This window comes from Neopsephotus bourkii, unplaced genomic scaffold (genome assembly GCF_033783945.1).
Source record: "Neopsephotus bourkii isolate Nb327-2 ecotype Australia unplaced genomic scaffold, CSIRO-AGI_Nbou_v1 NB_457, whole genome shotgun sequence".
In the NCBI taxonomy this organism is placed as follows: domain Eukaryota; kingdom Metazoa; phylum Chordata; class Aves; order Psittaciformes; family Psittacidae; genus Neopsephotus; species Neopsephotus bourkii.
Genome location: NW_026900959.1, coordinates 339,491 through 407,244, shown reverse-complemented (window position 1 = coordinate 407,244; position 67,754 = coordinate 339,491). Strand labels below are relative to the sequence as shown.

Genomic DNA, 67,754 nt, shown 5'->3' with positions numbered 1-67,754 from the left:
ATCCCCGCTCCCACTCCCGTTCCCATCGCCATTCCCGTTCGTTCCCATTCCCGCTCCCTCCGCCATGGCCGGCTCGGGCCTGGCAGCGGGCTGGGTGCCCACCCACGTGCAGGTGACGGTGCTGCGAGCCCGGGGGCTGCGGTCCAAGACGGCGGCGGTCGGGGGCAGCGACGCGTACACGGTGATGGCGCTGGGCCGGGACAAGTTCTCCACGTCGGTGGCGGAGCGGTGCCAGGGGCAGCCGCTATGGAGGGAGGAGGCCACGTTCGAGCTGCCCCCCCGGGCCGCCGCGCTGCGGCTCACGGTGCTGCACCGAGCCCTGGTCGGCATGGACAAGTTCCTGGGGCGAGCCGAGGTAGACCTGGAGGCGCTGAGGAGCGAGGGCGGCCGGCGGCACACACGGTGCGAACGGGGGGGGAGAGGGGGACAGGGGATGGGGGGGTAGGGGGGATGGGGGGGGTCAGTGATGTAGGGGATTAGGGATGGGGGGTGCAAGTGATGTAGGGGATTAGGGATGGGGGGTGCAAGTGATGTAGGGGATTAGGGATGGGGGGTGCAAGTGATGTAGGGGATTAGGGATGGGGGTCCAAGTGATGTAGGGGATTAGGGATGGGGGGTTCAAGTGATGTAGGGGATTAGGGATGGGGGGGTGCAAGTGATGTAGGGGATTAGGGATGGGGGGTCCAAGTGATGTAGGGGATTAGGGATGGGGGGGTTCAAGTGATGTAGGGGATTAGGGATGGGGGGGTGCAAGTGATGTAGGGGATTAGGGATGGGGGGGTCCAAGTGATGTAGGGAATTAGGGTTGGGGGGGATTCTGAGCCGCACAGAGGCGATGGAGTGGGATGTGGGGCCTCCTGCTCCCGGGGGGGGCACTGGGATAGGGATGGGAGGGCTTCTGAGCCCCGTAGGAGTCAAAGAGAAGGATGGAGTTGGGGTCTCTGGGCACCACAAGGATTGGGGGCAGAGGTGTGGGGTACTCCAGTTCCCCATGGAATGTCCCTGTGTCCCATAGGGATGTGGGGCTCTGGTGGAGGCCCGCCTGTTCCCCACAGGGGTGAAGGCCCCCCATAGGTCCAGGGTGCCAGCCCCATGTCCAAGGCACATGCACTCGAGGCTGTTTCAGCCCATCCTGCTTGGGTTGGGTTTTAAGCATCTCTGTATGATGAACACTGGGAGAGACCACTGGGAACAGCCGGAGTGACTGGAGACACTGGGAATGAGCACAGGCTTAGAGCCATGTGTGCCCCATAATAAACACTTAGAGCCTACGTGCATGTGGGAGCAGCCACAGTGTTCCAAGGGCTGCCTTCACTGGTGTCAGCGGGACACCGGAGCGGGGATGCTTTTCCTTTAGCAGCTCTTGTGTCATGCTTGTCCCTTTGAACATGAAAAACACTGCCCTGGAATGCCAGGGGTGGGTCCAGGGAGGGTTTAACTGGGAGTCAGCAGCCTTGTAATGCGGCTTGGGGTGGCCCCTGAGTCACCTTCCTCTTCTCACTCACCTGAGAGCAGAGCCGGGTATCGGGGCTGCTGTCCCTGATGAAGCCATCGGGGCTGGTGAAGCCTTCATTAGGATATAGCTGTCATTAAGGTTGTATCCATCCCTAAGGTGTTTACACTCCGGAGCTCAGGGATGCGTTTCCTTGTGTCTGAGCCACAGGGAAACCGAGGGGAAGAAAGGAAAACAGAGCCCTGAGACTCCCGATGTTTCCAGGTGGTCGTGGTCTGTTTGAAGCCTGGTGCTGGGGCGATGGGAAGGCAGAAAGGGCTGGGGTTTAGTTCACACTCACACAATGAATGATGAAGAATTCATAGAGAGTTTGGGTTGGAAAGGACCTCAGGATCAGTTCCAACCCCACTGCTGTGAGTGTATCTGATGGGTTTGAATGGGAGATGTGTCCCTCTATTCCTCCCTTTGAGCCCCTCCAATGAAGCAGATGTAGCAGCGTTCGTGCTCTGCTCAGTGCTAACTAAGCTGTTGTTCACATAGCTTGTTTGGGATGTGTTTTGCAACAGGACCTGCTCTTCCTCCCCGCCACCCCCGGGGCACAGAGCCTGCAGCATGGTTTGTGGCACCGAAACCAGCAGGATGCTCCTAGAAACCAGTCACGGGGTTGAGAACAAAAGTGCCCAGTGCTGGCTTGTGTTAAAGGCAAAGCTTGTGCTGCCCTCGCTGCAGTGTTAGGGACCAGACAAAGGCCAAGATCTCCCTTGTAAAGGCCTTTTCCTGGTGCTGGTGTCTTGTAATTCAGGTGTGGAACTGGAGGTAACTGTAGCGTGGTGCTTGAGCATTCATTTCCCTCCAGTGTTCCTCTGGAGCACGTTTGTGCTTTCATCTGCAGTGATGCTCATTAGGTTTGAATGTTCAGTCGAGCAAATTGCCCTTTCCTCTTCTCCTTCCCTGCTCCCAGTGCACCTCCAAAGGCTCTGTTTGCTTCCTTTACTTGCCCTGTACCAGCTGGGGAGGTGTTTTCCCTATTGGTTTGGTGGAACCAGGAATGCTGCAGCTCCAAGAACTGATGCGAGGCGCTGATAACTTTCTTTGCCAGCCCTAATGCGGTCCGAAAGGCTTTGAGTGGTAACGGAGGGCATGAGATAGCAGCATGCAAATGGTGTTTAGGATGCCCTGAGTGCTTAAGATGAAGTGCTCCATGTACCCGGGGTTGTGTTGCACAAAGGGGTAAGGAATGCCCCTCCTGGTGCGCTCCAGTCACGAGCAGGAGGCGAGTGGAAGTCTCCAGACAGCCTGCAAGTCTTGGCTTGGCTCTGCTCTGTGTTGATTAGGGGTTTTGGAGCTCAAAGGGCATTGAGATAGCAACTGGGAAGGAGCTGGAATGAAAGGTATGAGGGCGTGGGGAGCTCTCTGGTACCAGTGTCAGGCTCTTGGAGGCTGCTGCTTCCCGCACCCACTTCAAAGGCCATTTGGGGAAGCCAGATGAAAGGATGGGCAGAAGAGAGTGGCTGAGCTCTCATACAGGAATTCCATGGTGTCTGCCTCTTGAACCCTTCTTTTTAACCCTTTTGACCGTTCGTTTTCACCCTGCTCTGGGTTTTAAAGCAGTTTTCACTGATAACTTCACACCAAGGCATGTTTTCCTTAGTCACCGCGTGACTGTGACGCTGTTGGCGGATTAAAGGCTTTTCTTCCCTTGCCCTTACACTGTAGGCTTTGATTTGTAAGCCACAGGCACCCTCTGTTGTTGCGAGTGAGCTGGGTTGTAAAGGGAATCTCCTTGTGGCTGCAGGTGGTACAAGCTTCGCTCCAAGCCGGGGAAGAAGGAGAAGGAGAGAGGGGAGATCGAAGTGGATATCCAGTTCATGAGGAGCAACATGACAGCCAGCATGTTCGATCTGTCCATGAAGGACAAGCCTCGCTCTCCCTTTGGCAAGCTCAAAGACAAGCTCAAGGGGAAGAGGAGCAGTGGCCTCTCCGACACGGCTTCATCCATCGTTCCCAACGCATCCCACTCCCCTGCTGACAGCGAGGACGAGGCAGTTGAGAAGGAGAAGAAGAAATCCAAGCTCAAAGCGCTCTTTTCCAAGCCTGGCCTGCAGAAGTCCTCCCTTTCCCAGTCCATGTCAGTGCTACCAACACAGCAGCCCGGCACCCAGAGGGTTCTGCTTCGACCCGGTGACTTCCAGGCACAATGGGATGATGAAGAACCTGAGACCTCTCCGACCTCAGAAAGTGAGTACCGGCCCTTGCAGCACTGATGCAGCACAAAGCCTTTCCCCAAGGTTTTGTTGCCCTTTCCACACTGTTTAGGGTACTAAAAAGTGAATCCATTTGGATTTAGTAATCCACATGGATTTACTAAGAGGTAAATCCATAGAGCATCACTTCTGGTCATGGTAGCAGGTTTGGATGCACATAGGGTGTTGATGCTCACAGCTAAGCTTGCCTTGGGCTAGCGTAGAAACGGGGGGGCTGCACAAGCAATACCTGCATGAATGTCAGAGCAAGGGGGAGGTTCTTGCCTCTTGAATTCCTGCCTATTCTGTTGTTTTTCCCCAGAGTCCTTTGGAAATGCCCTGGAAGAGAAGTCCTCTCCTTCTCCTGTGTTTAAGTCCCGTAAAACAGCGATTCTGGACAGCAGGCAAGTAGCCCAAGTGACCACGACCCACCCCAAGAAAGAAGGGCTCTCTTTATTCGGTGGCCTTAAATCCAAGAGCGATCCCGTTTCCAAGTCCAGTCTGTGTATCAATGGCAGTCACGTTTATATGGAAGAGAGCAGCATGAAGGACAACACCCCAGCCTCTTCCCCTTCTCCTCGCAACTTCCGGAGGAAGCAGCTCTTTGCTTCGGAAGAGAACCTGTCTTACAGGCCTGCTAAAGGACCTGAAGAGATGGGAAGAACATCTCCGATGGGAAGAACATCTCCCAGTCATGCTTTCTCCGGGTCAACATCCTTGGAGACCTTTAAGTCAATGAGTTTGCCATCGTACAAACTGCTGGGCAGTGAAGAGTACCTGGAAACCGATGTCCCCCCAAGCATTGAGGTTGGGAAAGAACCCAGAAAACCAGAGCACAAGAAGTCTGCCTTGTTCTCCCTGGTCGCTGGGAAGAAGGAAGCAGGGAAGGCTGGGGATGCTGAGAATATTCCTGACAGGACCCTACAGGAGGAGGGAAACAGCATTCCAGAAGAGGAGAGTGAACAAGAGGCCAGATGTGTTGAGCCCCCAGCAGATTCAGGCAGGGGGGATGCTGCAGGAGCCAGACACCATGTGGAAGACATCCCTGCAAGCAAGCAGCCTCTCAACCCTTTCGAGGAGGAACGGGGACCTGAGAAAGCTGCTGCCCCATCCAAGACCAAAGCTGTGAAGCCCAGGTCAGTCCTTTCTGCTTCAGAGACGGCAGGAATGGGTTGTGGGGCAGCAGCCTTAGCTGGGCTGCTTCCTGCCCCAGAGCAGTGCCTCTTGGCCTGGCATCCTGCAGGCAACAGAAGCGTGTTGCTCTGCAGGGTCCCTGCAGGTTTGAAGGTGGCTTTGGTAGCAGATAGTAACCCTGGAGTTCTTCCTTGGTATGCCAAAGAGATGGATACAGGGATGCTGCTCATCAGTGATGCTGAAATAGCGGTGCTCTGAGTGCAGGCATCTTTGCAGGTACTGCAGGGCTCATTTTTCCTGCTGGATCTCTTGCCAAACCTAACTTCTGTCTGAGCTGTGCCACTTGGAACGTACCCAGGGTGTGAAACACCAGTTCTAACATCCCTCCTTTCCTGGGTTTGGCTGTGGTCTTCCAAAGTGTTAACCTGGGAGCCCTGCTGCTTTTGCCATGGCTGACAGCAACGTGAAGGATGCTTGTGTGGAGTGGTACACAAGGCTTCTTCGGAAATTCTGCTCCTTTATCCTTCATATATATATATAAATGGTGTGTGTTGGTGTTTTTATATATATATATATATATATATAGGTGTCCCCTACTAATAAGGCTGTGGTTTGTGCCTGTCTCTTCTCTTCAGTGCTTCTCCTGTTTAAACACCTCGCATCCAAACCGCCTTACTAATAAGACAGCTTGGGGTGCAATAGGCAGTGCTTCAAACCCGTGCAAGCTCCACAGCAGAAGTGCTCTGCCCTAAACTGAGGGCTTTCTAAAGGCATATTTAAGGATGTGAAGCCCATCAGCTTGGCTCTGAGGTCTCACAAGTGTAACCCATCTCCAGGGTGAGGAGTTGATGGAGCCTGGTGCTCAAGCTTGTCTGTTCCAGCCTCGTGTTGCATCCACAAGTGACATGCGAGTGTTTTGTCCCTTTTTGCAGGGTGCCTTCAGAGGAGGAAACCAAAGCCACGCTTCCTACTCTTGCACCTCCTTCCCTGCCTGCTTTCCTCTCTGTACACCCTATCAGGAGTGCCAATAACCCTTTTGTTTCCAAAAAGGGACAAAAAGGCCCCGACTCTGAGGGCATCACTGGGTCTCCTGCGTCTTTTACCGCTCCTCCTTCTGCTGCAGGGCTTTTGAATGGCAAGAACCCCTTTACTCCTGAGTGGGGCAGAGCACCCCCAGCTCTGGATCCTGAAGGCATCCGTTTCCCTTCATCCCATCATCTTCCAACCTCTGTTCCCAAAGCGCCTCCTCCTGGGCAGGTCTCTGGTAGTGGTAATAATCCTTTTGCTTCTGAGTGGGAACAGAGCTCTTGGGGTCAGGGTGCTGAGGGCTCTGATGGGTGGCCTTCTCAGGGTGTCTCTCACCCACCTGCATCTTCTCTCCCCTCTGCTTGTCATGTCCATGGCAATAATCCCTTTGTGTCCCAGCTTGGGTGGGAAGCAGATGCACCAAGGTCGGAAGCTGTCGCTTGTTCTTCCCTTCTCTGCCTTCCTCGTGATGAAGGCTGCTCCTCAACACAGCACCCTGCTGAGCCGAAACCCTCTGCTCTCAGTGCTTCAGGGAGCTCTGCAGCTGAGGCTTTACCTGGTACTGTCAAAGCTGGATCAAACCCTCTCAGCACCGTTTCTGACAAGCCTGCTCTGCCTCCAGCAGAGCACTGCAGCCCTCCCCAGCTGCAGGCTCCCATCCCTAACAGGGAGACCACAGAGACTGGTGCTGAGCAGGCACCTTCCCCCGTGAGTGAGCTGAAGGAGAAGCAGGAGACCTTGGGTGAGAAGAGATGGGAAGAGCCCCAAATGACTCCACTTGGTAAAACTGCTTCACTTCCTCAAGCAGGACCAGCCAAACCATCCTCAGGAGCTTGCCCCTTGTCCCATCCAGTAGGGAGGGCTGGCAGTGAGGTCCTGGTCACCCCACAGCCAGCACCACGGCTGTCTTTAGGGCTGAAGAAGCGCCCCTTGGTTGCTCATGATGAGATCGGGGAGGATGTGCCCCCTCTGGGTGATGGTGCCAAATCCATGCTGGGGCTCCCACTCCCTAAGGATGAAGCCTCAGATGCTCATGGGTGCCTCCCCCGAAGTGGTTCATTAGAGCCTGTCACTCCCCCAGGGACACAGAGAGCTGAGAGCAGGAACAGGCATTTAACTAATGAAGCTGACCGTGATTTATTTGACTCTCTTGCTAATCTCAAGTCTGTTGTTCCAGTGCCTGGAGACCGTGGCTTGAAAGTGGCCAGTCTCCCCGTTATCCCAGAGGGAGGCTCCGATGATGAGCTCCTGGGTGACTCGTAGGAGGACCTGGGTCTTGCTGCAGGGGGTGAAAACGTTTCAGAGGGAGGAAAGCAGCGCTTGGATTTAATGTCTCTGCATGAGGAAGGGAAAGAGCACTCTGATAGCTCTGCTGGTGCTTGTGAGCTGAGCACCGCAGCCATGCTGCCTGCGCGAGTGGATGCGCACAGTGTAGCTGCTTCAGGCTTAGGGGGGATGTCTCATTCCAGGGAGGATAACGCTCCTTTGGAGAAACAAGAGCTGGAAATCAGTGTGGGTGCTGTGGAGGGTGACTTCTCTGAGCCTTCTCTTTCCTCTTCCTCCCTGTCCGGTGCTTCCCAGCCTTCCTCTTCCTCTCATTCCCTTCTCTCTGACACCCCAAATCATAGAGCAGAGTCTCCGAAAAAGCCAGCAGCCGAGGGCTCCGCAGCTAAAGCAGGAAACTGTGGCAAGAAGAAGCTTCTGCATGCCTGGGTTTCCCCCTCTGAGCCATCCCCTAACCAAACCCAGCAGGGTGGTGAAACCGGGTCTCCTAAGCACAGGTGAGAGAACGTGGGGACTACCCCAAAGGTGCTGATCCGAGCCTTGCTTTTCCTTCCTGGGAGCACAGCTCAGCAGGCATGGGCTGCTCTTTGCAGTGATGTGGCATTAACTTCCTCCAGCTGTGGATTTGGGTCCTGTGTAGCATCGTTTCTGGCACCACATGAATCCGTATGGCTACTAAGGATGCGCAGAGCACTCGAGGGGATCTCTCATTCATCACAGTGCCGTCTTATAGGAAAACCATTAGGGAAACTTGGTGGCAGCTTCAGAAATAGGGTCATGTTGTCCAGTTGGGGAAATAGAGTGGAATGGATCCGTTTTTCAGGAATGGGAGAATGGAAGCCTGATAAACTGGGATGTTTTGTTACCTGGCCAAACGGGGCTCCTGATCCCCGAATCACAGCGAGTGATGCATTGCTTCTCATTAGGGAAGCTGGGCTGAAATACTAGTGCCTGAGCTCAGGGGAACTGCCACTGTGTAGACCAGGCTGGCTTTGCTTTTGTGGCTTACCACTCAGGTGTATTTCCTGGTTACTGCTCTCTGTCTCCAGTGCATCAAACCAATAACACTAGCAAAGAATGGAGGATGCTTAACAAAAAGCCTACAGCTTGGACACAGATGCCTTGTCTTCCCAAAGCTGAATCTCTTATCCCTTTGGACATAGAGAAATGGGTGGAATTTCTTCCCCGTTTCCTGCTGTGTTTTTAGTCTGAAGATGTGTGTTCAGTTTGCTGCCTCTGTAACAGAAACCTCTTACCATTGCAGACTCCATCCTGTGAAGCCCATGAATGCCACAGCAAACAAGTCCCAAAGTAAAGCCCTGAATGTCATCAGCACTATGAATGAGAAGCTGCTGGAGAGCAGTGTGAAGGTAATGAGGGGAAAGGGGAGCTTTAACCCAAAGCTTAAGCCCTATATTGAACAGGGGTTGTGTATCTGAGACAGTTTGCTTAGGTTCTTATATCCTGAGCAGAGCAAGAATAGTAGTTATTAGACCCCCGAGTCTTGGATGGACGGACATGAATTCAGATCTAAAGGAGCTTTTGGCTTAATCTTGGCCTCGAAAGAGGCCTCCTGGCTTGAAGCACATGGATCAGGATGGCTGGAAGCAGGGAAAACCCCTTGGGGACTGTTATTGTCTCTAAGGGATTGTAGTAGGGGGGGGAAATGAGAAGTTAGCACCCAAATCCCTGCAGTGCCTCCTTCTGGTGTGAGTGGGAAAGGAGCAAATGCCGGTTCCCTGATTCCAGCTGAGGCATTGCTATGCTCAGTGGGTGGAAAACCTGTCTTTAGGATGTCAGGGTGGGAAGCACAAGGGTTAAAGGAGAAGCTGTGTTGTGTTTTCCCAGTGGTGACTGCAATAGGAGGGAAGTGCCAAAGGCCTCAATGGGTGTTTCTTGCTGTTTAACCCCAGTTTGGCATGTTTTAACCACCAGGTCTGTGAACAGTGGCGTTTGATGGTGCGTGGCTGTGGCTTCCCTGCATCTCACTGAGCTGGCTGGACCCAGCATGGCATTAGTCCAGTGTAAATTGCACCAGAGCTGAGTTACAGACCTGTAACTGCAAAGGTTTGATGCTGAAACCAATGGTTGCTGTCTGTAACAGCTCACTCTCAGCCTGAAGGATGCTTAAGCTCCATAAACCACGTCCCTGTGCTGTGAGCAGCACACACTGAGGCAGTTGCTCCTTTCTCCTCCATATACTTCCAAAGAGCTGTTCTAGAAGCAATGTTCCATATGGGTTTTCCTAGACTAACAACCCAAAAGGTGCTTTGTAGCAGGAAGCTGGCCTGGCATCGTCAATGCCTTGGCACAGCGTGCCTCTGAGCATCCTGTTCTTCATCCTACGGTGCTCCTGCTCCAAAACATCATTTAGATGGAACTTTGGGCTCTGTGCTGCTGTTTTGCACTGCCCATGTGCCTGCACTGACCCTGCCTTCTCCTCTCTCTCAGAAATACCACCCTTCAGATCCTGCCTATGCTTATGCCCAGCTGACACACGATGAGCTGATCCAGCTCGTCTTGAAGCAGAAGGATGCCATCACCAAGAAGGATCTCCAGGTGCGGGAGCTCGAAGACTACATCGACAACCTGCTCGTCAGGGTCATGGAAGAAACCCCCAACATCCTTCGTGTCGCAGCATCCGGAACCAAAAAGGCTGGGAAGATGTAAAAGCTCCTGGGATGCTGGGTGAACAAAGGGCTGGATTCCCACCAGTGTGTGGTGGATGGATAAGGAGCTGATGTGGAGCAAGCGGGACCGGTTGTGCTGCCACAGAAAACGACCTCTTTCCTGTTTCTGCCTTAAGCAACCCTCAGTTTGATTTAGTTCCATCCAGTATCTGCAGCCCAGGAGTGGAGTCACTTTATCCTATTTATTATTTGCTTTCTTTCCATTATTTGGGAAGATTTGTTCAAGCATCTCATCCAAAGTGAAGGAGTTGGAGGGGCTTTGCTTGCCAGCAAGGCCCTGATGATCCTGTGTGAAGGTCTGGATTTTAATGGTTTCATTTTGTAGCAGCTTTCATAGATGAATCCCTCTTCTTTCTACATCTTAACTTATAGAGCTTGAAGATTTGATTGATTTAAACCAAAATCTCACTACGCTGACCAAGTCCAAAGATGTTGTGCTTCAGACCAGGGCTGTGTTGTAAAAATCAATGCAAGTTAAAGCTTAGATTGGAAAGGAAGAAGCCTCTCATCGAGTACACGTTGCTTACAAAGCAGCTCTGCAAGGGGAAGACTTGCAGCTCTTTTGGTCCAGGAGGCGCTGGGATATGGTACGTTTGTCTACCATAGGAATGGTAGGGATGAACTTGAGCCGAAGGTGGGTTTTCAATCAGAAACTGTTCTCTGATAGCCTTCAAATTCAATTCCTTCGAGTGAGGGAGGCAGATGGGTGATGTGCTTTAGTCTTGAATAGGTGTGGATCCCCTGTCACACCTGCGTGGCCCTGGTCTGATGCTGCAGGGGAGGTCTGCGGTGATTCCTTTATGCCACTGCAGTTAAACACCTTGGGTGTTGAAGCTGGGGCATGGAGCAACCTTCAAAGGTGCTCAGGCTTCTTAGGGGCGTTCCTTGTAGAGCCAAGAGAGGAACCACATCCCCCTCCCCTACGATGGGAGCAGTCACAGTGCCAGTGTTTGGTCTCATTGAGTTTCTTGGTGACTTGCTGCTCAGAATGGAATGAATCTTAGGCAGCTGAGTGAGTGTTTTATGAGGCAGTTGATGCCCTTCAGTCTGCTTCCTTGATGGGTGGCTGGAGAGGCACAGATATGCTCTCCTCATCTCACCACCAGCAATACAGCCTTAATGCTAAGGAGCAGCACCACTGCAAACCCAAACGTAGCCTCACAATCAGATGCCTCTTTGCACCTCTGGGACTTCTCAGAGTGGTGAGAGTCCAGCAAAGGCTTAGAGGAAAGCTGAAGTACCCAAAGGAAGGGGTAGCAGAGGAGCAAAGCAAAACTCCTGCCTTTGGGAGCTGGAAAGGTGTCTGTTGGGCTACTCCTGGCTTGGAAGGGGCAAGCTTCTAACTCAGTTTTTCTACAGCAAAGCACTTTATTAGGGCCTGGACCAGCTGGATCAGCTATCAACCTGTTAGCTGTTGTCCTAAACTACTGGAAACTCCTCAAATACTGTATTTTTGTAGTGAAAATAGTTAATATATTTGCCTCGAGGTGTGCCCATTCACTGGGAACACCTATACCTGCTCTTAATCCCCTTGTTATTCTTACCAACTCCAACCAAAGTCTGGAGCTTTTCCTCGTGGGATGCTGGAGTTGAACCAAGCCTTTAAGTGTTAAGAGCCTTCTGAAGACTTTGGGATACTTGTTTCTGGTTGAGCAGATGTCTTCAGCCGTGGGTTCTTTGTGCTGTGTGTTCTGTGCATGAAGGGGGTGAAACACAGACGGCTTTGCCCCCTTCAGCTCTTGGTGCTGGGTTTAGTTTGGAGTGGGACTGGGTGCCTTACTTACTGCTGCTGCTTCTCGTGCCTTGAAGTAATGAGGAAGATGAAGGATTGGTGCATCTCTGGAAAGCAACAGTTGCCTGGACCTCTAGGACTTGTTATTTAGACTGTACTCCACAGCTGTCTGATGGTGTAGGTCGGAGAGCCAGGAAAACCAGTTGTGCCTTTACACAGTGACTGACGGCTTCAGGAACCCGGGATGGCATTACCCATGGTCATAACTGGGCATTGGGAAGCAGGGCTGGCCTCTTGCTTTTTCCTGCCCTCGTGGATGGGTCCTGCTGCCAGCACCGTGGGGTTTGTGTGATGCTTTTGGAGCGTGGCTTGTGTGACGCTTGGATCACAGGGGTGAGAACGCGCATCTTGGAGTGAGAGGCACAGAAACAACGTGGTAAAACCCACTCTTAGCAGGCTCCTTGGAGACTGAAGCCTTATAACCATTCACATCCTCTCCTGGCAGCCTTTTGTGCCTTTATAGCCCGGGTTGTTCTCGCTGGTCTTTTGACTTCCACAACCACAAAAGCATCGCACAGACCTCATCCTTCAGTCTTATACTGGCAATACCAGTCAAAGCCTTGCTTTGGCATCAGGGGACTGGTGTTTTATATCCAGCAAGGTGCTTCACCTTGACTTTAAGGGCCTTAAGAATGAAATGCATTGTTTTATGATTGAAGGATCTGAATGTGGTTTTTTTCCCTGTTCATACTGTCTGCTTTTAGCCTGGGAACCTGTTTGGTTTTAAATGCCTTTTGGTTTCACGGAACACTAAAATAAAAGTACCTTAAATCACGGGGTGTTGTTTGTATCTGAAAGGGCAGCTTTTAAAGGGCCTCGTCCCCTCCTTGTGACCGGCTCTGCTGCCTCAAACTTCTCATCCTCAAGGTATTTTTGGGCTAGTTCCATCCCTGCAAGGTAAACAGCTCACAGGGTGGGGAAACCTGATGGACGAGCTCATCCGCATCACCAGAACAGAGAGTGTCGGTAAAGCAGGAAGAGTAAAACACATGTGAAAGGTTCTTGGCCACTTCAGTCACCCCAGTCCCAGCGCTGAGCCCCTGGTGCCCTAATTGTAATGACCCTCAATTGCAGCAGCAGAGGCAATCAGCTTTGCGCTGGCTTGGAGGCATTTAGCTCCAAACCCCTGCGTTGGGAGCCTGTGCTATTATAATTATAATATTGAATATATTAATAATAGAAAATACATTAAATAATAATTTAATAATACTGTTATTGAATAAATATTCAAAATATTATACTAGCACAAGCGATTATAATGGAATTATTATGAGGGAAGGTGGATGCGGGGGCACCTAAATCCCCCCCCCTCAAACGAGGATGCTACAGGATGGATTTAGCCCTAAAGAGAGCAGGGATGATGCTCGCGGGTGATGATGCTCCGAGAGGTCCCGCTCTGCCCGCCCGCAGTGGGACCACCCGGGCGGAACTCTTATCACCCGGAACGCATGGTTCCGGGTGGGGGGAGGAGGGGGGGAGCTGTGTAGGGGGCGGACCGCTGTCTGCGCCGCTATTGGCTGCCGGCGGTGCAGCGGCGGCGCGGTCCGGCGGGGATGGCGGCGGGGATGGCGGCGCAGGGCCGGTGCCCCGGGTGCGGGTCGGGCCCGCTGGTGCAGGACGAGCACTACGCGCAGCAGCAGCTCGTGTGCGCCGCGTGCGGATGCGTCCTGGCCGAGGGGCTCCTCACCAGCACCTACAGCGAGGAGCAGCACCAGCGGGGTGCGCGCCCGGCCGCTGCCTCCATTCCCCTTCCTTTCCCCTTTTCCCTTCCTTTCCCTTCTTTTCCCTCCTTTTCCTTCCTTTCCCTTCTTTCCCCTTCCTTTCCCTTCTTTTCCCTTCCTTTCCGTTCTCTTTTTCCTCCTTTTCCCTTCTTTTCCCTCCCTTTCCCTCATTTTTCCTTGTTTTCTCTCCCTTTCCCTCCCTTTCCCTCCCTTTCCCTCATTTTTCCTTGTTTTCTCTCCCTTTCCCTCCTTTTCCCTCCCTTTCCCTTCTCTTCTTTCCCTCCCTTTCCCTTCTTTTCCCTCCTTTTCCCTTCTTTTCCTTCCTTTCCCTTCTCTTTTCCTTCCTTCCTTCCTTTTCTTTCCCTTCCTTTTCTTTCCTTTACCTTCCTTTCTTTCCTTTGCTTCGTTCCCTGCCTTCTCTTTCTTTCCTTCCTTTCCCTATCTTTTTCTTCTTGCCCTTCCTTCCCTTCTTTCTCTTCCTTTACCTTCTTTCCTTTCCTTCCCTCTTTCCCTGCCTTCTCTTCTTTCCCTCCTTTCCCTTCCTTTTCCTTCTTTCCCTTCCTTCCCCTTCTCTCCCTTCATTTTCTTTCCTTCCTTTCATTTCTTTCCCTGCCTTCTCATCTTTCCGTTTCCCGTTGTTTCCTTTCCTTTTCTTCCTTTCCCTTCTATCCCTGCCTTCTTTCCCTTTCTTCCCTTCTTTCCCCTCCTTCTCTTTTTTCCTTTCTCTCCTTTCTTTGCCTTCCATTCTTACCCTTCCTGTCCTCCCTTTTCTTTCTCCTCTCTTCCCCTTCCTCCCTCCCTAAGCACAGACCCAGCACGGTTTCCCATTATAAGGCAAACAATCAGCACCTCCCTGCTGGGTTCTCCAGTGCAATGGGGAAGCCCCGAGGCCATTCACTGGTTCCATATGGATAGAAGCAATGGCTCAAAGGGGATCCTGCCCCTCTCCCTTACCCACCCTGTGCTGCCAGCGCTGCTTTGGTGGCCTCCATTCTGATCACTGGGATCCAGCACCATGCTCTGGATGATGCTGATGCTGTCCCAAGGTCCCTGTTTTCCTAACCCTTGCCTGTTTTCCAGAGGTGGCCTATTCCCAGAGCACTGGCCAGAAGGAGCAGCTGAGCCGCTGCCTGCAGCGAGGTAAGAGCAGTGCCTTCAGGTGCCTTCTCACACCATATCTGCTCTGGTTTAATGCGTTCCTATTGCTGCTGCTCTGGTTTAATGCGTTCCTATTGCTGCTGCTCTGGTTTAATGCGTTCCTATTGCTGTTGCTCTGGTTTAAGGCATTCCTAGTGCTGCTGCTCTGGTTTAATGCGTTCCTAGTGCTGCTGCTCTGGTTTAATGCGTTCCTAGTGCTGCTGCTCTGGTTTAATGCGTTCCTAGTGCTGCTGCTCTGGTTTAATGCGTTCCTATTGCTGCTACTCTGATTTAATGCGTTCCTAGTGCTGCTGCTCTGGTTTAATGCGTTCCTATTGCTGCTGCTCTGGTTTAATGCGTTCCTATTGCTGCTGCTCTGGTTTAATGCGTTCCTATTGCTGCTGCTCTGGTTTAATGCGTTCCTAGTGCTGCTGCTCTGGTTTAATGTGTTTCTATTGCTGCTGCTCTGGTTTAATGTGTTCCTAGTGCTGCTGCTCTGGTTTAATGTGTTTCTATTGCTGCTGCTCTGGTTTAATGTGTTCCTAGTGCTGCTGCTCTGGTTTAATGCGTTCCTAGTGCTGCTGCTCTGGTTTAATGTGTTCCTATTGCTGCTGCTCTGGTTTAATGCGTTCCTAGTGCTGCTGCTCTGGTTTAATGCGTTCCTAGTGCTGCTGCTCTGGTTTATCTTGGTCCTAATGCTCTCTAAATGGTGAAAGCCTTCAGTGGAGCACGCAGGAGGCAGCTCAGCATCCTTCACCTGCACTAAAGGCGATGCTCCATGCTGGCTGCAGGAGCTGTGCTGCTTATGCCTTCTCCTGGGGCTGGGTGAATGCTGTTGATAAGGGGGGTATCCAAAGCTGCTTGAGCTGATCTTTATGGGCTGTGTCTTTCCCAGGCATCAGGCGGGTGCAGGATCTCTGTAAGGTCCTGCAGCTCCCGGCTCTGTTTGAGGAGACAGCAGTATCCTACGTGCAGAGAGCTCTGCAGCATCCCTCCTTCCATCTGCTCAGCCTGGAGAAGAAGGAGCTCCTGGGGGGCTGCTGCGTCTTCGTGACCTGTCGCCAGCACAACTGGCCCCTGACGATGGGCACCATCTGCTCGCTGCTCTACGCGAAGCAGGAGCTGTTTGCCAGTGTCTTCCTGAGCCTGCAGAAGGAGCTGGAGCTCTCTGTGCCCGCCCTGAGCCTGGCAGATCTGGTGAAGAGCCACCTGAACAGGTAACGGGGCCTCTTTCAGCCACTCCAGGGTCCTGTGTGGGATGCTCTGGGGTGGAAAAGCTTCTGCCCAGGGCAGAGTGCACAGGCAGAGACAGACCTGCAGTATTGTACAGGTGTGTCATAGAGTCATGGGGTGGTTTGGGTTGGAAGGGACCTTAAAGTTCATCCATGAAGCCACAGGCAGGGACCCCTTCCACTGGAGCAGCTTGCTCCAAGCCCCTGTGTCCAACCTGGCCTTGGGGCAGCCACAGCTTCTCTGGGCACCCTGTGCCAGCACCTCAGCACCCTCACAGAGAAGAGCTTCCTAAGAGGTCCTCTCCTTTCCAACCCAAACCATTCTATCTGAATTCTTCAGGATCAAGCCCATTGTCATCTGCTCTGTCTGGCTTGGGTCCTGAAGCACAACAAATACTTGCATGCAGAGCTAAACCCCAGCTCTGATTACAGCCACAGCGCTGAGGAAATGACTCTCTTTAATAGGTTATGAGTGATGTTCTGGTACAAAGTTACTGCTGTGTTATTGTCTTCCTGCCCCTTTACCCTCACTTTGGAGAGAGCAATGCTGCACTTGGCTAGGTGTCACAAGCAGAAACAAGCTGGTGCAGCTCCCCCGTGTACTGATGCTAACCACGGGCTCTTTGCTCTTTCAGCTTTCAGCTCTTCCAGCCCACAGCCAACATCCCTGCCCAGTTTGTGGAGGACAAGGAGAAGGTGGTGGCCAGAACACTGCAGATAGTGGAGCTGGCTAGTGAGACGTGGCTGGTGACAGGCCGGCACCCTGTGCCCATCATCACGGCTGCAGCATTCCTGGCTTGGCAGTCACTGCATCCCCCTGCTCGCCTCTCCTGCACCTTGGCCCGCTTCTGCAGGGTGGCAGGGGTTGATCTGCCACCACCAGCACACCTGAGGCTGAAGGAGCTGCTTGAGATCCTCCTCAGAATGGCCTCACAGCTCGTTTGGCTCAGGATGTTTAAGCTGGACAAGAAAACCGTGATCAAGCACATTGGGGACCTGCTGCAGCACCGCCTGGTGCTGCTCAAGAAAGCCTTCTGCTTGCAGGATGGGGAGGAGCAGCAGCCCGTGGCCACGGGTGAGGGCTCTGCTCCAGCAGCACAGGATGGGGACTGTCCCTTGGAAGGGAAGCAGCAGCGTGAGGACAGCCCAAGGCCCTTGCTGCCTCCCTGCCTCCTCAATCCAAGGAAGAGGCTGCGGACGGCAGCCCCGAGCGCTTCCGACTCTGCCATCACTGGTGATGAGCCCATCTCTGACAGTGAGATCGAGCAGTACCTGCGGGGCCCAGAGGAGGTCCAGGCCTTCAGGAAGGCCAAGCTTTGGGTGTGAAGGTGGTTGTCTCCAGCAGGATGGTGCTGCTGGAGGCGCAGGGACTGTGGGACCAACCCACTGGAGAGTGGGTGCTGCAGGGACAGTCAGCCAAGGGAGTGGGTTGGGATGAGGTGGGTGATGTTCTACTCCATGTTCTGGACCAAAATGGGGTTTTTTATGGAGTGTCTGCTTTGAGTTGTTATATTTCTGTTAGAAATCAGTAAAAAGCAGGTGCCTGGACTGGTTTCTGGATTCCTTCTCACTGGTAAAAGGTGTTTTGGCTCATCCCAGTCCTGTGGGGCAGCAGAATGTGGTGAGCCCATGGACCTGGAGCTGGGTGATGTCCAGGGGGAAGGTCTCAGCTTCACAGCTTCACACTGCTGCTGGTTTTCCGTACAGCTCCTCCAGCTTTCCTGGGGCCATCTCACCTTGTTGTGAGGATCAAGGAGACACCTGCACTTCCTAGGTGAGGGATGGCACAGGCACAGCTTTGAGCTTTGTGAGTGCAGTGCTGCCCTCCCCATGCCTGGCAGCCCGTTGTGCTTGTGAAGAACACCAGTACAGCTTGGCAGATGGGCAAATCTTTAATATATTAACCAGAACATATCTGCTGGAAACATTCTATTCATAGAAAAAGGCAAACCAGACCCCTTTAAAGTCATCTCTTTGGCATACTTTTCCCCTCCCTCCCTCCCTCCCTCCATCCCTCCCCCAGGTATATTGCAGGAAGCTCTCTGTTGATATGTCATTTGCTTGTAAATGTAAACAGACCAACACGAACATAGTGTACTGGATAATACAAAGCTTTCCCTATAATACTGTCACAGTGCAGCAAGCGTATACAACAGCTCAGCATCAGCACGACCGGGGAGGCTGCAGCAGCACCGTGTTCACCACCGGGCTGTGGTTTAAGCCATGGCTTGGGCAGAGATAAGGCAGGACCAAGTGAGGGGTCCCCCAGGGCTGCTGAAGGTGGGAGAAATCCATCACTTAAGTGCTTTTTGTGCTCCCCCCGTCCTCCCCACAACCCTTTGGGAGGTAGCTGAGTGCTGAAACTCGTTTGTACATGGGGGAAACGGAGGCAGGGAAGGGGCAGAGGCAGGAGAAACGGCCCCAGTGCAGCATAGGCAGGGGCAGGAAGCGCTGTGTTGTGCTGGGATGAGGTGGGGATGTGCTTTGCCATCCCAACCTCCTTGTCTTTTAGGAAACCCAGACCTGGCAGCCTGGTTTTTATGAATGTAGGGTTAAAAAAAAGGGGTGGGGGGCTTGTTTTTAAATGGGAAAAAATAAGGTAAGTGCTTGTCCAAGTTCCAGCCCTTTGAATGCATCATGTCCAAGGAATGACTGGCATCATTTTCCCAGCAACAGCCCCTTTTCCCTGGTGCCTTCCCCTCATCCTACACCAGTAGCCAGGGGGTTTCTCTGCCTTCCTAAGAACAAACCCAAGTGTTTTCTGAGCGTGCATCCCTGGGGTAAGGACCAGGACCTGCTTTAGGGCTCAGCTCTTTGGTGCTTTGGTGGAGAGGGTCAGTGTTGGCTCCGATCCCACCCCATTGCATAGCTTATGCCTCCCCTCCGAGGGCTTGAGAGCCTTTTGTGGCTGTGGTTTTAGTGTCTGGCATTAACACAGTGCAGACAATGGCCTCACCTTGGAGCTGAGGCTCCTCTTACCTTGTGCTTTGCAATATGGCTTTAACTTTGGCCTAACCCACAGGGCTCAGCGCTGGCCCAAACCCCTTTGCATGGGGAACCATTTGAGACAGAGGAGCTGCTCTTTGACCCGCTCCAAAGCAGCTCCCTCCGGCTGGGGTCGCACAAGCATCGTCTCTGTACGTATAAAGGGCACTTGGTGTGGTCCCATCAGTGGGAATATTGCAGTCGTGGCAGGAGCAGGCTGTGGCCGTGCCAGCTCCCGGAGAACACTGGTCGGTATGGAGGCACTGGCATCACTCCCTGACCTGTCTGTACATATATACATTCAATAATATAGCTTTGAAAAATAGACCTTTCTTCTTTCTTCCTCTATAATAAAATAGCCTTTAGGATCAGTCTGAAGTGACATGCAGGAGTGATGGAAGCACGGCTGCAGAGCAGGGATTGCCTTGCTCCTTGTGCCCCTGTACCCCATGGGAAGCTTTGAGCCTCCTCAAGGGGGGGGTATGGGGGTCCCAGCATCACCCCGAAGCCAGGGTGAGCAGGAGCCCCCGGCCATCCCCATAGTGCACGGGGCAATTCCCGCAGCGTTGCTCCCGGAGGGAAACCCCGCATCCATCCGGTCCTTCCCCATCTTTACACCGTGGTTTCGCTCTTCCAGAGCCCGGTCTTCATCCCAGCGCCACCGTCACCACTGGCCAGGTTGATGTCGTACTTGCTGCCCTTGAGCCCCCCGTTGTGGCTGCCCACGTTGAGCGGGTAGGACCGGCGCTTCGCCTCCTTCTCGGCAGCACCGGCTTGGCGCAGGTTATCCCTGCTGGCGCTCCTCCGGCGAGCCTCGGCGAACTCAGGCACCTTCCTTCCACCATCGCTGCCTTCCGAGGGGCTGGGACCCCCGTCCCCATCCTGCGGTAGCCGCGGTGCCGCGCGGGCGCTGCTCACGGGGCTGGTCCTGCCGCTGGGGTAGCTCTCGGAGTGGCTGTTGTGGATGCTCCCACTCTCGCTCGAGGGATGCTCCGAGGGGCCCCGCAGCACTTTCAAGCGATGGTGCTTCCCATCCCGGCACTGCTTAGTTCTGCCCCGGTGGCTCCTGCGCCCGTGGAGGTTGCTGGGGTGTCTCATGGTGGCTTTCCCATCACTGGGATCCAGCTCCAGGCCGGTGGCCGGGCGAGCATCCGCTTGGCTCTGGGCTACCTGCAGGTTGGTGAGCTTGCATCGGCCGCCGGCTGAGCCAGCGCTGCTGGGGGAGGAGGAGGAGGATGCCCTGGAGCGAGCAGCCTCGGGGTCGCAGCCGATGAAGACCTGCGAGCCGTCCTCCGGCACCAGCCCCGGGTGCACGTACGCCTGCATGGGCAGCGCGTTCCTATAGGACGGGCAGCAGGAGAACCAGGAGTTGAGGACATCCCGGCGCCGCACGCAGTGATGGATGAAGATGAAGAGTCCCAGCGCCACGGCGGTGACGCCATAGAGGCAGCTGAAGACGATGTTCAGGTACCAGCGCTGGGACACGGCCATGGCGCCGAACGTCCAGAGGGCCACGTACAAGGCGTGGGTGATCACCAGCGCCCAGAACTGCACCTCCACGGAGTAGACACCGTCCCCTTCAGGGCAGGGGGGCCCCGAGTTCAGGGTGACTGAGATGGAGCCGGAGTCCGTCAGGAGGTCGCTGGTACCCCCCAGTCGTGGCGGTGGCTCCAGTGGCTCCGGGATGTCCTTGCGATGGGAGGGTCGGCACTGGAGGCTGAGCCCGGCACATAGGAAGTAAATCCAGGTGATGAGCAGGATGAAGGCCACTGGGACATAGAAAGCCCCCAGGCTGGGCCGCCACACCAGCCAGCAGCTATACAGGAGGAAAGAGGCTTTATGAAGCAGACCTGTGGTGCTGTGATGCTCAGCATCCCAATGGCACGGGCTCTGAGTGGTTTTTTCCCCAATATATGGATAATGCATGGGAAAAATCTCCCTGGTCTTTCCCAAGTGGGATGAAGGCAATGGTGGAGCAGGGACACTTACTAGGGGTTGTTGTCGTGGTAGTTGTGGATGTTGACGGCTGCCGTGATGCCGCAGATGATGAGGGGGATCCCACCAGCGATCAGATAGAACCTGCGTGATGGGGACGGTGTCACTGGGAGAGCACAGCACCGCAGGATGGGTGCTACAGCAGAGCCAGGACCATCCCCATGGGGCCAGGGCAAGGGGAAGGGGGGTTGGTACCGCAGCATGGGTCTGGGGGCTGGCTGGGACACGTCCCCATCCGGCTGCCGCGGCACCTTCCAGGTCACCTCCTTGTAGAGCACCCTGGCTTTCACCGCCATCCACAGCAGGGTGGAGAGGGAGGAATAGTGCAAGATGATGCCGACCTGCGGGAGAGAGGTTGGGAACGGGGATGCTGCATCCATGGGGTCCTCATGCAGCGGGGCAGGAGCTCGCAGGGCTCTGCACCTACCGCTTGGCAGACAATGAGGTACCCGGTGAGGGTGATGCCACCCGCAAAGACAGCGGCTGTCATGGCGATGTGGAAGCAGAGGTTGAGCAGCATGTGCCAGCCCTTCCGTGGGATGAGGATGGTCCTGGAAGACAGACTTTGTCTGTATAGACAGGTATTTGCATAGACAGGTATTTGCATAGACAGGTATTTGCATAGACAGGTATTTGCATAGACAGGTATTTGCAGCAGAGGGGCATAGCACAGAGCCTGCTCTGGAAGGATGCTCTGGCAACGGAACATAGGGATGAAGCAGCTGTGCACATAGAGCTGGAGGTATGGGATGCGCTTGGATCCTGGCCTGGCATTGCAGCAGCCGTGTTTCCATCCTGAGATGGACCCCATCCCTCAGCACCAGCTCCTCACTGTTGCTGACTCAGCAACACCCTCCATGTCCCACTTCATCCCCTCCATGCCTCTCATTGCAGGACAAGACACAGCCAAGCAGACCAAGCACCCATTGCCATGAAGGCAGGACACATCCAGCCATAGAACCATAGAATGGGTTGGGTTGGAAAGGACCTGAAGATCATCCAGTTCCACCCCTTGCCATGGGCAGGGATGCCTCACACTGGACTGTGTCACCCAAAGCTCCATCCAACGCCACCTTTCTGGAGGGTTCTGCAAACCCATGTCCTAAAGAGCCAAATCCTATAGGGCCACCTCCTAAAAGCCCATCTCCAGGCAGCCCCCGTCCCATTGCCATCCCTTGGGTGTCTCCTGCAGCTGCCCAGTGCCACCAACCCAAGCCCAACGCCTCCAACCGCTCACCCACCCGTGGTTCACGATGTAGGTGATGATGGTGGTGAAGAGGCAGAGCAGCAGCACGGCTGTGCAGGTGTACATGGCCGGGTGCAGCACCTCCACGGCGCCCTGTGCCTCGCTGGGGAAGCCGCTCAGCTCCTGCACAGCGCAGCAGAGCCCGTCAGACCCACACCCTTCCCCATCCCCATCCCCATCCCCAACCCCTTCCCTATCCCCTTCCACATCCCTGTTCTCATCCCAATCTTCATCCCCATCCGCATCCCCGTCCCTATCCCCTTCCCCATCCCCATCCCTGTCCCCATCCCCTTCCCTATCCCCCTCCCCATCCCCATCCCCTTCCCTATCCTCATCCCCATCCCCTTCCCCATCCCTGTCCCCATCCCCTTCCCTTCCCCATCCCCATCCCTGTCCCCATCTCTGTCCCCATCCCCTTCCCCATCCCCATCCGCATCCCCATCCCCTTCCCCATCCCAATCCCCGTCCCCTTCCCTATCCCCATCCCCTTCCCTATCCCCATCCCCACCCCCTTCCCCTTCCCCATCCCCTTCCTTATCCCCATCCCTATCCCCTTCCCTATCCTCATCCCCATCCCCTTTCCCATCCCCATCCCCATCCCCTTCCACATCCCCTTCCTTATCCCCATCCCCATCCCCATTCCCCATCCCCATTCCCTTCCATTCCCATCCCCTTCCCCATCCCTACCCTGTCCCCATCCCCCCCTTCCCCATCCCCTTCCTTATCCCCATCCCTATCCCCTTCCCTATCCCCATCCCCATCCCCTTCCCCATCCCCATCCCCGTCCCCTTCCACATCCCCTTCCTTATCCCCATCCCCATCCCCTTCCCCATCCCCATTCCCTTCCATTCCCATCCCCTTCCCCATCCCTACCCCTGTCCCCATTCCCGTCCCCATCCCCTTCCACATCCCTGTTCCCATCCCCATCCCCATCCCCATCCCCATCCCCTTCCCCATCCCCATCCCCGTCCCCTTCCACATCCCCTTCCTTATCCCCATCCCCATCCCCTTCCCCATCCCCATTCCCTTCCATTCCCATCCCCTTCCCCATCCCTACCCCTGTCCCCATTCCCTTCCACATCCCTGTTCCCATCCCTATCCCCTTCCCCATCCCCATCCCCTTCCCTATCCCCATCCCCATCTCCATCCCTGTCCCCATCCCCATCCCCTTCCACCCCCATCCCCCCCACTGCACGCCCCACACCTACCATGAGCACGGCCACGTTGCTGAGGTGCCGGCAGTGCAGGGAGGTGACGTTGGGCTCCTGGGATGCCAACTGACATCCCTCTGCGCTCCAGCCCCCCATGCCCCCCAGCACCTCGAAGTTCCAGTATGCGGCCACCGGGTCTGCGCCCTGCCCTGGGTGCCGCAGGGACACGGCCACCGGCTCCGATAGGTTTCCCACTCCGCAGCCATCTGCAGCGACAGGAGCAGGTCAGCAGGACAGGGTTGCAGCGATGGGACAGGGGGTGATGGGTTCAGACTGGAGCAGGGAACGTTCACATTGGAGATAAGGAAGTTCTTTATGTGAGGGTGCCCAGAGAAGTGAATGCCCCATCCCTGGCAGTGTTCAAGGTGGCATGGTCCAGTGTGATGGCAGGGGTTGGAACTGGATGCTCTTAAGGTCCTTTCCAACCCATTCTATTCCTCTATAAGCACCACCCATCCACTCCCAAAACCCCTGCCACATCCCCATGAAGACCCCTTGGATGTCTTCATGCTGCAGCAACACCCCAAGGAGCTCCATGAGCATCCAAACCCCATGCAACAGGGCCCCCCAAGCCCCCCCCTTCCTTCACCATCAACCCTTACATGTCCCAGCGTAGATGACCGGGGTGGCCACGCTGCGGCGCTTGCCATCATCGGCCAGGCGGGAGGAATTGCCGGTGCTGCAGAAGAGTTTCCCATTGCGGAACACCAGCAGCTGGAGCTTGCACTCATCCGATGGGGCAGGCGCCGTGGGGCTGGCGAAGAGGCTGGGGGGCAGCTGGATGGAGGCCAGGGCGATGCTGTTCTGCGGGTGCATGTTCCATGGTGAGCAGGGGAGCAATGCTCCCCCTTCCATTGGCGTCCCCCCCTTGGCGCCCTGGGTTTACCTTGATGTGGAAGCTGGTGAGGGACACGTTGGGGCGCCCGGTGGTGCAGCGCAGGCGCAGGCGCTGGTCCGGCAGCGCCTCGGGGCCCCGCTCGCCCCCAGCCCCCTCGCGCCGCTGGAAGGCCACGCAGCTCAGCCCCACGTAGCGCTCGGGCTTCACCACGTACGCCTCGAAGGCGATGTTGCGGGAGGTCTGGTGCGGGTGGGGAGGGCGTCAGGAGAGGGGTAGGGGCAGAGGGACCAGCATTGGGTAGGGGGACCCCAGCAATGGGTAGAGAGACCCTAACATTGGGTAGGGAGACCCCAGCAATGGGTAGAGAGACCCCAGCATTGGGTAGAGAGACCCCAGCATTGGGTAGAGAGACCCCAGCATTGGATAGAGAGACCCCAGCAATGGGTAGAGAGACCCCAGCATTGGATAGAGAGGCCCCAGCATTGGATAGAGAGATCCCAACACTGGATAGAGAGATCCCAGCATTGGGTAGAGAGACCCCAGCATTGGGTAGAGAGATCCCAACATTGGATAGAGAGATCCCAACATTGGATAGAGAGACCCCAGCATTGGATAGAGAGATCCCAACATTGGATAGAGAGACCCCAGCATTGGATAGAGAGACCCCAGCATTGGATAGAGAGATCCCAACATTGGATAGAGAGACCCCAGCATTGGATAGAGAGACCCCAGCATTGGATAGAGAGACCCCAGCATTGGATAGAGAGACCCCAGCATTGGGCAGAGACCCCCAACCAAACAGAGATCCCCAACATTGGATACAGAGACCCTAGCATGGGCAGAGGAACCCGACATTGGATAGAGAGACCCCCAACACAAGCAGCGACCCCCAACACTGGATAGAGGTATCCCAGCATGGGCAGTGACCCCTCAGCATGAGCAGAGACCCCCAACACAAGTAGACACCCCCCAACATTGGACAGAGAGACCGAGTTTGGGCACTAACCCCCCTGCTCACCACCGCCATGTGCTGGGAGTTGGTGCTGAGCGTGTGCGCCGCGATCCTCTCCAGGGAGCGGACGATGCTGGTGCAGGCCTTCTCCTCCTTCTGCGACATCCATAGGATGTGGTCGTCCACCAGCATGATGTTGCTGGCCATCTCCACGATCACATCCGTCAGCTGCGGGCACAGCACCGGCTCCCGCTGAGCCCAGCAGCGAACAACCCCGATTCCTGCTTTTCCACCCCCAAAACCACCCTTAGCATCAGGGCTGGGCAGTGGAAGGGATGGGAGCAGCGCCCGGTACCTGCTTGATCTGGTCCACGTAACCAATGAACTTCTCTATCATCTGTGCCACGTAGAGGACATCGACCATGTCTGAGAAGTTGGCTGCTTCGGCCGTGTAGACGCGGAGCTGGTGAGCCAGGGTCAGGGCGTTGGAGGCGTTGATGGGCATCTGCAGGGGCAGCATGGATCGGGGGTGATGCTCAGCATCCGTACCAAGGACACAGAGCCCCCGAGGCCTCGGGCTCACCAGCACGAAGGTGTAGAGGACGCGGGTGATGTCGTTGGTGTAGAGGCAATGGGAGTAATCGCCGTGGTCCCAGCGCCCGGCGCGGTCGCAGCGCCTCCAGGCTTGCTTCTCCACCGGGGAGCCAGCACCCACCGGCCCCGCGCCGAATGGGTGCTGCAGGCAGGGCTGGTAGGCGGTGATCCCTGCCAGGGTGCGGGGCCACCTGCGGGCATGGGCACACGGGGAGCATGGACCCATCCGCCACCATCAGCCCCTTCCCACTGCACGTGGGTATTCGTATCCTCACGCTGCTTCCCTCTTCAGACCCTCCCCAGCATCACGATCCCCTCCTTCCGATTGCAGGATCCTCAGCACAGAGGCAGGTGATGGGGATGGGGATGGGGGCCTGTTAATTTAAGCCATATTTGGCTGTACCAGTAATTTACATCCCATAACGGCCCCGCTGGGGTTACAGCGGGTGCCAGGAGCCTTTTGTTTCATGCCAAAGAAATTCCAACACCTCTGCTGCTGGAGCAGGGTTGTGCCGCCGGTATGGGAAGCCCTTCAAAAGCACCCTGCTCCCTGAGCTGTTAATGGCTACCAGACACACGGTCACCTGCAGCGAGCCCCTGGCACACTGCACACACCGCATCCATCCTACATCCATCCCGCACCCATCCCACATCCATCCTACATCCATCCCACATCCACCCCACACCCACCCCGCATTCATCCTGCATCCATCCTGCTTCCATCCCACATCCATCCCACATCCATGCCACATCCATGCCACATCCATGCCACATCCATCCCACATCCATGCCACATCCATCCCACATCCATGCCACATCCATCCCACATCCATCCCACATCCATCCCGCATCCATCCTGCTTCCATCCCACATCCATCCCGCATCCATCCCACATCCATGCCACATCCATGTCACATCCATCCCACATCCATCCCGCATCTATCCTGCTTCCATCCCACATCCATGTCACATCTATCCCACATCCATCCCACATCCATCCTGCATCCATCCCGCAACCATTCCACATCCATCCCGCATCCATCCCGGATCCATCCCACATCCCACATCCACCCCATATCCCGCATCCATCCCACATCCCACAGGTCCCTACCTGAAGTCCCCGCGGTTGTTGGTGACCCGCTCAGCAGGGCAGTAGGATGCAGAGGTTTCCAGCACCACGATCTCCACTTTCTTGCTGACGTTGCCCTGGGAGGTGGACACCGAGCATTCCCACTCGCCGTTGGCAGAGACGTGGATGTTGGAGAGGATGAGCTCGCTGCGGGCACAGGGATGGGTGGCACGGTTGGGTCTGCCCCACGGTGAACCCACAGCAGTGAGCCCCCGAGCTTGGGGGCATGGGGACACACATAGGAGGTGCTCACACTTGGTATCCCACCCATGGCACTTGGTACATGCAAACCAGCAAGCCCTGTGCCCACGAGTGTTTCTGCCCGTCCCCATCCCCATCCCCATGTTGTCTCCACTGCCATCTCTAGCCCATCTCCATCCCTGTCCCTGTCTTATCTCTGTCATTGTCCCCATCTCCATTCCCACCTCATCTCCATCCCCATTCCTGTTCTTATCTTCATCCCATCCCCATCCCATATCAACCCCCAACCCCCTTCCCATCTCCACCCCAATCCCCTTCCCATCTCCATCCCTGTCCTCTTCCCATCTCCATCCTTGTCTTTTCCCTTTCCTATCCTTATCCCCATCCTCTTCTCATCCCCATCTTCATCCCTGTCCCCTTCCCGTCCTCATCCCTGTCTCCTTTCCTCTTCCTATCCCCATCTCCATCCCTGTCTCCTTTCCTCTTCCTATCCCCATCTCCATCCCTGTCTCCTTTCCTCTTCCCATCTCCATCTCCATCCCTGTCTCCTTTCCTCTTCCCATCTCCATCTCCATCCCTGTCTCCTTTCCTCTTCCTATCCCCATCTCCATCCCTGTCTCCTTTCCTCTTCCTATCCCCATCTCCACCCCTGTCTCCTTTCCTCTTCCTATCTCCATCTCCATCCCTGTCTCCTTTCCTCTTCCCATCTCCATCTCCTTCCCCCTTCCCATCTCCATCCCTGTCCTCTTCCCATCCCCATCTCCATCCCTGTCTCCTTTCCTCTTCCCATCCCCATCTCCATCCCTGCCCCCTTCCCATCCCCATTCCCTCCTCCATCCCATCCTCTCCCCACCTCCACCCCATCCCCATCCCTGACCTGGTGATGAAGGTGCAGTCATGGATGAGGCTCTCCTCCACGATCACACCCGTCCGCTCATCCTCCTCCACGGGCTCCCTGTTGTGGTACCACCGGATCTGGGTGCTGTTATCCAGGTAGGTCGCGGTGCACTGGAAAGGCAGCCGGTCTCCCTGGAACACCACCTGGCGCAGCGACGGGATGAGGTGGTGCGTGTGCAGCTCCGGGGCTCCCGCTGCGATGGGGGGGGACACAGAGCGGGGTTGAGCCCCGCGGCCCCTGCCCGCTGCCAGCCCCCGGCCCCCGGTCCCCGCTCACCGCAGCGCAGCTGCGCCTCGTGTGCGCCGCGCAGCGGCAGCGCCAGGAGTTGCCGCGGGTACGCGCACACGGTGCGCTCCGAGATGTGCGCGGCGCGGCCCCGCGCCCAGGCCAGCACCCAGCGCAGGTTGCAGTCGCACGTCAGGTACTCGGTGGCAAAGTCACTGCAAGAAGGAGGGACACACACACACACACACACACACACACACACACACAGGGTTAGGGGGTACCCATGGGGCTGGGGGGGGGACACCGCTCCCCTATAGGGACCCCGCTGGGGGCTGAGAGGCCGGGCACAAACTCACACGACTTTCAAAGAGGGGAGCTCGTCGAAGACACCCGGAGGGAGGCTGGAGAAGATGTTCCCGGACATGTTCCTGCGGGAGAAGGGGGAAAGGATGCGCGGGGGGGAGCTGGGATTTAGCATCATGGGATGGGTTGGGTTGGAAAGGGGCTTAAGAGCATCCGGCTCCAATCCCTGGCCATGGGGGATGCCTCACACTGGACCACATCACCCAACCTGGCATTGAACGCTACCAGGGATGGAGCATCCATCACTGCCCTTGGGTACCCTTTGCCAGCACCTCAGTACCCTCATCTCCAACCTGGCTTGCAGAAGGAAAACCTCCCAGCCTCACTCATTGTGCCCACATATCCCACCACAGCACCCAATGAGCCTGGTAGGAACCAGCCCTGGGATACAGCACAGGGAGAGCCAAACCCCCCCCAACGGCACAGGACAGCCCCAGCACTGACCACAGCATCCCCAGGGAGCTACTTACAGCCGGAGGAGGTTGGGGAGCCCCTGGAAGACGCTGGCGCTCAAGCAGCCGATGCGGTTGTTGGAGAGGTCCCTGCAAGGCGAAGTGAAGGAGGGGTTGGGATGGGGATGCTCCCATGTCCCCATGGCCAGCACCGGGGGTCCCTGGGGGGCTGCAGTGGCACTTACAGGCGCTTGAGCTCAAGGAGGCCGAGGAAGGCGCCCGGCTGGACCGTGCTGATCAGGTTGTTCTTGAGGTCCCTGCGGGGAGATGGATGCAGAGCTCAGGGTGTGCAGCAGGGCCCCATCCCGACACAGCGGGGCTGAGGGCATGAGCACATCCCCAGCCCCATCTCCCACGCTCAGCATTGCAAACCCCCCCTGCAAGAGCCCCATTAGCAGCTTCCCATCCCATTTCCCTCTCGTTATCTCCCCAAAGGGCGCAGGGAAGGCGTGAGGCTCCCCATTGCTTGTGGATGGGGGGGATGCCAGCCCCTTGGCACGCTCCAGGCTCACACATTGCTTCCGGAGCAGCAGGGTTATCTCCTGTATGTGGGATAAGAACACGCCACGGTTGCCAGCACGGCCCCAAAAGGGCTCTGCGGCCCTCAGGAAGCTCATTGGGGTTATTGGCCTGATTGCAGGCTCGTATCTCATGAGGAGCTTGCCAGGCGTGTGCCGGGGTGGGGAGCCAGGGACCACCGGTAGCATCACCCATTGGATGTCCCCAGCACCAGGCGGTGGCTGGGAGAGGAAATGGGATCCATATGGAAGCGCCTGCTTATTTATAGCAATAGGGCTCATTGCTGGGTCACCCACGGCCCTGGGGACACCCCCTGAACCACAGCCCCCATCCCAAGGCCACAACCTGGTGCTGGGGGGGTCCCACCAGTGGGACATGAGAGGCCCCACAGGGAGAGGGAACACATCCTGCATCCTGCATCCATCAGCACATGAATGTGCTTGGTTCCAGGCTAAAACTCACAGTGCAGCCACAAGCACCCCAGGGCTGAGCCCGCAGCCACACAAACAGCTCCTTGAGCACAGCCCAGTGTGAACAGACAGAGGGACACATGGCATTCCATCACTGCTGATGGACACACTGCATCCCATCACTGCTGATGGACACACTGCATCCCATCGCTGCCGATGGACACACTGCATCCCATCACTGCTGATGGACACACTGCATCCCATCACTGCTGATGGACACACTGCATCCCATCGCTGCCGATGGACACACTGCATCCCATCACTGATGATGGACACACTGCATCCCACTGCTGCTGATGGACACACTGCATCCCATCACTGCTGATGGACACACTGCATCCCATCACTGCTGATGTACACACTGCATCCCATCACTGCTGATGGACACACTGCATCCCATCGCTGCCGATGGACACACTGCATCCCATCACTGCTGATGGACACATGGCATTCCATCACTGCTGATGGACACACTGCATCCCATTGCTGCTGATGGACACACTGCATCCCATCGCTGCTGATGGACACACTGCATCCCATCACTCTGATGGACACACTGCATCCCATCCCTGCTGATGGACACAATGCATCCCATCACTGCTGATGGACACACTGCATCCCATCACTGCTGATGGACACACTGCATCCCATCACTGCTGATGGACACATGGCATTCCATCACTGCTGATGGACACACTGCATCCCATCACTCTGATGGACACACTGCATCCCATCACTGCTGATGGACACACTGCATCCCATCACTCTGATGGACACACTGCATCCCACTGCTGCTGATGGACACACTGCATCCCATCACTGCTGATGGACACACTGCATCCCATCACTCTGATGGACACACTGCATCCCATCACTCTGATGGACACACTGCATCCCACTGCTGCTGATGGACACACTGCATCCCATCGCTGCTGATGGACACACTGCATCCCATCACTCTGATGGACACACTGCATCCCATCACTGCTGATGGACACACTGCATCCCATCACTCTGATGGACACACTGCATCCCATCACTGCTGATGGACACACTGCATCCCATCACTGCTGATGGACACACTGCATCCCATCACTGCTGATGGACACACTGCATCCCATCACTGCATCCCATCACTGCCGATGGACACAGCATGGGATGGTTGCCTCCATCCCATCACTGCTGTCACCCCCTTGACCCCCCCCTTGCAGCCTGAAGCCAAAGGGGGGAAGCGCCGGCCTCGGGAAGGGCAGGACCGGGACATTCCCAAGCAGAGCTGTGCTAATGAGCACCCGGCTGCCCCGGCCGCATTCCGGCCCCGCTCACCCTCATTAATCTCATTACACAGCTGCAGATCACTGGAGATGCCAAACCGTGAGCCCAGAGAGGGGCTGATGCATGGGGGACCCTGCGCACCCCTGAGACCCCATCCCCACATCCAAAGGGTGGGCAGGGGATGCACAAACCCCAGGATCAGAAGTAACCCCACTTTGTCCCCACCACAGTCCCACTATGGGGCCCATCTGTGCCGTGGCCCCAAACCGACCCTATGAAAGCAATTAGAGCTCCTGTCAGAGCAATCAGGAGCAGCGCGATGCTGGCAGGGATGGGGAATGCAGCCCATGGCCCCCCCTGGCCACACTGGAGACTCTCCCAATGGATCCATGGGCATGGTCCCCAAGGGATGCAGCTCCCAGCTCCGCAATGGCCCGTCCCAATGAGCGCAGCACCCGTTAATCCTCCTGTTAATGAGAGCTTCGTGCCAGGAGCTGGGGAGGGCTCAGCCATGGGGCACACAGTGTCCCCATGGTGGCTGCCCCGTGCTCAGCCCCAAAACCAGTCCCGTGGGGGTTTCCATGGCTTTAAAAGCCAAACCAGCCCCAGAGCTGTGCCCCTATTGCATGGGGAGCCCTGCTCCGCATCCCAGTGCTGCGCATCCCGACCGCAGTGCCATGCACCAGGCGCTGTGCATCTCATCCAGCACCCTGCACTGACCGCTGCCCATGGTCCAGCACCCACAGCAGGACTGCCAAGGCCACCACTGACCCATGGCACTGAGGGGGTGTGAGCACTTGCAGGGACCCTGCCCTGGGCAGCCTGTTCCAATGCCTGAGCACCCTCTGGGGCAGGAATTGTTCCTCAGCTCCATCTAAACCTGCCCTGGTGCAGCTTGAGGCTGGTTCCTCTTGTCCCATCCCTTGTTCCTTGGGAGCAGAGCCCAGCCCCTCCTGGCTCCATCCTCCTGTCAGGCACTTGTAGGGAGCCATCAGGTCCCCCCTGAGCCTTCCCTTCTCCATCTGAACCCCCCAAGTCCCTCAGCCCTTCCCCATCACCCCTGTGCTCCAGACCCTGCACCAACTCCAGTGCCCTTCTCTGGACCCAAAATACTCCCTTGTTTGGGCTAACGAATCACTGTGGGTCCTGCTGCACCCATGGCTGTGCCAAACCCTCACCAGGGCTGCAACCATCCCCAGAGGTGGGTTTTGGTGCAGAGGGTGAGTGCCCCATGGTGAGATCCCATCCAGCCCCACTGTGGGGCAGGAATGTGCGAGACCCTTGTGGGGCCGCGGCGGGGAACAAAACGCCCTCAGTGTGCCCGTCCCCACTCCTGCATACCTACAGATCAAACCCATATGGGGGCCATAAATCTCCCCTTATTGCAGCTCCCTCCATAGAGATGCCTTTCATGGAGAGATAAGAAAGTTGACTTTGTTCGGGGGGACAATGTCCCTTTTCATAGCGACCCTCATAGAGCATTGCACCCCAACCAGTGCCTCCCGCCCTCGGGGTCCTTTGGGTGCCAATGGCAAACCCAGTGCCCCGGTGCAGCAGCCGGGAGTGATGCTGGGAGCAGGACCTGGAATTCCTGCCTGCATCCCGCTGCCCATCCCGACCCCCAGGCTCCCACTGGGCACTCACAGCTTCTCCAGAGCCCGCAGCCCGAAGAAGGAGCCGTTTTCCAGCACTGTGATCTTGTTGTTACTCAGCAGCCTGTGGGAAGAGCAGAGAGGGGCAGCCCCGTTATTCCCTTGGGATAGGGACAGGGATGGAGATGGGGATGGGAAGAGGACAGGGATGGAGATGGGAAGAGTCAGGGACAGGCTTGCACGACCAAGGATGCAGTGTCCATGTTGGATGGGATGCTGTGGTCCACATGCATGGCATCGCTCCATTACCTGGGCATGGGTGCAAGGAGCTGCCTATGTGGATGATGAGCTCCCCACCCCAGCATCCACACCAAGGACCCCTCCATCCCCTGCCCCTGCCATCGCGGCCATCCCAGTGCTGAGATTTTATCCCCAGATAAGCAGTTTTCCTGGCCAAAGGGGCCCTTGCGGGTGATGGGGAGGGAAGGAGGGCACAGCTCCCGACCATTCAGCCTCATTAGAGCGTGTCAGCGGCAATTAGCGGGGCCAGAGCGTGGCCTGGGGACAGGAGCCGGCTCTCGAGGTGCTTCCCGGGTGGCTCCATCGGCACCAGCAACGCTTTGGATCCAGAACTGATGCAGGGGCCGGGAGGGCACCGGGAGCCCCGGCCACTGGAGAGGGGGGGGGAGGCTGGGGATGAAAAGGGCTCATTGAGGGCCGGAGCCGGGGCTGTTTACACAGGGGCAGGCTCTGCAGCAGGGCTGAATGGTGGCTGTGTGCTGCAGAGCTCCATCCCCTGCGAGCACCCAGGCCTGGGAGCTGCCAACGCACCGAGGGCTGCGGCGAGGGGAAGGGCTGGGGTCCAGCAGCGCATCCCCCCCCCTCCCGCCCCCGTTCTCCCGGTCTGCAGCCGCATCCTGCGCTAATGAGGAGCCGCCACCGGGCTCTGCTGTGTCCGCAGGGATCTGCGACCCGGCCCGCGGGGAGCGGAAGGGGCCGGCAGCCCTCAAATTGCTTCCACACGGAGCTGCCACGGCCAGGGCCACGTCTGTGCCCTTTCCTCCCCGCAGGGACGCGGCTGGGGCAGGGCTCAGAGCATCCAGCACAGGAGCAATGAACACAGGAGCAAGCTCAGCGCCTGGAGCCGCAGCAGGGATGGGTCCGGAGCAGCAGCATCATTCCCGGTTGCAGTCCCAGCTCTGGGGCACGCAGCCCCGATTCCCATCCCGGTATCCGCAGGGGCTCTTGCTCAAGGCTCCAGCAGCTCCAGAAGGTTTCAATTCCAACGGCAGCAGATTTCACAACCCAGCACAGGCTGCGCACGCATAGGGGGGCTCCCTGCTGAAGCTGTACTTAGGGCAAGCAGAACCCCCCCGGCTCTGGGATGCACAATGGATCCTGATGGAGCAGCCGCTGAGCTGCAAGCATAGAAAGCCCAGACACGGCGCCCAGACCTCCTGCGGGGTCCGCATTGGGCAGGGAGGAGCTATGGGAATGCCGAAGCCTCGCAGGGCATGGAGGGGGGGTTACATCCAGGGATGGATGGGCAGGGAGCAGCAGCCCCCGGCGCCAGGGATGCTCGCTTTGTTCCCGGACCCTTGGGACCGGCTGCGCCTCGGCCACAGAATCGCAGCTCCCAGCCTTAAAAGGCAACGCTCCCGATGGGATCGGCCTTCCCTGTGATCCGCAGCCAGCAACTGGCAGCCGGGATAGCAGCCGCGGGTCTCCCGGCCTCGGGTTAGGGGGGGGGACGGACATGGACCGGGGTTGAAGCCACCCCTTGGACCCCGATGCTCTGCTCTGCTTTAAGGAGAGGTCCTCAACCACAGCTTGGCCCTGACACCACTTGGAAGCTCTCTTCCCTGATAAAGGGGTTTGTGGGGAGCGATCCTGGCTCCGCTGCTCCCCATCCTGTGCAAACCGGCCGGGTCCCGCTCCCCCGTTACAGCCCACATCCTCACACAGGGTTTGGTTTGGTTTCCTCTGCTTTTAGGGATATTTGGTTCCTGAAAATCCCCCGTTTTCTGGGTTGTTTTTGTGTCAGGAAGTTCCCATCGGGCTCCAAGGGACTTTCCATCCCCGCGCAGCAGCAGAGCCATTGCGGGTCCCCAGCGCTATCCCCTTGCAGGAGATGAACTGAAACACCCCCAAATACACCACGGTAGGTGTGCCCATGAGGCCACCCCGATAGGGTCATGGGCGAGCAGCCCCTGAGCTGCACTGGGACAGCAGGACCCTCCATTGGGATGCAGCTGGATCCAAACCCCTCAACTGGATTTCAAGCCCCAAGAGCTGGCCAGGAGGAAGGAAAGGGGAGGGACAAAGGGATGGAGGTCTGGAAGCAAACCCCACTGCACCCCCATCCCTTTGGCTCGCCATGGCCAAGGTGGTTGCCACCAGTGGGCAGGGATTACAGCAGCTCTAGGGATGCTCACCGAGGTCCATGTAGTGCCAGGGGTGCAGAGGGGATGCGATGTCCCCATGTCCCAGCCACCTATGGGCTTGGCAAGCCAGGAAAGCGCAGCTCTGCTCCTCCAAATAGATCCAGCCCAGGCTGGGACTCCTCACCTTGGTAAACCCTTGACATCCAACTGCCCTCGGGCTGCTCCAGCATCACCCCATCCAAACCCCATCCCACCTCCAGCCCATGCAGCCACCCTGGTGCTCCCCAACACCGGGGCAATCAAATCTCTCTGGATCACGCAGGGATTAAGGACCAGAGCATCGAGTCAAATGGGATATGTCATGGCAGGAGGAAGCCCCCAATGAGCATCCTCCATGCTGGGGGGATTCAGCTGCGGAAGGGGTGCAGCATCCTCACTCCAACCCACCCCCATCAGGGCTCTTAGGGCTGAAACCCCACGAGGCTGCAGGCAGGGAGATAGAGAGAGGGAGATAGAGAGATCCCTTCTTCTCCTTTGTTTTTTTTCCATCTCAAAAAGAGGAGCCAAAAGCGCCAAAACCCAGGATTGTTTTTCCAAGCGCGCTGGAATCCACTTGCATAAATAACGGCTCCAGAAACGGGGCTGCTGAAACAATAAACTTCCTCTGGACCCGACCAAAAAAGGATGAGGGGAGACGGTGGCTCCCCCAGGCCGGGCAGGCGGGGAGAGGGGGGGGAAAGGCAGCGAGTGGAGGTTAATGGGGGGGCCGCGGAGGGGACGGCGCTGCTCTGCTCTCCAAGTGCCTTAATTCAAAGCATCTGCTCGCAGCAGATAGGGCTGTGCCCCGAGCAGAGCTCGCTGCTTAGCACAGGGAGGGGGTAAGGAGGAGGAAAGAGGAGCCTTGGGAATGGCGAGAGGTGCTGAGGGCATCGGGAAGGGCTCAGCATCACGGCTGGAGCCGCATGAAGCCGGTGCGGACCCCCCCTGTTCCCTCCGGTCCCTGCTTTGTTTGGGATCTCGGGGCGTTGCCGCCAGCCTCGCGTCACGCCGGGCTATTTCGGATGGGGAAAATGATTGTTCCAAGCCTCAGCTTTTGTTAGCACAGGAAAAACAAGGCCTGGAGGGAGGGGAGGGTGAAAGCTCGGCGGGGCCGGGATGCTCGGATGCAGCGGGCAGCCCCCGGCAGCACCAAAGCAAGCTGCAGCCCGATGGGGTAAGATAGGAGGGGATGGAGAAGGAAAGCATCTGCAGGGACCCAGGATAACCCGGGCTGGGCGAGGGGAGTTCAAGTGGAACTGGAAATTGGTCGTAAGTCAAAGCCCTCCGTTCCCTGCGGTAATTTCAGTGCAATCAAGCTGTGCAGAAATGAGGCCTTGCGCTGGGATTCCACATCTGGAAGAGGTTTGGGCTCCCTGAGGAGGTTTTGCCTCTCCTTAGGGCTGCCGTGCCTTTTTCCATCGGGTGATTAGCACAGGGGTCAGCGCAGGGGGAGGGAGGGGAAGCCGTGTTCCACAGGGTGCCACAGCCCACAAGGGATGCTCAGTGCGTGCAGGGTGGACCTAACCCCATCCCTGGCAGTGCTGAGCACCCTGCTCCAGTGGAAGGTGTCCCCACGGCAGGGGTTGGAGCTGGGTGAGCTTTAAGGTCCCTTCAACCCAAATCATCCCATGGTTCTATGAGCGCTGCATTGGTCCAAGCTGCAGCCAGGCGAGATCTGCAGGGATGGCAACCTCCTGGCACCTTGTGGCAAGGAGCTGGGGGCAAGAATCAAGATCTAGGTATAAAATGGGGTGTCAGAGAGCACACAGCTTGTAGTGGGTATTGCATCCCTGTGAGCATCACTCTGCCTGTGTTCCTGTGCCTGCTCCATTAAGAAGGCAGAGATTCTGCCTGCACCAGTCCCCTGTCTCCCTATGGCATGAATAGGACCAAAGACTGGCAGGACACAGCCGGGATGGTTGTGGATAGTACAAGACCTATCTCCCTGTCCCACCTCCATCACACAGCCTGAAGAGCTCCAGCACCCAGCAGCAGGGTGGAGCAGGACCACTGATTCCCAGCATCCCCATCCACACTGGGACTGTTCCTTGCTCCACGGCTTCCCCACATGGAGCTAATTTCTGCTGCTCCACATCTGCGGGCGCTGCTTTGGCTCTGGTTTGCTCTTTCCCCAAGCAGTGATCCCTGCGAGGGGCCGAGGGAAGAGGAATGGAGCTGAGGGAAGAGGAATGGAGCTGAAGGAAGAGGAATGGAGCTGAAGGAAGAGGAATGGAGCTGAAGGAAGAGGAATGGAGCTGAGGGAAGAGGAATGGAGCTGAGGGAAGAGGAATGGAGCTGAAGGAAGAGGAATGGAGCTGAAGGAAGAGGAATGGAGCTGAAGGAAGAGGAATGGAGCTGAGGGAAGAGGAATGGAGCTGAGGGAAGAGGAATGGAGCTGAAGGAAGAGGAATGGAGCTGAAGGAAGAGGAATGGAGCTGAAGGAAGAGGAACGGAGCTGAAGGAAGAGAAACGGAGCTGAAGGAAGAGGAATGGAGCTGAAGGAAGAGAAACAGAGCTGAAGGAAGAGGAATGGAGCTGAAGGAAGAGGAATGGAGCTGAAGGAAGAGGAATGGAGCTGAAGGAAGAGGAATGGAGCTGAAGGAAGAGGCACAGAGCCGCAGCTCCACTCCCCATAAGGAACCGCTGCATCCCCTGGGACACGGGCATCCCTCATCCCCTGCTCTGCCCATCGCTGCGGTGCCAGCGAGCCCTTCTTTAGGCACGGGGGGTAAATCAGCAGCATATGATGGGAAGCAGCTTTGGATTCCTCAGCATAGGTCTAATAATGCAAGATAAATAAAGGAGTAAAGCCAGAGTGTGGGAAAAGCCAGGAAAGAGCCGGGCTGAGGGACCCGCAGGGCACAGACGGGCTCCAGCCTTCCCTGTATCCCGGGACAGGAGCCCTCCCCTCCATGCACAGCACCATCAGTGCTAACACACGCCTGCTTCCAGGCCAGACCGGATGGAGCCTGGAACAGGGCTCTGCTTGTAAGAGCTACTCAGCATAGAACACACCACAAGGATGCTGAGCATCCCTGGGAGCATCCCTCGGGACCTGAGCATCCCCCAGGCCACGCATAGGAGCCCATGGGGCTCAAAACCTGCCTGTCCCCAGCAGGATGTCCCTGCAGCCCTTGCCACGTGCCCAGGCCCCTTCCGCACCCCAAGCGGCTCCGGGAGACGTTCCCGGAGCCGGAGCCTCTGGTTTTGATTGTTCCATCTGGAAAGGGTTTGGAATAAATCATGTTTACTGCGCGAGAGCAGAGCTCAGGGTCACCGCATATTTGTAGGTTTCTGCCTACGCCTGTAGGTTTCATGTCACGTTTTAGTGGGATCGTGTAATGCCCTAAATGCTCCTTGCACAGTCATCGTGGCCCCTCCGAGGGAGCTCCAAACCCCACATCGCACCAGTATGGGGCTCTACCCCTATCTCTGTGCTGTGGTCGCCCCGCTCCCGCTGCAGAAAGCACCGCAATAGGGATGCTTTCCCCAAATACAACCTGGTAAAGGACCCCAGAGTCCTCCCTGGGTGTTTGCAAGGGGATGATGCATAGAAAGGGCTGTAAGAGGGAGGAAATGAAGAGCAAAGACACCCAATGGGACCAGCTCCACCTGCCCTGCGGCCTCCACCACCCACCAAGGGACACCCGGGATGCACAGGGGTGCTGTCCCTGCAGTGATTTACACCCTTAATACAACCCCATCAGGCTCCAGACCCTGCTCATGGCCCGTTTCATGGCCTCGCTGCACACGGAGGCTGTTGGCATTGTCGCAGCCACCCCGTTGCCACCAAGCAGACATCATCACCCCAAAACGAAGCCACTCACAGGACAGAGGGAACCAAGGGAGGTGAGCAAGTGGCTCCAAGCACATGAGAGCAGATGGGACCAGGAGCCCCAGTCCTCCGCAGCACCCAGGGAATCCCGTTCCAGAGCAGGAGGTGCAGAGCTGAGGCCATGGGCACCCTCAGGGGATGACACTGAGGGGGAAAGCAGTGATTTCCTCCATCCCCAGCGCTGAGGCCCTGCCTTCCCAACCGGGTTTTAATTCAAACATCCCTGCAGTTATAAATAAACCGGCTGCAGGCGCCGGCCGAAACCACGACCCTCGGCACCGAGGGCATGAGGAGGCTTTCGGGAAGCAGCCTCAGACCCTTCGCACACCCCCGAACCCCTCTGACCGCTCCTCAGCCCTTCCCAGCGGGTATCCCCAGCCGCTTTCAAACAAAAACATCCTCCCCCAGCGCTCAGCCGCAGCCGCTAAGGGGGGAAGCGTGGAGAAGGAGCCCGTTTCCTGCATTTCCAGCTCCCGTCCCCACGTTAAACCCGTGCTCCGGCTTGGAGAGGCTTTAAAGGGTGCTAACACAGAGCCCAGCAGCGCTGCTGTGGTGCGGGATCACTTCATGGAGCGAGAACAACCCCGTCCGGGGCATCCCCCCCCCCCGTGTCCCCATCACCAGCAGTGGGAGCGCGGCCCCGGTACCCGCCAGCTGGAGGGGGGGTCCCGCTGCTCCATCCCCGCTTCGGGGCCGCCGAGGAGCGCGGAGCGGGCTCAGCCTGAGCCCTTCGGGGCCAACGTCCGGGACCGGGGGGTGATCCCGGAGCCGATGCCCGGAGCCGGGGGGGGGGATGCGGGTACCGGAGCGCGGTGCCCGGTGCGCGGTACTCACAGCGTGGCGGTGCCGTCGGGCAGGAGGCGCGGCTCGGGCGGCACCGGGAGCCCCCCGCCGCTGCAGACCACCCTGCGCCGGGGCGCGCCGGAGCCTCCGGGCGCTTTGGGCCGTTCAGCCCCGCACTTGCAGCCCAGGCTCTGTGCGGGGCAGCCCCGCGCCGCGGCCCCGCCGCTCAGCGCCGCCGCCAGCAGCACCAGCGCCGCCGCCCGCCGCATGGCCCCGGCCGAGGGCCACGGGCTCCGGGCTCCGGGCTCCGGCTCCGCCGCCGCCCCGCTCCCCGGGGCGGCTCCGGCGGCGCCGCCTCCCCGCCGCTCGCCGCGCTCCGCCGCCGGCCCTGGCGCCTCCCCCGGCCCGCCCCGGCCCGCCCCGGCCCGGCCCCGCCGACGGCATCGGCTCCGCTCCCAGCCCGGACGCGGACCAAGCGCTGCGGCCCCCGAGCCGGGCGAGAAGCTCCCGGTCCCATCCCGGTTCCAAGCTGGAGCCCTGCGTGGTCCAGAGCGCGTGTGGTCCATAGGGTCCCAATGTGATGCCCCCGTGTGCACACGGTCCATAGGGTCCCGATATGATGCCTCCCTCTGCATGCGGTCCACAGGGTCCCGATGTGATGTCCCCCTCTGCATGTGGTCCATAGGGTCCCGATGTGATGCCCTCCTCTGAATGTGGCTCATAGGGTCCCGATGTGATGCCCTCCTCTGAATGTGGCCCATAGGGTCCCGATGTGATGTCCCCCTCTGCATGTGGTCCATAGGGTCCCGATGTGATGCCCCCTCTGCATGCAGTCCACAGGGTCCCGATGTGATGTCCCCCTCTGCATGTGGCCCATAGGGTCCCGGTGTGATGCCCTCCTCTGCATGCGGCCCACAGGGTCCCAATGTGATGCCCCTCTGCATGCGGTCCATAGGGTCCCGATGTGATTCCCCTCTACGCATGCGGTCCAATGCAATGCCTCACTGTGACACAGGGTGCTGTGCCCAGGGTGGTGGCACACACAGGGTCCTAACAGTGCCCTATATGCAGGGGATTTGGGGGTCCTACTGCCTTCCAGGACCCCCATGCCATGGAGGAAGCCCCTGCCCAAACTCACACAGTTCACTGCATGGTCACGCTGCTCCATCCCCTCCCAGCCTCTGCCCTGCAGTTAATGCTCTTCCCTTCTTGCTTCCCTGTTTGCCTCAGTGGTTTCCACACTAAGTTCAATATTTAGCTTCCCATTCCCCCTCCCACGTCCCCTCTCCCCCCTCCGGGCTCAGCTTCTCGCAGGCCACGGCTCACTGCAGCTTCAAATCAAAAGGGATCAAAAGCAGGCAATGAAGTCTCCAGGCCCCCGTGCCAGGGCGCAGAGGAAGAGGGTCACGGAAGGACGACGAGAGGCCACTCCGGGAATGCGGTTTCTCTCCAGGACCAATGGTTCCTGGAGGGGAAAAGAAATTCACTCCTTTCTCCAAACAAACACAACGCGGAGGCCGTCGGGAAGAGGAGAGGGCAGAGATACTCATCAGGACAAGCTCCGTGTCCACATGGATCCGTTGGACCCCAGAGCCCTGGAGAGCGTCATCATCTTAGTAAGGAACCAGCAATCAGCAGTGAACCCACATCTTCTCCCCCCCCTGCTCTGTTTTTCCACTGCAGGAATTACCCTCCTGTGCCCTGTGCTGCAGGATGCTGGTCCCAGATCCTGCAGCTGAAGCTGGAAGAGCAACAGGAAACTGCTTGTGTCCAGCATCCGCTCCGAGATCCTGCATCTGCTCCATACAAAACCCCTCCCCAAACCCATCCCTCCTCCTCTGCAGGCTCCCCACCAAAGGGGACAAGAGACCCCTTGACTCATGCTGGATTTCGGCATTCCCAGCACATCCAGCGCCGCAGCAAGCAGGAGCATCCCCAAACACAGTGCAAAGGGCTCCTTTCGCTGGATCAAGCCCTGAGTTAAGGAATCCTTGCCTCCAAGGACCCCAGTGCCTGCAGGGACCTGAAGAGCCTGTATTGAGTGCAAGAGCTGGGAGCAGGACATGGGATTTCAGCATGGGAATGGCCCAATGTGATGCTGAGTGCCTGGAGGGAATCCAAGTGGATCTGGGCTCATACCTTGCCATGGGCAGCCCTGCTGCTCATCCTGGGTTACTCTGCATTGCCTTAATGGACTGTTAACAGCACACGCTCCTCTTCCTACCAAGGGGTTGCTGCCCCTCTTCTTCCCCTGCCCCAGGGCTGGAAGGAAACCTCAGTGTTAAGGCAAGAACTCCCTATGGGTGGATAGGAACGGGGCTTGGCATGGATCTCAGAGGGCCCTGGAGGATGCTGGTCAGTGCTGGCAGCATCCAAGGGCAAGCAGAGCAGCCTCCAGGACACGTTGAAGCAATCAAGGCCCTGCCCGTGGCCATCAGGATTTGAACCTCCCCTAAAATCACCTCCAAGAACAGCCAAAACCTTGGCCAAAACGAGGAACAAATGTGAAATACCCGGCCCCAGCCCCGCCACGGCGAGGGGAGCTCAAGCAACACTTCCCACGTGCTTTGAGCCCAGCGGAGTTCAGGCTCTTTCAAGTACTTCCAAGCCCCTCTCTCCATGTGCTTTTCCAGCCTTGACCCCTCCTGATGCCTCCGGCCTGGGAGACAACAAGGCAACCTGTTTGGAACTCCATCACCATGGATGTGCCGGTGCCGGGTGCCAAATCCCTGTGCCCCTCTCGCTCCCATTCAAAGGTAAAATCGTTCCTTAACCGCTGCAGGCATAGGAGGAGGGGGGGGGAAAGACAACAAGCACAGGACTCTCTAAATTCCTTTCACTAGGATCCAATAAAAACCTTGGCAGTTGTCGGCCTTCCTGCCGGAAACCTGATATCCCAGAAATAAACACGCTTCCCAACTTTGAAGGGCTGCAGCAGCGGGCTCTGCCTCGGGTGAGCTGCTCTGGCCAGCCCCATGCTCTCATCGACCCCAGGCAGAGCAGGGAACAGCCCTAAATCCATGGGTTTTCCCATGTGAAGCAGGCAGCTCAGCTCCAGCCACTTTGGGATACAAAGGATATGATGGGATAAAGAACTTAAATCAAACCTGGCTTTGTAAGCAACGCCTGGACCCTCACCTAATGGGAAGCAGAGCCTGCAGAGCTCGGCACCTTCAGAGTGCCTCTAACAGGAGAGGCTGCTTCCTTGAGGATGCTGATACCCACAGGCAGCCACACCATTCCCCAGGACAGGAGGAGCAGCAGCACATCTCCCCATCCTGGTTTTACTCCTTACAGATGCTCCCAGGAAGGGTTTTCTCTGCTCCATCCATGTGCCAACACGGCTTTGGGGGGAGATCAGCTTGGGCAGAGCCCTCCAAGGGACATTGCGACACAAGAGTCACTGCAGGGGACTGCTGAGGAACATGGGGCTGTGCCTTCACCCCAGGAGGTGACAGCCAAGCCAAGTCACGAGGGAAGAGGAGGAGGAGGAGCCCCTCTGCTCCTTCATCTGCTGGACACATTCCTCCAAGGCAAATATTGACAGTGTCAGTGCTGCTGCTGCTGCAGTGAACCTGCCAAGTGCTTCCAATGGGGAATAAACTTGTGATGCAGAGGCCGAGGCACTGGAGCAGGGAGAAGGGTTCATTATGAGGCCGTGGAGTCTTTCATCTCCAGCTTGTTGGCTGCATCCTGGTGACCAGCAGCTCCCATCTGCTGGTGATGCTGTGGAATGAGAGGGTGGTCCATGGACATGCGCCCGGCTCCGACCATCCCAGCTAAATGGGTGCCCAAAGGAGGAGCAGAAGGTGCTGGTCAGGGTTTCAGTGAGGCTTGGCCATGGGAGAAGCATGGGGAAACTCTGGGGCAAGATGCACTGGAGGGAAGGGATGAGATCCATAGGGATCTGGACACACTGGAGCAGGGGGGACCGTGCAAACCTCATCCAAGTGGGTCAGGGCAATCCCAAGCACAGCTACAGGCGGGGTGGAGAATGGATGGAGCAGCCCTGAGAAGGACTTGGGGGTGTCCTGTGTTGGGCTGGGTCTGCAAGCTCAGGGTGCAGAGCACTCCCATTCCTCCTGTGCTGCTTCTGTATAAGAGAAGGCGCAAACACACGGGACAGCAGCAGACTGCATGTTGGAACTGAGTTCAGATAGAGCCAGAGCCCTGACTTTGTCCTGCAAAACAAGCCAAAGGCTTCTCACGTTGTGAAATTCACACACACGAGGATGTGCGGTCAGACCCCCTGGGAAGAGAGAGCTGGAACAGGAAGGGATTCACTTCACCATCAGCTGGGAAGTGCGGTTATTTCCCTAAGGGTCATTCCTGATCCGTACCTGTCCCAGGAGCCGCCGGTTCCCCTTCGCTGCGCTGGGGAGCAGTGCCACCCAGAGGGCTGCTCCAGGAACAGCTCACACCACCTCAACCTCTCCCCCCAGCTCAACAGCAGCGAGGTTCCCCTTTCTGATCCAACCCTCCCAGTTCCGCTCCCTTTGCTCTGTTCCAGCCACCTTTCCAACGACCTGCTGGGGAAACGGCTTCAACAACTCAGGCCATTTATTCACAAGGCTGGAACATAAAAATAACATCTTTAATAGCTTTCGAGTTGGCACAGATGGTATCAGAATTCACCACTTGTTAATGGACTAGGAAACAACCCACGGTGCAGTGCTGAGGAGGGCGGCTCAGACCACATGTTGCTTCTAAACCACGGAGCTAGGACGGGTTAAGAGCTGACTCTTTTTCATTTACATTCAGCATTTATAGTCAGAGAGGAAAGCCAACGGCTGGATTTAACTGTGTGCACACAGAGAAAAGCCTGGGAAGGAGGTTTCTGCTGGCAACTGATGTCTCCTCCTCTTAGCAGCACACAAAAGCCCCAAACCTCAGTTTTAACATGGGTTACAAGAGAGACTTGCCATAGCTAGTGTTGGCCAAACAGCATGTCACATTAACACAGGAGCTTCTGCTCTAAATGAAACAGCTACTGCAGTGGAAGAACCCCATTTCCCTCTGCCAGGAGAAGTGGAGGTTAGACCAGTGCTTAAGGTATTAAGACACAGCCTAGGAGCTCTGGCAGGGGTGACAGGACTCTTTGCAGGAACCCAGAACACAGCAGAACAGAAGGGGTTTCCTTTCTAGAGGTCTTTTCCCAAAGGAAAAGCAAACCTCAGTGCTGCCCTGCAAGACAAGGGAGTATTCTCATCCTCAGACATGCAGACAGGATGGTGGAGGCACCAAACAGCCAAGTGACTCGCCTTGGAAAGCAACAGAAAAGCCTCATTCTGACCCAAAAGAACTTAGATTATCAAGGAACCACAAGGCAGGATGAAAATAACTCCCAACACCACAAGAGGGGAAGGGTGAAAGCATCCCAGAAGACCTGAGCAGACATGGGACCAATGGGAAAAGCCAGCAGTGTCAGCCTGGAAAGGACAAATACAAACTCCAGGCAAAAAGACACTCCCACACTTGCCATTTGCACCCAAAACATGAGCTCGAGTTGGCAACTGTGCTCCTTACCCATCCTCATGGGCTGGCTCTTTGCCCTCTGCAGTGTCACAGTGTGTCTCTACCAGAGTTCCTGGTCACAGCATCTCTCAGGAGCCACCACATGCAGAGCTTTTGTTTGGGGAAACATTTATAGGGTCTGTGGCAAGATCAGAACTTGTTTAATAAAGAATTTAGTCCTCAGTGAAACCAAACTCACTGCCACTGCTGAGGATACGGCTTGATTCATTAGCAGCTCCATCCTGACAAACACTTTGGTCAATCCTGTCAACCCAAGGACCCTGAAGGAGCCAAGATACCACAGTCACTTTCAAGCATACATTGTCTTATGATTTGTTGGTTCTATTTCCAGTTCCTATGGGTACTCTACAATCACAATAAATTAGGAGGCATTCCTGGCCTCTGTTCTGTTAGGAGGAATTCCCTCTCACCATCACGACGGGGTGCCGACACGGAGGGAGGGAAGAATGCATAGTGAGGTCTCCCATCAGCTGTCCTCTGGTGAGGCCACTTCTTTTCCCACCTACTGACCTTGCACTGTCAAGGTCTCAGTTTTGCCTTCACTGCCTGCTTTGTTGGAATAATCTCGCTCTCCAAATATAGTGCTTCCAATCCTGACGTTTGTGGATCCAACCTCTATCTAGGGAGAGAGACAAAGGAGGAGTTAAGGGCAGAGCTGCCACCCAAACCTGCCAGCACAGTCTGTAGCCAAACTCTATGCTTGTCCCATCACAGGATGGCTCCCCATGAACTCGCCACCCTACAGCAAAGGTCTGTTTGATCCATCCCAGAAACAGGAGAGAGCTTTTTCATGGACCAGCACCATCAGGCTTCCCCTTGGATGAAGATACCAATAGGCCCATTTGGATGATGCCTGGGCTGGGCTTTGGGATGCCTACAGCTGGTGCTGGTACATTTGTTTCCCAAGAGAAGGGGTGGCAGAAGGAAACCAGACTTACTGCATGCTGGAAGTCTGTGGACATGCCCATGCTCAGCTCCACCTTCTCAATGGGGAGACTGAGCTTTTCACACACTTCCTTCCTCAAAGACAGCAGCATCTAGAAGGGAAGGGGAGAGAAAAGAGGATCACACACTTGAGAGCCACAGCAGCTCTGTTTCAGGGTTCCACAGATCACAATCTCTGCCTTTCTTTGAAGTCTCCTTCACACTTCCCACTGAAGCCCCTGCAGATTCCCTATTCCAGGCTACGTTACTGACAGCACCCATACTTCCAAGTGTACACATCTTCTGAAGACATCCCATTATCACAGCAGCGTGACAGATGAGGAACACAGACCTGGTTCCTTTGCCTGATGCACCCTGCACACACAGCAGGCAAAGGAAGGATGACTGAAACCCCATCTGGACACAGGACCAGAGGAGACAGGGCAGGAACTGCTGCATGAGGTGTTCCTCCCATATCCTGGCTACAGCTCCAGAGGAGCTGGACCAAATACAGATGGACGTCTGCAGAACTGAGCCTAGCACCTGCATTAATACCCTCTGAGCTCTAAGGGTTTCTAATGGACGCCCCACAGACTTCCAGCCTGATGGGAGATAAGCCAACAGGTAACATTTTCTTCTAGAGAATCCTACCTGGAAGTCAGGATTTGGACCCTTACTAAGGTCATGCCCAACGCTGCCAATGGTCATCAGCCCCACAAATTCCAGGCTGGGACACTTGTTGATGATGTGCTCCACAGCAGCAGTGGTGTCTCCAGGAGGAAGGCCATGCTTACCTGGCAAAAAGCAGGGAGATCTGTGCCACTCTCTGCCAGAGGCCAGGCTGAAGCTAACAGAGAAGCAAGCTTCATCCTAGCTCAGAGAAACGCTTTAAGAGCACAAAGCAACCCATCCCAGTGAGGTTGTTTCTGTCCTAGCAGCAGGACAAGCCTGCTTATGAGCAGAAAAAGCCACTTACTGTCTTCTCCACTGGTATTAACTTGCACCATGACCTTCAGCCTCTGAGGGGAGCCTTTCTTCTGCCAGGAGCTGTTGACCCTGTCTGCCAGCTTCACCGAATCCACTGTTTCCAACATGAAGAGGTTCGGGACAGCTGGGGAGAAAACACAGGCTGAGGGCAGTGCTGCTGGCCCAGGTTTTGTACCTACACCTCAGCTCGCTCACAGAGGTCGGTCCTGTTTGAACACTGCATCAATGCACATGAAACAGGCTTTACCCATCAACTTGTTGACGTTGGTTTTCTGCAGGTGGCCGATGAAATGCCATTTAATGTCCGGGCAAGAGGACAGAATCTGGAAGCAGAGAGGACCAGTGAGGTTTGAATGACAACTCCCTCTTCCCCCACACAGCACTTGAGCCTCAGTTTGCCCACAAGCAAAACACCCAATCTTCTTCTATTTACCCTAAAAGGCACAGCTCAGCTACTGCTTGTGTACTGAGATTGCTTCACCCTCTGCAGAGGAGCAGGGCTCTGATTGCAGAGCACTACAGGGGGAAAGCAAAGCTCTTTTGCAACTGAATAGTCCTAACGTGGTATTTTCCCTAAATTGAGTGTTACCACGTTTTTAAATGACTGTGAACCTCCTACAGCAGAAAGCACAAAAGATAAAGCAGCATTTAAGCAAAGACTCTATGACTAAAGCACACGTATTCACAGGGCCAGCAAGACAAGGAGAGGCAATGGGGCAGGCAAAGAGCTAAAAATAACCACATCATTTATCTGAAGAGACATGGAACAAACAGCCTCCATTGCCAAATCCCTAAAAACCAGGATTTGTGCTGAGCAGCTCCCAGGACACAGCTATAGGGAGAGAGAACACACACACAGAGAACTGGGTACTCACCCTGGAGTCTGATGCCTTTTCTAGCAGCTCTTGAACCTAGGAGAATCAAGACAATCTCTTGTTATAAGCACACCAGAGGTGCCTGCACCATAAGAAGGGTCTCTCTAGAATGTATGACCCTGGGATCAATAAGCCCCTCATAAATACAAGGCCAGGGGCCTAATGGTATGGCCAAGCCCAGCTCCCCGTGCTCAGAGCCCCACACAGGGCTGCCACAGTGCCTGCCTGCAGCATGGGGCCATCACCAACCCGTGAGGCCCATACAGACCTATGGGGCCCGTCACAGACCTAAGAGACCCATGACCAACCCACAGGGCCCACTCCAGTCAAGTGGGGCTCACTGCAGTCCAATGGGGCCCATCACCAACCCATGGGGAGCATTGCGGTCCAGTGGGGCCCATCACCGACCCACGAGGCCCATCACAGACCTAAGGGGCCCATCACCAACCCATGAGGTCCACTGCAGTCCTACGGGGCCCATTACCGACCCATGGGGCCCACTGCAGTCCAGTGGGGCCCATCACCGACCCACGAGGCCCATCACAGACCTAAGGGGCCGATCACCAACCCATGGGGCCCACTGCAGTCCAGTGAGGCCCATCACCAACCCATGGGGAGCATTGCAGTCCAGTGGGGCCCATCACCGACCCACGAGGCCCATCACAGACCTAAGGGACCCATCACCAACCCATGGGGCCCACTGCAATCCTATGGGGCCCATCACTGACCCACGGGGCCCATTCCACTCACATAGTTCTCCCCGAAGCTGCGCTGCCCGTGGCTGTAGGCCTCGATCACCATCTCCGCCGGCTTGGTCTTGCTGACGGCCACCAGCCGCGGCTGCACGGCCGGGAGCCCCTGCACGGGCACCCGAGGTGAGCTGGGAAGGCTCCAACCTGCCCCACGCTGCCCCCCAGCATCCTTCAGCACCCAAAACCACGGCCCCAGCCCCAGCTATGGGAAGGGGTCACCTTTCTCTCCACAGCAACAGGGACACCTCTAAGAACGACACTGGGGTCCTGTCACCCTCGCTGAGGGGAGCAGCCGCCTGCCTCCATGACAGGCCCCCAGGGCGCTGCCTCCATAGTGCCGGAGGGCCTGCCCCCCCCGCACCCAGTGTGCCCCCCGCCGTGGGCCGAGGCTCTCCCCGCGGCCCCGGTGCTCACCTGCGGCCGGCGCGCCGCTGCCTGCTGCACCCGCTCGGTAACGGCCCGCAGCGCGGGGCCCAGCCCGTCCCCGGCGGCCATGCCCGCCGCCCTCCACATCCCCGGCTGGCCCCGCCCCTCCCCTGCAAGCCAATAGAATTGCTCCGTCGCGCATCGCCCACCAATGGGAGCGGCGAGGCGGGGCGTAGGGCGGTGGCGCCATGTTGGGGCGGCTGAGGGAGGAGGGTTGCGGCTCCATGGCGGCCTCATCCAGGCTCCGGTGCTGTCCGAACTCGCCTTCCTGCCCTTGAAGTGGCTGGGATGAGGCTTGATGCCGCGCTGAGGGGCAGTGAGGAGCGCTGGGGGTCCTGCTGTGAGGAACAAGAGCGGTGTCAGCACCTCATAACCTGCCCTGGCACCCCATCAACACCGCGGCCTCCCCTTGGGCCGGCAGGTTCTGAGGGGAAGGATCCAAGCGGGAGCCTTCACCCGGGTGAGGAGAGCACCTACAGATCCCTCTGGCGCTTATGAGTGGAAGGAGAGCGTGGCAGGCAGCAGCCCTGTGTTCAGAGGGCGTGTTCTGCCCACCGCAACACTGCAGGGCTTATTTTGGACCATATACCTTGAATACTGCAATAAAAACCACCACAGAGTCCACAGCCAGGCCATTCTGCACGAAGAGCCGTCTTTCTAGAGTGCAAATCCCAATGACTAGAGGTAAAACGCCCCTTTGTAAAGCAAGGCAACACTTGGGCACACTGGGTGGTGGGGAGCAGCAGGGCAATGCCAGCCTTTATCCCAGCGAGTCAGACGGAATGACTGGGACCTGCCAGCTGGAACCCATTAGCTAAATACTTGTCTTAATGTGCAGAACTGGGCTCTCCCACATTCCCAGCAAGGACAGTATCGACACAGCTGGTTCAAAACACCCACCAGGCTCTCTGTGTGCTAAAACATGACAATGATTTGATGCAAGCTTGACCAAATCCTTGCTGTTTGACACTAAACGCTTGTTACTGTGTTTGTCATCCTGCTCTGCTAATGCCTGTGGCATTCCCTGAGCTCATAGGGATGCATCCACCCTTTCCTGCTCCTTGGGAGGATGGCTGCAGGCAGCAGCACATGGGTCAATGGCAACTCAGCACAGATCCACAGCACTCTTCCCCCTGGAGCAGCAGCAGCCTCAATGTTACCCCTGGTTGATCTTCCCTTGCATCCAATGTACTGCATGTAGATGCCGTGCATCTACACATTGTGTTGTCCATAGGGATAAAACCAGGAGCACTATTAAAATTGAAGGCCATTTTATTGTCATAGCAAATACCAAAATAAAAAGGCTTTTAATACATAAGTAGATCAAAGACAGCGCTGGGAAAGCATTCCCATGCTCCTGCCAGCAATGCTGGGGTATCACCGCAGTGCCACAAACCTGGCTTTGCTTTGTTAGAGTGGTTTTAAAACTCGGATCTTCCAAGATTTCAGATGATGGAAAGAGGCCAAAACGTCAGTTAAAGAGAGAGATGGAATCACGATGTAGTGACAGGGCTGGGAAATACAGGAGATCAGACATACAAGGAAGAAACCTGGATGCAACAGTAGATTCTGGCTTGTGAAGCCTGGTTTCAACCTTGCTTTTTGCCTTTTGACTCTTGTGACAGCTGAAGTGACAAGAATAATTCAACAGTAATGTTTTCAATTAAAACAAGAAAAAAAAAGCGTTAAGACCTATTTTTTCCAAACTATTGTCTTGCTGTGAAGTCATACAAAAAAACCACCCTTTTTAATACCACTTTGGCTTATTTTGGGCTTTTCATTAGCAAAACCCACTCATGTCAAATGTAGTTTTCAGTTACTAATGGAAATCTCTAACTTAAATGTAGAACAATCCCAAATGAGATCATCCTCAAAGATTTAGATACTATTACTTCATCTGCTATTCCCTGTTCATAACCCTACAAAAGGCAGTTTTACAGCCTACCTACTGATGCCATTTTGACTGCTGTGCTAATGTCGTAGGTGTGGGGATGGAACTTCCCTTTGCTTGTATTTCCTAACAAATAAAGCTGACACAATAGGAGATGGGACTTTCCTAGAGCAGAAACTGATGCTTACCCTTTATTGTGCATTGTCACTCTCCTTCCTACCAGGGGAAAGAAAACTGAAGTAAGAATACTGGTACCAGCAGCTGAAATCCCTCAGAGTTCTATCTTAGTGTGATCACCTTATTCAAAGGACTAATGCATGTTTCAGTCACTGAAGAATGAAACCAAATGTAGTGGGTAGCAAGTGCTGGGGGCACAAAGATTGCAAATGCAACAGGCTGGCTCTCTGACAACTAAGTTAGCACTTATACTTGTATCAGCTCATATTAGTATGTTGGCCACAAATGATAATGGCAACTAATAAACAGACTCTGCTGCCAAGTGGCAGATGGATTAGGGACAGAAAAAAAACAGGAATGTTCTCTCTAGGTCTGAACTTTTGTCTTCAACACCCTCTCAAGCTTTGCATGTGTGTCAAACACAACCCTAATACCTCTGTGCATCTGGTATGTGAAGAATTCATTGGCTTTTGGAAGTGAAAGGTACGTTATATGGCATTGTTCTGAGTACAAAAGGAACATTCAACGTATTTTAGGACAGTTCAGAGACAAGAGGTTCTGCTTTTTGCCCTGTCACTTCTCACTTTGATGGTTTGTGTCCTTTGCTACCATAAAACTTCTTTTCACGAGGTCTATTCAGAGAACAACCCCCCAGACACAACAAACTCAGTTCCATTCCTTTCAGTTTACCTGAATGCCTTCTCTAGTAAGAAACTGTAAACACTGAAATCCAGTTGCTCTTGCAGAGGCAGGTAACGTGGGTCACTCAAGCAGTTACTTGCCAGCAACAAGGCTTTTGACAAAGTCAGGGTCCCTGAGACAAAAATGCTTTTCTCCCTGTTTTCCTAACCAGGACAATGGGACAAGTACCGTGCTTGCAGCCTGGTGCCACTGACAATCAACTCCAGTTCTCCAGCAGCACGCCTGTGCCCCTCACCAAGCAGCTGGGGAAAGCCTCAAACTACTGACTCCCCCCTTTTGTCCTCCCCAACTATGACAAATGGAAACCAAAGCAGTGTTAAGATGCACAAAAGGAACAGTTTGGGTCACTACCTGTAGTGGCAGTGGTGTAAGGCTTAGATCCCCCCATGGAAACCAGGGAACCTGCAGGATTTCAGCTGGATTTCTTTAATTCACTGTGGTCTCAGCTGCCCTAGCAAGCAAACCAGGTCAGCTCAGACCTCACTAAAAGATGGGTTTATGCATTTGCTACACCCTGCACTCTGGGCAGACCTGGAGCATGGACACAGGCTGTTAAGACCATCCCAGCACCCCATGCAATGGGGGCAAACTGCCCTTTAGACAAGGTCTTCAAGCAGCTGTGTCTAGTGTATAAAAGTCTAGCACCTTTTTGTTAAAGGGGTTTCCATAAAGTACTTGAAATTTCCAACCAAAACAAGTTGTAGCAGCAATTCCCCTCCCTCCAAAACCTCACCATTTCTTGACTTCCTACTGCTATGAGCCACCTCAATCCAAAAAGAAGTACCCATCTAAGCTGGCCTCTCCAGAGGAATTTGGTCTGTATGTCCAAGAGCAGGGAGTGGTGCATCTAAAGGACATACCTGGAGCTGGCTGCATAGAAGTTACCAGGCAAACCACCCCATAAATACCAAAGTCTAATTGTCATACAAAAGGTTGAATGGATTAAGTCTGATTCGTCTCTTTCAGAACAGGAAAGGGGGAAAACCAAAAAGAACTTCCCAGTTCATGTTTCTTTTGATATAAAAGGAATAGAAATCTTTCAGTTGACGTTATGAAGTAGCTTTGAGTCCTCATTGGTTCCTACCCCATCTTCTTCTTGGATTCCTTCTGCCAGTCCCTCTGCAAATTTGGTCTGGCTTCCCGCATAGTCCATGAACATGTTGGGAATATCCTTGCCAAAATATATCTTGCTGTTCGCTGCAATCGCCTTGTATTTCATCAGCTGCAAGTACTCAGGAGTTAACTTCAGCTGCACAGAAAGAAAAGAGATCACCAACAGCTCGGATTCACTCAAAAGCAAGGTTGTGTCATGACAATCCTACTTTTCCATCATGCTAGCAGGCATGCTTATTCTCTCTTCAGCTGAAGAGGCACAGTGCCCAGAAGAAAGCTCTCTTTCAGTAGGTCTAAAAGTGAAGCTCTAAATCCCAGTGACTAAATGGCAAAATGAGAAAGTGATGGAAGCAGCTGGGGAAACGTTCAATCCAAATGTACCAGAGATGCTCGAAAGCACACAACTCACTAAAAGCCCTCGCAATGCAAGCTGCTGGAGAGAAAACACAACTGGCTTCTAGCCAGAGAGTAGATTGAAGAGTCTGTTCCGGAGAGCAGAGCTCATTCGTTCAGGATAATGACATTAGAACTGAGAGGATAGAGTAACTGGGATAGAATTTGTGCACAAGCATCCCACACCTCTGTCCATTCTCACTGACCCTTACAAAACAGTTTTCCCGCTGGGATGGCCTGGGAACTAGCTGCAGGCACTTACAGCCTGGCATTTATCCATAGGATTTCTCTTTTTCCATTCTTTCTTTCAACTTCTTTCTTTGGCAGTACCAAGGGCTTTGCCAGGCTAGTTACTTAGATGTGTAAGATCAGCTCTATCTGCTCTTTACCTAAACACTTACTTCCTCTTAAGCCTGCCTGTCACTCGAGAGATCCCTGCTCCTGCTTTGCTTGCTTGCCAACTTGCACACTGGAATTAATAGACATTTCTGATTGCAAAGGCATGAAAGGGCAACACTGAAACTGGTATTCTATCTACAGAGGGAGCCATGGCCCCATTAGCATCTAGCAGAGCTGTCTCCAGAGAGGACCAACTATTTCACGTATCCTGATGCAAATTTATTTGCTCAAAGAAAATGAATTTGCAAATAGGGTCTAATTGTTTCAGGCTCAATAACTCTGAATAATGGTTTGGTTTGCCTTTTGACTTAAACAGTGAGACACAACAAGCAAGCAATGAGCACAGGCAGCTCTTTTCCTGATTTCAGGTTAGATATAAGGAAGAAGTTCTTTACTGTGAGGTGCTGGCACAGGTTGCCCAAACTGGTAAATGCCCCATCCCTGGCAGTGTTCAAGGCCAGGGTGGACAGAGCCTTGGGTAACATGGTCTAGTGTGAGGTGTCCCTGCTCATGGCAGTGGGTTGGAACTTTATGATCCTAAGCTCCTTTCCAACCCAAGCCATTCTATGATCCTATGAGTATCTCTATGCAGCCTAATGTAGGGAGCTCTGCTTCAAAGGCCAACGTGAGGACATAACAATACCTTGTTAGCCTCAGCTACTTTCATAGCAGTGTAGCATTCAGCATCAGCTCTCGCCTTCTCTCTTGCAAGAAATGCAGCATCTGGAAGCAAACACATGTTTTCATATTCAGAGTTTTATTTCCAGCCATGTTAGCACCATTTGCAGCTGGAAAACTTTTTAAAGTGGTCAGTACCACATCTAAACTGTACGGGATACAGTTTAGGGAAGAGGGAACCAAATGGGAAACACAGCAATGGGATCTCAATTTACATCTGCAACACTGCAGGATGATAGCACGGAGTAAGTAAATTGCCTCTGCAACTGAAGACCTCAAAGCATTTTATAAACATAAGGTTTTTATTACCACCCCTGTCACGAGGGCTGAGAACACTCTTTCTTCTCCAGCCAGCCCCTAGCTCTTGTGCTGAAAAGGCAGCAACTGTTCCAGTGCACAAGTGGGATTTGCCCATAACATTTGCATGGGACTCACAGCCCAGCAGAGTGCTCTGGAGATGGAGTCTGGGATTGTGAATGCAATTCCCCAGATGGGATCTTCTCTGGGATGCTGAGGTTAAGATTCAGGCACGCAGAGGCGGGTGATTTTAACCTTCACCAGCTCTGCTCCTTGGATACATGTCAGAGAGCTGTTTCTTTGTAATAGCAACGATGTGTAAAGCGTCCAATCCTGCGGGATGTGGAAATTCCCTTACTCCTAGCAGAGACATTTAAGGAAAGAAACACTTCCCCTTTCTGTATTGGACTCCTTTTTCTCCTTCTCACTTTTTGTCTATCCAATGCTAATGATGCAGTATGAGGCAACCACATTAAGACGAGTGTAATCTGCCTGGTTTGCTGTGATCTCCTGACATCCTTTCTAGGACAGAGAGCCACACAACTGGAATACAGTCTGGATTTCAGAGTTGCACAGCTGGATAAACCATCTGTTTTCCTATACTAGCAGGGAGTCCTGCGAGCTGCTACACTTCAAAATCATGGCAGCAATTGGGATGGGTTGGCCTGCAACTTCCTCTCTTTTGGCTAAAAAGAGCGGTCCCAGTCGGAGACACCAGAAGGAATGAGGGAGAGGAATCCTCTGCCAGCAGAGTTGAACTGAAGACCTGACACCCAGTGACACACATTTAGAAGAACTAAACCCCATTCTATTTCCGTGAAGAACTCCTTAATGAGAAGCTGCTGATCTGTAGAAGTCTTAATTGGCTCCTCTGTGCCCTTCTGCAAAGCTCGACAGGGCCTCTAACGAAGGTAATTGAAAGTAAGGCCCTGTCACTCTGAGCTGGAAATGCTGACCCCTTTTCATGTCCTGGAATTTCCTTAACAAAGCAGTTTATCAGAGGGGTAGGGAGACATCATCTTAATTTAACAATACAACCTCCCAGGAAGAGCACCTTGAAACAGAAGGTTCCAAGAAGCACAGTCTACAAAGGAGCATTCCTATTCCTGCCTCTGGTCAGTCCTAGTTCCTAAAAGTAGTCAGCTGCAAAACTAAAGGGGGGTGAAGAAGCAACAATGCAAACTACACAGTGAATGTCAGCTTGGACTGAAGGACATGGTCAATACACACACGTCAAGAACTACTGAGCTCCATGAGCTGCTTCAGGATCTTTGGACAAAATTCACCTCAGAACATTGACTTCCTACAGACTCACCTTCGATCTCTGAAATCCGCTTCTCTGTTTCCTTTTCCATCACTTTCTGTCCATAAGTTATTTCAGCAACTTGTGCAATCTTTTCTGCCTCTAGAATGAAACAGAACACATCCACGTTGTGGTCATGCAGTCCTCCTAATGCCAGGAGCAGCTTCACCCACCCAAGTCCTCACCACCCCCTTCTGGTGAAAGTAAATTGTGGGCAGACTTTCCAGCCCTCAGAAAGCAGCAGTCTGCATCTGTGGGCAAAGCTGGAACTCATCTAAAAACTCTTTGAGTTTCCCTGGAAGAGTTTGACATCAGCAGCCAATAACCACAGCAGAGATCACCCAAAAGCAAACCAAGTGCATCCCTCCCCAGTGCCTGGGTTCTTTTTGCTGCCTTCCCCCCACTCCCCCTCTTCAGTTCTTCTACCCCTTCATACAGATATACAGACCGATGAGAGCTTTCTTCCTTTCTGTCTCTGCTTCCTTCTCCACCACCTTCTGCTTCTGGGCTGCAATCAGCAGCTTTGTCTTCTCACTCTCCCTAATAAGCCAGAAGAAGCCAGTTACAAAGTGTGACCTTGCTGAAGTGGTGTGGCTGCTGGCTCAGTCCTCTTTCAAGCACATGTTTAGGGCAGGCAGCACTTAGGAAGTGAGCACATGTACCTGCACACAAAGAGCTTTTCTTCTAAACCAAAGTGTCTTTTCCTCTCCTCCATAGCAGGAAGACTTGCCAGCCAAGCCAGAATGAAGCCCTCCCTGCTACTCTCTGTAGGCTGCCATAATGCCTTCTACAAGAGGCATAGACTGTTCACATCTAGGTTCTTTGGGATTGTTATGAGGGATTTAAGCAAAGTAAGACATTAAAATCCTGTGAAAGCCTTGTCTTCCTCATTTGGGAGCTTTGAAACCACCCTTCATTCCATCACATGGTTCTGTGTGTGTAAAGAAAATACTGTTCCTGCTCCCAAAGAGGGAAGACAGATTAGAGTTCAGAACAAGCCTCTCCCAACACATATCCTACTGTATTTATGGTAACAGATTAACAGGCTGATTTGGGATTTTGACTACCATGACTTCCCATGATACCAAAAGGTTGTATGGAATGCTAGGGAAGCAAAATGGACAAGAGGAGCCTTATTGTGGCCTACCCAGCCTGCTGGCAGGGTGCTCAGAGAACATAAGCATTTCTGACTGATCAAGTGCAAGAGAAGGCAGCTGGCTCAGAGCATTGAGAAGGGATCAGTGTGTCAAGTGCTATTAAAGAAAGTTATTGCAAAGCTTCAGCCTGTTGAATCAACAGTTTCTCCATCCCAGACAAACAACAGGATTAGTGGTGGACTCTCTCCACCTGCCACTCACTCCCATGCTCTGGGAGGCCTCTTTAAAACAGGGCCAGTGTCAAGAGGAAAGAGGCTGTGGGCAACGAATTGCTGTGCTCAAGTGCTCAAAAGGGAGAAATAGTTCCTAACTCAGCAGTGACAGACACGTGCTTGTCTGCTGCAGCCTCCCCAGGCCCTTTCTGCAGGCAGCACGAGGCTGGGAGCAGGCCTGGCAGAGGGCACACTGATCACTGCTTGCTGTGAAAACACATTAATCTGGATGAGCGATTCTTTTTGCTAACACAAAGGTGCAAGTCTCAGGCACTTACATGAGCTCGTAATTCCTCCGGATTGTTTCAGGGATGTTTGGCTTTGTAACTCGAACTGCCTGGAAAGGGAGACCAAAGAAAACATAGGCAAGCAGCCAACAATCAAAAGCCAAATGGCCCCTGAGGCTGCAGAGCACAGGGGAGCTGATGCCTGGGGCATGCTCTGCTGCAGAATCTATGACCAGGTCCAAAGCCCACAGAGCAAATGCAGAATTCAGTGATCTCCTGCTGTGACAGGAGACAATAACGTGGGTAAAGCAGTACCCAGAGTACCACCAACAGAAACCCAACACATCAAAGCTGAGATGGAAAGGATATGGTTCTCATTCCTTCACAGCTTTCTATTTCCTTTTAGCCCTTTTTCCCTTTCCTTTACCCCTCCTTACAATACACACCTTAGACATCTCAAAGTAGAACCGTATAATGAATTACCTGTATAATTAATCCAGGGGCCATTGTAGTTAGGTCTTGCTGCAAGGCCAGTTTAAGGTTTTCATCAATCTGATCTGATTGGGGGAGAAAAAAAACAGGTAACTACAAGTCCCACAAGGCAGCTTGTTGTCAACACATAGAGCTGGCTGGAAGGGCTCATATTTCCTACTGCTGGAAGGTAAGTACCCATGTAAGTTTGATGCAGAAGTGGTGGGTAGAGAACAACCATCGCTGTCTCAGAGACAGGTTCCCATCTCTCTCAGCGTGTCAGGCAGCACGGAGCAGCACCAAACACTTGGGACACAGGAAACAAAGTGAAACTCTTCCCAGTTCCCCATAAAACACAGCTGGAATCTTTCTGAGCTAGAAGTAGCATCATTATGATAGAAAATCTGTTCTCTAAGCCACTTCCCCAGTGGTATCTTCCCAGCTAAATGGTGACTGACGAGGAATTGCATCTGTGCCAGCAGGAGACAAAGCACATGCAAAGGCAGAAACATGAACTGGCTGCACTGGTTATTTCAATAGGCTGCAAAGAAATCTCCATAACGTCTGTTTGGCTCAATGGACACAGTTAACTCGAGCATAGCTGAGAAACTTCAAAAGGAAACACAAACCAAAGCCCTGCTTCAGTGGAAAGCTCTAAGGACAGCAGTGTTTCCAGTTGGGGCCTGCTGAGAAGTGCAAAGGGAAAAATCAAAATGTAATGGCCTTGAGAAAGTGATCACATCTCACTCCTTGATTATTTGCTTTGGTCCCAGTTTAGCTTTATCTGGAACTCACCCTCACAATGGGGCTCAGCCAGTTTAGGAAGCAGCTGTTATCAGTTTCCTGCACCTGCTTGCAGATGTGGGGGCAGAGAATGACACGAATGGGCTGTGCCCCACTTCAGAGCCAAGCCAGAACACATTGAGGTCACACAAAGAGTTACACAGGAGTTTATACAAGTTCCTTCTGTGCAAAGCAGTTGCTTTGAGGCCCTTTCAAGCAGTTGTCGTCAGCAGCTGCCAACATCTGGAGATTCCATTGGCAAAGCAGCCCCATAAAGGACCTGGAGGGGAACCGAGCCCTGGTTCTGCACCTTGTGCAGCAGCACATGAGGAAGCAGAAAGCCAGGCTTCTTGGAAAGCCCAGTCTGAACAGAGAACAGGAGCTTGTGAACAGCCTGTGTCCTTCCAGGCACAAATTCTGTCCATTTGGGGTCCAAAACCATTCACAGCTACATTTCTGCCTGCAGTCAGCACGGCTGTAGTGCTGAAACAGTAGAAGGGGTTTCTTGCCAGTCCAAAGCCATAAACAAAACACTCAGCACTGGCACCAACTGGTCTATTTCTGCTAAGAAACCACAACTTCAGGCTCTTTCCCAATGTGCTCTCCTGGTGTCTGTTCTGCCTGAAGCCAAGGAGGAAGGTCAGCAGGCTCTTGCCAAGTCATCTTGTTTCCCAGCACCAGGCACTGCAGCCACAGGCATGACACAAAGCTAATCAAACCCAAAGGCCAAGGAGTGCTTGCTCAAAACAGCTTTTCCATCTGGATAAGCAAAACCTGTGACTGATTCAGCAAGTCATGTTTGCTAAACACACAGATAACACCACAGAATTAGTGCTCCCTTTCCTAAAGCCCTCTGCTGCTACTGGCAGGTTTGGGTTTGGATGGTTCTTGTCACAACACACTGGAGCAGGAGTGACAAGGAGGAAATGATGGTAGGTAGTTAACTATCCCGATTCCAGACAGGGCAGATACTGGATTCATAGGTACAAAGCCCATCAGTCTGGGGTAAGGAGCTCTGCATCAATAGAGAAGGGGCAGCTCACCAAACAGCTCGATGTAGACCTCCTGCAGGGTGTGGACACTGCAGAACTGGTTCAGCTCATGGTGAATCTTGTTGAAGATGAGAGCTTTGTCATAGTCAGCGGTGTAGTTCTTCACTATGTCGTACACTGCAAAAGAAGAAACCCCTGTTCAGGGCTGGGCTGGAGGGAGGCCTCAGGCTGGGCTCAGCACTCGCTTCAGGAGTCATAGTGCCCACCTGACGTGAGGAATCTACCCCCAAGAGAAGCTGGCGCCACAAACACACACTTTGTGAACAAAGGGGAGTTTTCTCTATTGCTCATCTATTTCATAACACCCTGAGCAGTGTTCCGTCACCTGCTCTGCAAACAGGACATCTCACCACCACCAACCCTCTCCACGCTATCTGCATATACACATAGGTCATGCTTGAGCTGCAGAACACAGAGGTCAATGCACCATGAAGGAAGAACATCCCACAGCCAGCATAAACCAGAGGTCTCAAAGCGGACCTTCAGTCATCCAGACAGTTATACCACTTCTGTAACCAACAGGGTGCTAAAACCCAATGAATTTGGGGGAAAAAGGCTGCCAGGTCATTCTTCTTGGGCTGCAGAGGCAGGTTTTTGCTCCCAAACACCCTTCTCTCCCCTGCCTCTTGCACACCTTGTTCAAATCAGTTCTTCACTGAAGCATAAAGCCCAGCGGGGGTGTAACAATGCAACCACTGGTAGCTGGATGGCATATGAGCTCTAGTGAAGCAAGTGGCAGAGTGGAACAAGTATGTGCAAGAAACAATAAACACACAAAACACGTGGGAGAGCTGGTTTTAGGCTTACACCCAGGAAGTCCAGGGTGTTACAAGGTACATGGGGGAAACACTGGCTCCAAATCATAGAATAGTTAGGGTTGGAAAGGACCTTAAGATCACCCAGTTCCAACCCCCCTGCCATGGGCAGGGACGCCTCACACTAAACCATCTCACCCAAGGCTTCATCCAACCTGGCCTTGAACACTGCCAGGGATGGAGCATTCACAATCTCCTTGGGCAACCCATTCCAGTGCCTCACCACCCTTACAGTAAAGAACTTCTTCCTTATATCCAAAACAAACTTCCCCTGTTTCAGTTTGAAACCATCACCCCTTGTCCTGTCACCGCAGGTCCTAATGAAGAGTCCCTCTCCAGCATCCCTATAGGCCCCCTTCAGATACTGGAAGGCTGCTATGAGGTCTCCATGCAGCTTCTCTTCTCCAGGCTGAACAGCCCCATCTTTCTCAGCCCATCTTCATACAGGAGCTGCTCCAGTCCCCTGAGCATCTTCGTGGCCTCCTCTGGACTTGTTCTAGCAGTTCCATGTCCTTTATATGTTGAGGACATAGCACAAACCTCTCCACCTCGCCTCACCCCAGGAGCACAAACGGCACCACCGGCAGGGACACAGGGGACGAGCTCACCTGCGCTCTGGATGAGGAAGTTCACCACCTCGATTCTGTCGAAGTAAATCATCACCCCTCCACTGCCAAGGGAAGGCAAAGCAAGCCGTGAGCAAAGCACGGAGCTGGGCTAGAGCAGAGGCAGACACCCCCCTCTAGTGGGCTGAGCCCGGCAGCCACAGCGGCTCCAGAACACCAGGCTTCAACCCGGAAACCGGATTAGCGCGTGTGAACCCATGGAAAAGGCAGCGCAGAGCCTAAGGATGGGGCTGCACCACCCACCCCAGCACCCTGAGCTCGCCACTGGTTCCAGTTATAGAGGGGGAGGAGTGGGAAACCCACCCCCTGCAAACAAACCTACCCGTTTTAAAGCATGCTGGAGCTATCAGGGAGGAAAACAGGGGGAGGATGCAAAGGTTTATCCCAACAACAGCTCAACGTCTCACCTGGTGCCACAAGGAACGTTTTTCACCTCATCCGTCTGCAGCGTGGTCTGAAGAGAGGTTTAGGGAAAAGAGGCTTAAGGATTTCCCACTTTATCCGCACATGGAACAGCGTTTTGCCCCTATCCCCCCCTTCAATCCCCGCACGTAGAACCAGGCCCAGCCGCTCATTCACAGCCCACCGGGCCGGTCCCGAGAGCCCTGGGCCGCAGACACCACCATAACCCCCCCTCCAAACCTCCACCAGCCCGACCCCACGGCCCAGGCCCCGGCAGCACCTGCACTGACTTGTAGGACGTGATGAAGGGCAGCATGAGGTGGAAACCGGGCCCGCTGGTGGAGGTCAGCAGCGCTCCTCCGCTGTGGAACGGAACAGAGGGACCGTGAGGCGGCGGCCTGTGAGGGGCCCGCCTGCACCGGGCGGCGGGGACAGGGGGGGGAAGGCGCGGGGCTCGCCTCACCGATAATAGACACCGATGTGCCCCTCCTCGATCTTGTGGATGGCCGAGAGGAAGGCGGCGGCGAGGAAGCTGAGGGACAGCGCCGCGATGGCGCCCAGCTGGGCCATGCCCGCTCGGTAACGGCGCCGGCTCCCCCTCAGCGGCACCGGCCCGGCGCCGCCCTGGCGCGTCATCACAGCGCGACCGCGCTTTCTACCCCGCCAGGGGGCGGTGGAGGAGCGGGAGTCCGGAGGCCGCGGGTTCGAGACCCGGTTCCGCCTCTTCCAGCGTGGCTTTGGGAGGGGGGCATCCTGCATCCCATCACCCTGAGCCCCCCAAACCCCTTATGGGACTTTGTTTGGTCAAAGAAAGGACAGCCCTCCCCTTATGGACAAGGGTAACAAGGGGAAAAGTGACAGCCGAGGTGAAAACACATTAAATCCTCACCTCTATATGTTAAAGGTGGCTTAAAAACCACGGGCGAGACGTATAGAACACCAGTAAAAGAGAACAATTTGCTCTTTGATAGATCTCCGAGGGTTCTCTCTAACAAAGCCGTCAGGGGGATTCAGCACCGCTTAGAAAGAAGGCATGAAATATCTGTGACGTTTGTCAATCTGAGTTTTACAGCTCTTAAGTAAGTGTGAAAAAGCGCCAGAGAAGAAATACACCCGGGTTAGGTTTGGGGTTTCTTTTTTGTGTGTATCAAAACACGTGCCCAGATTTAAGGCCTGGATAAAACGTATTAAATCTGTAAAGGTTTTAATGGGGCTGGTATGTGTTTCATAAATCACGGGCCTCCACTCAACCCCTGCTTGCTTTAATAAGGGTAAACTAGGAAATTGCTTGGAGCTGCAGCAGAATGCGGTCATCTCGGATTGAAAAGTAATAGGTTTTTACATGGGGGGGGGTGTTCTGGCTCGCAGGAGAGCTTTTGCCTCATAACATCATTACCCTGAGCGGGAAACCAGCTGCGGCCACGTGTTTAACAGCATCAAGATGTGAACGTGCACAAAGGTAAATATTATTGGTAATAATCCTGAAAAAAAGAAGGAAAAAAGCCCCCCCCAAATCATTATTCCTGGAGCCAGCGCCAGGAACGTTCCTTGGTGTCTGTGTGGCAGCTCTGGTTTAACAGAGTGGGCTTTGCTATATGAACAAATGCTTTATTGCACTTCACCCCTGCTCCGTTCCCCCCTCCATCCTGCTGCAGTATAAAAACACCTCGTGGCTTTTACCATGGAGCTCATTGAGGGTTTGAAGCCTCCCAGCCTGCCCGCTGCTGCTCCATGGTCCCAAGGGCATGGATCTGGGGTAGGGACGTGGCAGCCCCTTGGGATGCACTGAGGCTTGGCCGCTGCTGGGGAGCAGAGAGGGTCCCCCCTGCCCCAGGCTCCGCAGGGATGGAGTAAAGGCTGTGTAAAGTCTGTCTAACCTCATTAGCTGTCAGGAGGAACAATGCCGGGCTGGCAATAAAGGCAATTCCGAGCCTGTTGGCCATTAATCACCGCCTGACAGTTGTGAATAGGGCTGGAAAAACTCTGTCCCCGCGCGTCCCGCTCTGGTGTTTAAGGTTACCTCCGTGCGCAGGCGGAGCGGTGGGGTGGAAAGCTCTTGCTCACCAGTCCTGCCCTGTCCCATCTCCATCCCCACTTCCATCCCATCCCCACTTCCATCTCCACCCCCATTTCCATCCCATCCCTATCCCTGTCCCCATTCCCATCCCCATCCCTGTTCCCATTCCCATCCCCACCCCGTCCCCATTCCCATCCCCATTTCCATCCCCATTTCCATCCCATCCCTATCCCTCTTCTCATTCCCATTCCAGTCCTATCCCTGTTCCCATACCCATCCCCCTCCCTGTCCCCATTCCCATCTCCATCTCCATCCCCAATTTAATCCCATCCCTATCCTTCTTCCTTCTTCCCTCTTCCCATTCCCATCCCCATCCCAATTCCCATCCCCAATTTAATCCCATCCCTATCCTTCTTCCTTCTTCCCTCTTCCCATTCCCATCCCCATCCCCATCTCCATCCTCAATTTAATCCCATCCCTATCCTTCTTCCCTCTTCCCATTCCCATCCCCATCCCTGTCCCCATTCCCATCCCCATCTCCATCCCCATTTCTATCACATCCCCATCCCTGTCCCCATTCACATCCCATTGCTATTCCCATCTCCATCCCCATTTCCATCCCACCCCTATCCCTGTCTTTGTTCCATCCCCAGTTCTATCCTATCCTCATCCCTGTCCTCATTCCCATCTCCATCCCATCCCCATTTCTGCTCTGGGTGCCATGGTGCCAGGTCCATGTATTGGCACGGGGAGCCCTAAAATCACCTGCTGGAACCCCAGAATTCCCAGTGACTGCTGCAGCTCCTCCTGGAGCACAGCAGCAGCGGCAGGGGACTGGATTCCAGTGCATGAATGCAATGAAAGTGCATTAAAAGCTGATGTTTCGGTGGGGAGAAGAGGGAAAACTGCTCCTTAGCTGAGACCTAAGAGAGCATCTAAGCCCAGTGAGGGAAATCCATGGGAAGAGCCGGAGCTCTGGGGGACCGGGGGGGCTGCAGGGTGCTCTGGTCACTCTGACAAGGCTTTGAAAGGGAGAGAAAGCAGGGAAAGGGCCTGTGCAGGGGGGGAAATACTCCACAAATGAAGTCTATCCAATGTGATTTGCACATTATGGTGCAGAATTGTGTTCAAGTCTGTCCGGGCTCATTCCATGTCAGCGCTAACAATGCAGCACTTGGCAATCACGGCCCTTCTGCAGCCTTGGCCATTAATCATCCCCTGACAGTGCCGGGCTGGGAAGGAGGAAACTGCTCACATGTGCTCGCTGTAAAGGGACCTTTCCTTTGCTCCCTGCCCACCCCAGCAGTGGAAGGGTCCTGATGCCTGATTCCACACCCTGGGAATTCCCATGGCACATCTCATGGTGGAACAACCCCTTGGGAAGAGGCTTTTGGGAGCGGGTTACAACACAGGGCATTCCAGTGGCGGTCTCCTCTCCATCCTCTTGCTCAGGAATAAGGGGGTTTGTCCTCTGGGAATGATCCCAATGGGAGCCAATGGTGCCGTCCTGCTCACCCCAAGGCTTCTCTATGTGTTCCCCATCGCTCTGCAGACGCCAGCCCCATGGCCGGGTGCCGGCGTGCCAGGTCATCCAGTAAATAAAGGAAGGCTGTTTCCAGCCCCCCCGATGCTGTTTTCTAAAGGGAAATGATTAAAAACCACAATTCATCCCAGGAAAGAAGGTGGATTTACCCGAAACATGAGTGAGAATTAACACTCACATCAGTAGGGCAGAGGAGGGGAAGCCAATGGCAAACAGAGCCTGGCTGTGTGCAGGGGGAGAGAGCACCCCATGGAAAACAAGGGATGAGATGGAGCTGGGTACCCCTGCTCTGGAAAGCTTGGTTGTTCCTTCCCATTCTCCATCTGCCCCATGGATGAGTGCTCACTGAAGAGGAGAAGGGAAATCTCCTCCCAGCAGCACAGGGAAGGATGGATGCTCCTGGTGGGACCCGAACTGGTCATTCCCGAATGTCCCCGGGGTACCTGGGAGCAGGGGTTTTGCACTAAATGCTTTACAGAAAGCCCAAGGAACAGTCTCACCCTGTTCCTGCTGGTGGGAATTGGGGTTGTGCTGGGATACCCCATAGCAGCACCGAGTATTGAGCCATTGTGGTGATGCTCCAGTTGGGAGGGAGGAGAAAGGGCTCCCTGGAGAGGAAACAGGGACCTATTGGCATGGATTTATCACCCGATCCCAGAGATCAAGCCAACATCTCTGCTTGGGATCAAAGCAGCAGCTCCCATCCCGAGGAGCTTGGAAAGGGCTCCGGGAGGGTGATTTATGTGTGGGATTCCGGGAAGGGCTGGGGAAGCCTCAGCGAGGTGCCGAAGCCCAGGTCAGGAGTCAGCCCTGTCTCAGTGATATATTTAGAGCTGGATAATGTAAGCAATGGGGAAGGGAGGTGCGGATCCATCCCCTTGGCCGGGATGCTACGGGATGATGTGAGCCAGGGAACAGACAGTTGGATTTCCCTCGTTTCTGCCTTCAAATAAATCACAACTCCAGAGCCCTTTAAACCCTGCAATCTGATCTGTTCCAATAAGGAAGGGAATGAAAGGCTGCGTCTCTTTGGAAGCCTGCGGAGCCATAAATCCACTATGTACAAACACATACCACATTTCCAAGGGCATCGCTTTTCTTGTATTGTTTTAACAGAAGAATCAAACTGCAATAAACTCCCTCCCTCATTAGCTGCCTGTGTCCATTCCAAACGCTCCTAACGAATCCAATCAGGACAAAGGAATGCTGCCCTCGATCCAAAGCCTGGCTGGATGCTGACCCCCCTGAAAGGCATTTCCCTATGAGCCCCATAGAGGGGCAGCAGGTCCACTGGGGTTTGTCACCCCAAATCCAGCATCCCTGCCTAGGACCCAGCATCCCCACTATGGATCCAGCATCCCTGCCATGGACCTGGCGTCCCTGCCTGGAGCCATCACCCCTACATGGATCTGGCATCCCCACCATGGAGCCATCATCCCTCCATGGGACCTGGTGTCCCTGCCATGGAGCCAGCATCCCTGCTATGGATCTGGCATCCCTGCCATGGACTCAGCATCCCTGCTATTCACCCAGCATCCCTCTATGGGACCTGGCATCCCTGCCATGGATCTGGCATCCCTGCCATGGATCCAGTATCCCTCCCTGGGACCCAGCATCCCTGCCTGGCCTGCAACACAGCAGCTGGAATTCCGTTTAGGGCTTTCTTGCATTAGTTCATTGTGGTCCCCACCATTGTGCACCCCAAGCAAGTGGGAACACGGGGCAGTTTGGATGGGGGACATGTATGTGCCCCTACCCCATGGGGCTCTATGGGACCACTCCGCTGCATTCATGAAGAGGCTTGCAAAGGTACCTCATTGAGCACCAGGTCAAACCACCCCCAAACTGGCATTTGGGGGTGGCTATGGGTCATTAATCACCCACTGACAGCCTTGAAGGGTCCATAGCTCCAATGGGACGTGCCTGGCACTGGTGGACGGCACAATCCCATACGGAGCATCCATTGGGTTTTCCCATTGGTCCACGCACTCAGCAGCGCTGTCACATCCCAAGCGCAGGAGACGCAGCAACGCGGTCTAATCTAAAGGGGAGACAGGGGGGGAAAATCACCCTAAAACCCCACATTGAGCAGCCTGGGAAGCAAAACGGAGCCTGTCTGCAGGATTTATGGCGCTGGGGTGGCTGAGCCCAGAGCAGAGCCTGCGCCGCGGGTCCCGCCTCAGCCCACGGAGAAATTCCTTACTTATTGAATCACATTTGTCATCCCTACACACATAGGCAGGCCGTGTTTCTGAACCCATCAACATCTTCCACTCGCCCCGCTCAGCGAGGCCTCTTT

General features: G+C 55.0%; 5 protein-coding genes across 6 annotated transcripts; 2 read left to right on the top strand and 3 right to left on the bottom strand.

Annotated features, from left to right (window-relative positions):
* Window positions 1-36: 36 nt before the first annotated feature.
* RAB11FIP1 (RAB11 family interacting protein 1) lies at window positions 37-10,199 on the top strand. 2 transcript variants are annotated; one of them, XM_061349640.1, is made up of 5 exons: window positions 37-402; window positions 3,249-3,691; window positions 4,019-4,832; window positions 8,405-8,510; window positions 9,592-10,199. In XM_061349640.1, the coding sequence occupies exons 1-5, from the start codon at window positions 65-67 to the stop codon at window positions 9,808-9,810; spliced, it is 1,920 nt and encodes a 639-aa protein (XP_061205624.1). In that variant the 5' UTR covers window positions 37-64; the 3' UTR covers window positions 9,811-10,199. The 2 variants fall into 2 exon arrangements, with proteins under 2 accessions (XP_061205624.1, XP_061205623.1); XM_061349639.1 differs by lacking the exons at window positions 8,405-8,510; window positions 9,592-10,199 and adding an exon at window positions 5,763-7,447.
* Window positions 10,200-13,185: 2,986 nt separating this feature from the next.
* On the top strand, window positions 13,186-17,260 carry BRF2 (BRF2 RNA polymerase III transcription initiation factor subunit). The gene is made up of 4 exons (XM_061349611.1): window positions 13,186-13,341; window positions 14,424-14,483; window positions 15,376-15,697; window positions 16,348-17,260. Exons 1-4 carry the CDS (start codon window positions 13,188-13,190, stop codon window positions 17,036-17,038), a joined length of 1,227 nt encoding a protein of 408 aa, XP_061205595.1. The 5' UTR covers window positions 13,186-13,187; the 3' UTR covers window positions 17,039-17,260.
* Window positions 17,261-18,272: 1,012 nt separating this feature from the next.
* Window positions 18,273-39,967, bottom strand: ADGRA2 (adhesion G protein-coupled receptor A2). Its single transcript, XM_061349638.1, has 19 exons — window positions 39,750-39,967; window positions 32,710-32,781; window positions 28,987-29,058; window positions 28,820-28,891; window positions 28,343-28,414; window positions 28,038-28,201; window positions 27,741-27,954; window positions 26,645-26,809; window positions 25,523-25,724; window positions 25,295-25,444; window positions 25,006-25,167; window positions 24,036-24,227; window positions 23,752-23,953; window positions 23,147-23,355; window positions 21,934-22,061; window positions 21,120-21,243; window positions 20,888-21,033; window positions 20,687-20,776; window positions 18,273-20,513 (listed from the first exon to the last, which is right to left on the bottom strand). The coding sequence occupies exons 1-19, from the start codon at window positions 39,965-39,967 to the stop codon at window positions 19,310-19,312; spliced, it is 3,858 nt and encodes a 1,285-aa protein (XP_061205622.1). The 3' UTR covers window positions 18,273-19,309.
* Window positions 39,968-44,271: 4,304 nt separating this feature from the next.
* Window positions 44,272-49,301, bottom strand: PLPBP (pyridoxal phosphate binding protein). The gene is made up of 8 exons (XM_061349637.1): window positions 49,186-49,301; window positions 48,770-48,877; window positions 48,020-48,055; window positions 47,392-47,467; window positions 47,134-47,268; window positions 46,809-46,951; window positions 46,172-46,270; window positions 44,272-45,852 (listed from the first exon to the last, which is right to left on the bottom strand). Exons 1-8 carry the CDS (start codon window positions 49,282-49,284, stop codon window positions 45,736-45,738), a joined length of 813 nt encoding a protein of 270 aa, XP_061205621.1. The 5' UTR covers window positions 49,285-49,301; the 3' UTR covers window positions 44,272-45,735.
* Window positions 49,302-50,451: 1,150 nt separating this feature from the next.
* ERLIN2 (ER lipid raft associated 2) lies at window positions 50,452-62,507 on the bottom strand. Its single transcript, XM_061349636.1, has 11 exons — window positions 62,359-62,507; window positions 62,176-62,257; window positions 61,901-61,947; window positions 61,476-61,537; window positions 60,044-60,169; window positions 58,230-58,303; window positions 57,798-57,856; window positions 56,599-56,690; window positions 56,163-56,252; window positions 54,516-54,595; window positions 50,452-53,216 (listed from the first exon to the last, which is right to left on the bottom strand). Exons 1-11 carry the CDS (start codon window positions 62,463-62,465, stop codon window positions 53,007-53,009), a joined length of 1,029 nt encoding a protein of 342 aa, XP_061205620.1. The 5' UTR covers window positions 62,466-62,507; the 3' UTR covers window positions 50,452-53,006.
* Window positions 62,508-67,754: the final 5,247 nt, after the last annotated feature.

Coding starts and splice junctions, on each gene's coding strand:
- RAB11FIP1 (XM_061349639.1), top strand. CDS start 65: ATGGCCGGCTCGGGCCTGGCAGCGGGCTGGGTGCCCACCCACGTGCAG. Junction 403..3,248: donor GGCGGCCGGCGGCACACACG/GTGCGAACGGGG, acceptor TTGTGGCTGCAG/GTGGTACAAGCTTCGCTCCA. Junction 3,692..4,018: donor GACCTCTCCGACCTCAGAAA/GTGAGTACCGGC, acceptor GTTTTTCCCCAG/AGTCCTTTGGAAATGCCCTG.
- ERLIN2 (XM_061349636.1), bottom strand. CDS start 62,465: ATGGCCCAGCTGGGCGCCATCGCGGCGCTGTCCCTCAGCTTCCTCGCC. Junction 61,538..61,900: donor AACGTTCCTTGTGGCACCAG/GTGAGACGTTGA, acceptor TTCCCTTGGCAG/TGGAGGGGTGATGATTTACT. Junction 60,170..61,475: donor CTTCCTCATCCAGAGCGCAG/GTGAGCTCGTCC, acceptor CTTCTTTTGCAG/TGTACGACATAGTGAAGAAC.
- ADGRA2 (XM_061349638.1), bottom strand. CDS start 39,967: ATGCGGCGGGCGGCGGCGCTGGTGCTGCTGGCGGCGGCGCTGAGCGGC. Junction 28,202..28,342: donor CTCCCCTCTTTGAAAGTCGT/GTGAGTTTGTGC, acceptor TCCTTCTTGCAG/TGACTTTGCCACCGAGTACC. Junction 25,445..25,522: donor TCCTCTACACCTTCGTGCTG/GTGAGCCCGAGG, acceptor CTGCCCCTGCAG/ATGCCCATCAACGCCTCCAA.
- BRF2 (XM_061349611.1), top strand. CDS start 13,188: ATGGCGGCGCAGGGCCGGTGCCCCGGGTGCGGGTCGGGCCCGCTGGTG. Junction 13,342..14,423: donor CGAGGAGCAGCACCAGCGGG/GTGCGCGCCCGG, acceptor CCTGTTTTCCAG/AGGTGGCCTATTCCCAGAGC. Junction 14,484..15,375: donor GAGCCGCTGCCTGCAGCGAG/GTAAGAGCAGTG, acceptor TGTCTTTCCCAG/GCATCAGGCGGGTGCAGGAT.
- PLPBP (XM_061349637.1), bottom strand. CDS start 49,284: ATGTGGAGGGCGGCGGGCATGGCCGCCGGGGACGGGCTGGGCCCCGCG. Junction 46,952..47,133: donor TAATACCAGTGGAGAAGACA/GTAAGTGGCTTT, acceptor GCTTTTTGCCAG/GTAAGCATGGCCTTCCTCCT. Junction 45,853..46,171: donor CCACAGACTTCCAGCATGCA/GTAAGTCTGGTT, acceptor CTCTCTCCCTAG/ATAGAGGTTGGATCCACAAA.